Source organism: Papio anubis, chromosome 15 (assembly GCF_008728515.1).
Source record: "Papio anubis isolate 15944 chromosome 15, Panubis1.0, whole genome shotgun sequence".
Classification (NCBI taxonomy): Eukaryota; Metazoa; Chordata; class Mammalia; order Primates; family Cercopithecidae; genus Papio; species Papio anubis.
Window position 1 is genome coordinate 81,672,648 of NC_044990.1, and position 72,089 is coordinate 81,744,736.

General features: G+C 37.8%; 1 long non-coding RNA gene across 1 annotated transcript; it reads left to right on the forward strand.

Moving 5' to 3' along the window:
• Positions 1 to 10,772: 10,772 nt before the first annotated feature.
• LOC116270510 lies at positions 10,773 to 43,566 on the forward strand. Its single transcript, XR_004178558.1, has 3 exons — positions 10,773 to 14,058; positions 16,003 to 16,130; positions 39,434 to 43,566. It is a non-coding gene; the product is annotated as an uncharacterized LOC116270510 (long non-coding RNA).
• Positions 43,567 to 72,089: the final 28,523 nt, after the last annotated feature.

Consider the following 72,089-nt stretch of genomic DNA (forward strand, 5'->3'; position numbering starts at 1 on the left):
TCTTAAAATTCACAACATATAATTTACATACTACAAAATTCTTTTTAAAGTATACAATTCAATGTGTTTAGTATGTTTTAGTACATATAACTTAAATTATGTATATATATAATATCTTTATAATATTTGTAGAATATTTAGCATATTCAGAAGATTGTTCAGCCATTACCAATATTTCCAGAATATTTTCCTCCAAAAAGAAACCCTGAACACTGTGATGAATAGTATAGAAGTTTCTTAAAAAAAAAAATCTACAAATAGAACTAGCATATGACTCAACTATCCCACTACTGGACATTTATTCAAAGGAAAGAAAATCAGTGTATCTTGGAGACGTCTGCACCCCCATATTTCTTGCAGCACTATTCATAATAGCCAAGATATAGAATCAACTATATCAAGCTGTCCAACAGTAGATGAAGGATACAGAAAGTGTGGTAAATATGCACAATGAAATGCTATAAGCCATAAAAAGAATAAAATCATTTTATTTCTGGCAACATGGATGGAAATAAAGGACGTTATGTTCTCACTCATATGTAGAAGCTAAAACAAAGTTGATCTCATTGAAGTAAAAAGTGGAACAGAGAATACTGTAGGCTGGGAAGTTGGGGAGGGAAGGGAAGGACAAGGAAAGATTTGTTAAAGGATGCAAAGTTTTTGTTTGTTTGTTTTATTGAGACGGACTCTTGCTCTGTTGCCCAGGCTGGAGTGCAGTGGTATGATCTCTGTTCACTGCAACCTCCGCCTCCCAGGTTGAAGTGATTCTCCTGCCTCAGCCTCTGGAGTAGCTAGGATTATGGGTGCCCGCCACCACGCCCAGCTAATTTTTGGAATTTTTTTTTTTTTTTTTTTTTTTAGTAGAGATGGGGTTTCACCATGTTGGTCAGGCTGGTCTTAAACTTCTGACCTCAAGCAATCCACCCGCCTCGGCCTCCCAAAGTGCTGGGATTATATAACTTTTAGCATTCTATATCGCTGTAGGATAACTATACTTGACGATAATAGAGAGCTTCAAATAGCTAGGAGGAGGATATTTAATATTCCCAGCACAAATAAGTGTTTGAGATGAAGGTTATCATAATTACCCTGGCCTGATCACTATACATTATATTTATTGAAATATCACTATATGGTCCATGAATATGTACAGTTATAATTTATCAATTAATAAAAGTAGTAGATCAAAACAAAAGGAAAAAAAAAAAAAAAGAAACCCTGTACCATTAGCAATCACTCCTGTTCTCTCCCTCCAGACCTTGGAAACCACTAATGTACTTTCTGTCTCTCTATACTTGCCTATTCTGGATTTGCCATATAAGTGGGATCATACAAGTGTTGCCATGTGTGCCTGAATTCTTTCACTTAGCACAATGTTTTCAGGGTTTCCCTATGTGTAGCATACGTCAGTTCTTCATTCTTTTCACCGATGAGTAATACTCCATTGTGTGAATATGCCACATTTTGCTTATCTATTTGTCCATTTATGGACATTTACATTGTTTTCACTTTTTGGCTAGTATGAATAATGCTGGTGTAAATGTTTATGAATAAGTTTTGTGTAGAGATGTGTTTTCAATATTCTTGAGCTTATATACAGGAGTAGCATTGCTAGGTCATTTTGATAACATGTTTAACTTTTTGAAGTACTACAAAACTGTTTTCCAAAGTTTCTGTACCATTTTGTCAGCAATCCATGCATATTCTAACTCCCCACATTCTTGCCCACACTTGGTGTTATCCATTCTTAATTGTAGCCATCTTTTGTGTGTGAAGTGGCACCACATTGTGAATTCTATTTGCATTGTCATGATGACTAATAATATTAAGCATCTTTTTAGATGCTTATTGGTCATTTGTATATTTGAATAATTATTCAAATCCTTTCCCCTTTTAAAAGTATTTGTCTTTTTGTTGTTGACAGGTATGAGTTCTCTATATATTCTGGATATTAGACCTTTAAAAGTCATATGATTTGCAAATATTTTCTCCCATTCTGTGGGTTATCTTTTCACTCTGTTGATAATGTCACTTGATGAACAAAAGTTTTTTTAAAAAAAAATTTGATTAAGTGTAATTTATCTTTTTTCTCTCATTTTTTTGTGCTTTTGGCATCATATCTAACAAATCATTGTCAAGTGTGAAGTCATAAAGATTTACCTCCATGTTTTCTTCTAAGAGTTTTATAGTTTCAGCTCTTGCATGTAGATCTTTGATATATTTTAAGTTAATTTTTGTATATTATGTGAAGTAAAGGTCTGATTTCTCCCTTTTACCTTTGGGTGTCTGTTTGAGCACGATTTATTGAAAAGATGATTCTTTTCCAATTTTCCTGGCATCCTTATAAAAATTAACTGATAATAAATGTCAGGATTTATTTCTGGACTCTAAAGTCTATTGCATTCATTCATGTGACAGTACCACACAGTCTTTATTGCTATAATTTTGTGTTAAGTTTCAAAATCAATGAGTGTGTGTCCCCATTATACTTCTTTTTTGAGATTGTTTCTGGCAGTTTGGGGTCCATAGACTTTTAATATAAATATTAGAACCAGCTAGTCAACTGAAACAAAAAGATCCCCAACAACACCCAGCCATTACTTATATAGGGATTACATTAAATCTGCATGTAATTTTGAGGAATATTATTAAGTTTTCCAATCTATGGACAGGGGATGTCTTTCTAAAGTATATAAGTCATGCACCACTTTTGTTAATTTACTCCTACATGTTTTTAGTGCTATTGTAAGGGAAGAGTTTTCCTAGTTTTACTTTCGGATTACTCAATTAGTTATACATATTACTGATTTTTTTTATATTGATTTTGTATTCTGTAACACTGTTGAATTTGTTTCTTAGCTCAATATTTGTGGATTCATTAAGATTTTCTAAATACAAGGTCAAGTAATCTGCAAATATAATTTTATTTACTTATTTTCAGTTTGTATGACTCATTTCTTTTTCTTATTTAATTGTCTTTGCTAGTTGGGAATTTTTAAATGCATTTTTGGTTTTCCTTATAGCTTTGACAATTTAGCAGCATGTATTGAAAGTGTGTGTGTGTGTGTGTTTTAAAATCAATCTTTCACTCCGTGTGTACCGAGACATTTCAAAGCTTGAATATCACCTCAGTTCTCATACATTTTTTTCTTCTTCATAAGTTGGGGTATTCCTCTCCGCTGTTTTTGCTGTCTTGTCTGGGAATCTCTTTAGAGACACATGTTAAACATCTTAAAACGTCTTTCTGTTGTTTCTTTATTTTTTTTTCCTCAGACTTTGCATCTCTTTATCCTGTGCTGTGATCCTGATTCTAGTCTGGTGTCTGATCTTCTCCTCTGTATGAGTTGCTATTCTGTCAGTGTAAGCAGTTCATATTTTATCTTTCATATTTTATATTACCAAGAGTTCTATTTTTTTTTTCTTTCCTTAGCAACCTGCTTTCAATGGCCTTTATGCCCTTTAAAATCTCTCTGAGGATACTAATTCTAATTACATTAAAGTTTTCTTCTGTCCTTATATTTTAATTTTTAGATGTGTTACATATTGAGTTTTTCATTTTTTTTTCCTTGTTTCTGATCATACTGTAAATGAGAGTCTGGTTTAAATTAACAACTGGAAATGTATTTTCTCCGACTAAAGGATAATTACTCTTGCCTGGCAGTAAAAGCAGCTGGGATTGCAGCAGTTTCTCTCCTGTGAATGGCCAGTGGATTTGTGAGGGTTGTGACCAACTGGAGTTTCTTCATTGTGTGTTTTCTGGAGAGGGTGGTTGCAGATAGCTGTAAGGACCTGGAAACAGCATTCCATTTACACAAACGTTAGAGTTATCTGTCAAGAGAGTGTTGGTACTGGCTCACCTGTCATACCCTTTAATTAACTGCCACTTCATTGCATATGACACACTCCTTCTCATAGCTTTGTTATCCCAATTTTGGGGAGTATTCCAAGGTTTCATCAGAAAATGCTCTTTTTTAAAAAACATTATCTTGGTTTCCATTTGCTTTATGTCTTCAAAAATGATTTACATTTGTGGTCTGCTGGTAAAATATTACTTGTTTTTTCAACACCCTCATCAATTTATTTTTATATTCATTCTATCTTTGAAAGTGGTGTCTAGGCAAGGAAGAAAAATATCTTTTTTGATGTTGTTCAGCACTCTTGATAGCATAATATCATCTCTTTTCAAATGAACCTTTTCTCTGCCACTGAGGCACAGCTGTATTGAAACACTGACTTGGCAGGTTTGTAATCAAGTTCTAACTTAAAACTTACTTTCTACATAAAAAAGAAAAGTTTATTAGATGATGACATTGAAATATTCTCATCAGAAAATTCTAAACCATAAACTCTTAAGTTATGATAGCTAAGCCTGTCTAGTTTCACAAACCTGAAGAAATAAGACTCTCTTTTAATTATTCAGATACACAAATAGAGAGAAAGAGAGAAAGAGAAAGATATCACAGTGCACAGCCTGGTGGTGAAGTCTTTCTTCACTGTAGATCTTTATTTACTGTTTTTGTATATAGATAAAATTATTAAAAATACATATAATACCTAGTGCACTCTATCTGCTATGGCTAGTCAGAATTTAAAATAAATTCCACATGATAAAATTCTCTGTTTCACTTAGAGTTACTAAGTGACCAATCCAAAGGAGAAGTTCAATTGAAAAGTAAAATTAGTGGATCTTTTTGAAACTTCTGTGACCACATAGAAAAAGTCATTTGGTTGCAAAAGATGTCTTCATTCCACAGTCTTCTGTCCTCATCCATCCTTTGAGATGTAAATGAGATGGCTCCAGGAACCATGCCCACAAGCCTTAATCCATAGGACAGATGTCTTGGTTTTCTCACTTCTTTGGGTCACTTTTCTCTAGTGTTTTGGAGAGAAAAAAGGTTTCCTTAGCTCCTCTCCTTAGTTTGTAGAAGTAGTAGGATTTTTTTTTTCTTGTTCTAATGTTACCTGGTTGCTAATGTTTGCTCTAGATTCTTTTTTTCTTAATACTTTAAGTTCTAGGGTACATGTGCACAACGTGCAGGTTTGTTACATAGATATACATGTGCCATGTTGGTGTGCTGCATGCATTAACTCGTCATTTGCATTACGTGTATCATGTATCTCCTAATGCTATCCCTCCCCCTCCCCCCACTCCACGACAGGCCCCGGTGTGTGATGTTCCCCTTCCTGTGTCCAGGTGTTCTCATTGTTCAATTCCCACCTATGAGTGAGAACATGTGGTGTTTGGTTTTCTGTCCTTGTGATAGTTTGCTGAGAATGATGGTTTCCAGCTTCATCCATGTCCCTACAAAGGACTTGAACTCATCCTTTTTTATGGCTGCATAGTATTCCATGGTGTATATGTGCCACATTTTCTTAATCCAGTCTATCACTGATGGACATTTGGGTTGGTTCCAAGTCTTTGCTATTGTGAATAGTGCCGCAATAAACATACGTGTGCGTGTGTCTTTATAGCAGCATGATTTATAATCCTTTGGGTATAGATGTCAGAAAGCTATAGGATTTTAGGCAAAACAAATAGAATAACAACTTACGGTTGACTCTTTGGAAATTTGTATGGGAGGAGGTCATTTTACCTTTCAGTTTTGTGGATGGCAGTGGAGTGGCAGTTGTTTTGGTGGAGTGGACCTATTGTTAGTGACCCCATCTGAAACTATGGGAACATCTTCAGCTTCTGAGGCCATTGCATGTAATGATCTGTGTCCTTGAGCATTACTTGTAATTACAAGAGAAGAGATGCCATCCTCTCAGTACTAAAAAAATAGCACTGCAATTAACTGTAGACGAAAATCAATGCCTCTTCACTCTGGGGATATAGACGAGTAATTCTCTTCATAATTTCCCAATTCTTAGTACTATCCCTTTTCCTTTTACAGGCAAACAAAATCATAGAAATAAAAATGGAAACTCCCCACTGAGCCATCTCTTAACTCTTCTTAATCATTTGTCCATTCCAATCCTCTCCTTCCTTTTACTTAATACTGAGTGAGGTCTTGGTTCTTCAGTTAAAAGGTTTTTGTTTTGTTTGTTTTCCTTCCAGTTTTGCATCATTACTGTTGGCATGTCCATGGCTTTGAAAAATAAAATGTGCGTAGGGTTTTCTAATAAAAATAAACTTTTCTTTATTCCTAAAGATGCCATAGATTCTTAATTACTACAAAGCCCACTCCACAGACTTCAATGAAACAGTATAGGGAGTTGGTGAATAGGGTTCTTATCCTGCCTCAAGGTGCTTCTCATCGATGAAAATGATAATGGAAACTTTGTTAAGATTAACCCCACAAAGTCATTATATTGGATATTCTCTGTTACACGTTAATGATTTACAGAATCCTAAACATTATGCATAATAATACAAGAGGGATCCAGGATATCACCTTTTTGTTTTCATCTTCACATAACTCTCTGTGCATTTAAACCATAAAATATGCACAAATATCTCAGATGCATCACATATTACATTCTTTTTTTCTGTCTCCTCCTGGCATAGATGTCACTACCAGCTGAGTTTTGGTTGGCAGTCACTTGTTCCATCTTAAGAGGAAGAGAGGCATCGGTCACAAGATGTGCATGTCTAGGCATTGTGGTATCTGGTGTCCACTTTTGTTTTGCAAAAATTAGCCTGGCCAGTGCTGATGTCAGTTAAACTTCAGCACTGAAAATTCAAAGCCTAAATGTCTGCTTGAGGAAAATACCTGCTCGAGAGGAATTTCCATATTCTTAGTATGATTATTATGTTTTTTCATCAGGAAGGAATAAAGGGTGACTCCTGATGCTGGCTGTATTAGTCAGCATGAGAAAGACATTTAGGAATTAGCAGATATGACTGTGGGGGGCTGGCAAACCTTAAATCTATAGGGCAGGCTGGCAGGCTGAAAATTCAGGGAAGAGTTTATGCTACCGTCTGGAGTTGGAAATCTACAGAGTAGCAGACGGGAAACACAGGCAGGGCTTCTGTATTGCAGTCTTGTGAAAGAGTCGTTGTACATCCAAGAACATCAGTCTTTTCTCTTAAAGTCCTGAAACTGAACTATTGGGAAGAATCATTTGCTTTACTCAAAGTCTACTGATTTAAATGTGAATCACATCTAAAAAAAATGCTTTCACTGAGAAATCTTGACTGGGGTTTGACCAAATACTGACACCATAACCTAGCTAAGTTGACACAAAAAATTAACCATCACACTGGACTTTATATAGGGCTGTGTTTAAACTGCCTTGGACTTTATATAGGGCTGTGTTTAAACCACCCCAGAGGTATCTGTTCAGTCTTTAAAATCTTTGCTGAGAAAGCGTGCCATAGGCTTTCTTGAATTTCCAATTGAATAAAAATTCCCTTTCAAATATTCATCCTAAAGTTTAATTGTTTGTTTAAAGGCACAGAGTCTCACTCTGTCATCCAGGCTGGAGTACTGTGGTTCTATCTAGGCTCACTGCAACCTCTGCCTCCCAGGTTCAAGCGATCCTCCTGCCACAGCCTCCTGAGTAGCTGGGATTACAGGGGCACACCAGCACCCGGCTCGTTTGGTATTTTCGGTAGAGATGAGGTTTCACCATGTTGGCCAGGCTGGTCCTGAACTCCTGGCGTTGGGTGATCTTCCCGCCTCGGCCTCCCAAAGTGCTGGGATTACAGGCATGAGCTACCACACTCTGCCAAGTTTAATTTTTAAATCTACTGTCCTTGCACTTTTCTGCAGTAGAAAAGGATATTAATTAGACTCCTTATATAATTCCTATTAAATTGCTATAATTCTATAAACAACTTTTAAAGTAATCTTCTAACAGATTATTTCTACATGACATGAACAGTCCTGCATGTGCCTTGTGATGTGGTTTTAAGCTTCTAGGTTTAGCTCGTTTTTTTTTAAAAGCTGTTTTTATTGTATAATTCACATACCCTACAAATAATTCACTTAAAGTGAGCAAGTAAATGGCTCTTAGCATTTTCAAAGAGTTTTACAACCATCAATATCATCAATTTCAGGACATTTTCATCCCCCTAGAACGAAACCCTGTGCCCATTAGCAGTCTCTCCACATTTCCTTTCAACTCTCCCTCTGCACCAACTTGGGCCCCATAAACCTACTTTATGCATCTTTGAATTTGTATATAAATCTGGACATTTCATATGGCTAGAATGATGCAATGTGTGGCCCTTTATGACTTGTCAAGGTTAGTTGTAAACTTTCAACTTTGTTAAGACCCTCAAAATAGGAATGATTCCAGTGGAATGACTGAAAGCAGGTTAAAAAATGATCATTTTCAAAAATCCATTGGGCATTTATTTTTTTAATAGCTCCTCTCACCAAAAGGTAGTCACTTTGTTTACTTTTTTAAAAATGTTTTAACAGAATCATGAGTTTGGTTCTTATTTTATGAATTCTGAATTAGGGCTCATTTTTCTGAAACAGATGTGGAATGTTTGCTCAGTTTTTCTCACAGTCCAGTCACTCTCCTCCCTGTGGCCTGGAGATGGTTTAAGGGGCCATCCACATTGTACCAGCAGCACTACCCACCCCGCACACTCTTTCCTGTGTTCCTGACTCAGTTCCCAATCCTGCTCCCTTGGCAGCCACCTCTAATATGCTCTCATTTCCACTTCACACTACTTAAATTACAATTTGTTTTAAATATAAAATTTGTCACCCAATTATTTTATTTTATCCACATTGCTTTACTTTGCATTTGGTGTTCACACATATATATTATTCTCAAGTGATTGTCAAAAATTTTTTGTAAAATCTGGGATGTATCTATAATTAATTGCTTTGTATACAAATGAAACGACAGTTTTCTTAACTGATAGTCAGGAAAAGAATTGTTTTTCATAACCATGTAGCAGTATCTTCCTATTAGATATACATATTTAAAAACAAAATAGGAGAGTGAATTATATAACCAATGGTTTAATAACTATGAAGGATACATATTAGGTGTAAACAATTACATTAAGAAATTACAACTAAATTTTAAATATACATATTACACACATACATATATATATGTGTATATATATTTGAGATTTACTTTCCTATAATCACTCATATTTCTCATTCTTTTTTGAGGAGAGTGGGTATATAAAATGTAAATACATACTAATTTTTCTATTCATTACCACCCAGAAGAATTATTTCTAACTGTATTATACTAATCAGCTAATAACATGAATATGAATTCTGATGGCAGCAATACCTAATATCTAGGATATTACCAGGAGAATGGGCTAGAGGATTTGTTATGTATCTGATGGCTTGATTTAGTGACTCAACTTTCTGAACATTGAAAGTTGCCCTTATTAAAAAAAAATATTTCTTGTCTTATTCTTATGAAGTTATCACAGTGGATGTATAAGATATAGATTTTTTAATACTAAAATTTGTTCATTTATGTACTCACTTGGTCACTCACTTATGACAACTAAATTGTCCTCAGAGCTGTGGCTTGGCATTGGGAGGACCATGATGAACAGACAGAGCCTGCCCTCATCAAACTTATAATCTCACGTGGGAGCAGACATTAAGCCAAATATTCAGACAAATGAATGCAAAATTGTAACTGCTGTACATACTGAAAGAAGAACACTGCTGCTTCTCAACTGCTTAGACATAGGAAATAACATAACACATTCTGGCTTCACAGAAATGAGTCTTCTTTGTTTTACTTTGTTTTTTAAATGTTACTAGCTGGTATTATAAAACATTATTTTTTTTCTTTTCAGTCTCATATTGACAAATATCCAATCAAATATTTTGGCATTCTGACTTTAATTAATTTTAAAGATTAAAATGTTCATGCTGGCAAGAATAGAGTAGGGCATAAGAGGACAGAGAGCAGGGAGAGGCATTTCAGAATTTATCGTGATGGGAGTCCCTGAACTGTGATTATTTATAAAAACGAAGGACTTGCTTCATGATGTATTAATCCCTTGTAGGATGCACAGATTCAGCTCTCAGTGAAGCAGGCTTTGGACCAGTGATGGGCTGCTTCGTGCCCTGCTTGGTCGAGATGGAGGGGTTGAGCAGGGCTTTCTCTTAGAGCCTTGGGTGTGTGCAGAGTAACCAGCCTGTCCTGCTGCTCTGGGCTTGGACCAATTACTTTCTTATTTAAAGTAAAATATACAACAAAGTAGATAAACATATTGTATTATTTACAAGGCTTAATAATAGATTCTATGCCTGTAATCTCTCCACCAATGTAAGCACTCAATCAATACAAAATGACATTGAGTCTACGTAAGTTTCCATCCCCAGTCACATCTTTCTGCCTTTCCCTTGAGGTAACTACAACACTGAATGTTTTCTTTACTCTTCTCTTGCTTAAAAAGTTTCACTACTTATCATTCCCCCCAAACTCTAACTTAGCTCTGTTTGGTTTTGTGGGAGTCTTGTGTAGCTTTTTTCCTTTCCCTCAATACTGGTCTGTCTACCAGTCTCAGAGAACAGGTGACCTGTATTAGCCCATTTTCACACTGACGATAAAGATATACCTGAGACTGGACAATTTACAAAAGAAAGAGATCTATTGGACTTATAGTTCCACGTGACTGGGGAGGCCTCACAATCATGGCGGAATGTGAAAGGCATGTCTCACATGGCAGCAGACAAGAGAAGAGAACATGTGCAGGGAAACTCTCCTTTTTAAAACCATCTGATCTGGTGAGACTTATTTGCTATCATGAGAACAGCATGGGAAAGCCCTACCCCCATGATTAAATTACCTTCTACTGGGTCCCTCCCACAACACAGGGGAATTCAAGATGAGATTTGATGGGGACATAGCCAAACCATATCGTGACCTAAGATGATGCTAAAGCTTAGTCTTTAAAAATAGGCAGTGTGATATAGAAAAGGGAAACTGTGAGAGCCGGCTCAGCATTCTGCATAGACCCAGAACCTACAATAGTGCAGAAGTTTACAAAGCACATTGAAGGAGCAAGAGATCATAAACTTTAATATTTCAGAGGTTTGGCTGCTAAGATAATAAAAGTGATCAGCAGAATGGCTTGGTGAAACATCATGAAGGCTCTATCATTTAGACAGGCCCAGGTTTGAATCTCAGCTTTTCCCCTTAGTAGTTGGGTGACCCAGGGACCTTAATTCACCTTTCTGAACCATGATTTCCTCACTGGGGAATGGAACTGGGAATGCTTCTCTCACAGGTTGTAAAGACCTGGCACCTCGTAAGGCTTCAGTAAATATTATATTTTCCTTTCTTTGTATAATAACCACTGAAACTTAAAATTCCAGTCATTGCTTCTCTGCATTCTCCATGTATTTTATAATTTGTTACGCTTTTTATCTTGAATTTACTGTGTTTAAGTGTTTGCACCGCCAAACCACAGTATGGTAATTTTATCCAGTTTTGTCTTCTGCAAAACTTCCCCCAAATCTTAGATGTTTAGGTTACCCCGTCATTTGGCCTCTTAGCTTGGTCTTTTTTTGGCATTTTTGCTGTTTCTCAAAAATAAAATTTTAGCTTTCTCTATGTCATTAGTAACAGGCAGCTATAAGTTTTAGAGTCTGTGTACCTCAGCTAAAGCTGGACAAATAAAGCAACACGAGGAAGAACAAATGTGCCAATAGATTGATTCTGCTTCAACCAAGGGCCTACAAGGAGCCTGATCATATTCCTCTCTGCTACTCACAGCAGTCTAGAAACTGCTGTGAACCTGAACTTAGGACTATTTGGCTACATCACCTTCTACTGTGTTTTAAAAAGAACTCAGATTTAATCGTGTGACTTGCTGTGCCTCTGGTACATGTAATTGCGTGTAGTGAGCTAATATAATGACATCGTAGGTGATGGTTCAATGTGGACATTTGAGATTCAGAGGAGAATGAGGATCTGACACAAAGAAAGATTATTATTATTTCCTGCAACAAGAACCGCACGAACAGGAGAGAGAGGTGATAGCATGGTGACGTGTCAGAAAAACGTTGGCAAGAGCAAGGGACAATAAAGTTCTCCTTAATACATTTTCTTGTATGTAGTTGCACTTGTATCAGCAAATTTTCACAAAAAAATTAATAGATGATACATTTTATGGGTCAGATGTCAGTATTGATCAAAATGTTAGAAAGTGCGATACTCTTCCAGGACATATGCTATTGATTTATTTTATTGAGTTCCTACAGGTCTATTAGGGCTATTCCTTAGTGGGTGTTTTACATCTGAAAGCACAATTAAAATCCATTTATAATATCTGTTCAAATAAAACATCTGCAGGTAACAGCCACAGAATTTCCCTTCCCAAGGTAGATTTTGGTAAAGAACACAAATTTTGTATGAGTACATGTGTAACTTTGCTTACTTAGGCACCTGGGAGATGGTTTAAAATCAGTTGTCAAGTGTGAAGGTTGGAGGGAGGGTGGTGGTTTTCACATAAAGGTCAGATGAAATTGTCCTGGAAACATCAGGGATTTTAAAAAGTAGTTCTGTAAGACAGGAAGTTTTTTACACTAGATGGCCCAGGATGTATAGAAGATTCTGGGACACTGAAGGATGGTATACTTACATAAACCTACTTTATTCACAGAATTGTGTTGCTTAAAGAATAAATTAATAGATTGCAAAAACTAGAACACATAGAAGCTTAGAAAATTAAATATTCAAATCAATAACCAACTGATAGTCACATTAGGGACACTTGGGTATGATGTAAGATGCTTACAGACCATACTTGCCTTGGGGACGTGCTTCATCTAAGACATTGTAGGTGTATTAAGCCTTCATTTGTGCCCCAAGTTTCGTGTTTTCTTTGTGATGACTCTGTGCTGCATTAATGAATGCCCTTGAATATGTTATCATTAAAGTTCATAGGAAGATAAAGAAGTTTAGAAAATTGTGAACAGAATCAATAGAGGAGGAAGAAGAAACGAGTGTCTATGAAAGGGCATGGCAAGGATAAAGCATTTTTTTCCTTTTAAAAGCATCGACAAATGACAAAGTAGATGATCAATGCTCAAGCATTGATGCAATTTTTCTTCTTTATTCTCTGTCAATATTGGCGCAAGGAAAACAGGCTAACACGAGGAGTTAGAAGAACTAAGTACTAGTTCCAGCCCTTCTCCAAAAGCTTTGGTTTCCTCATTTTTTCTCATTTGTCACAGGAAATATGAGCTACATGATTTAAGATTTTTTATTGTAAAACCGATGTCTTAAACATTAGTGAAAAGTTACATATGCCCAGGCTAATAAATGATGTTAATGTGAAATAAATTATTCTGTGTCAATTGGCTTGCTGATTGATTAGATAACAATCCTTTCTACATCATGAATCAAAGCCACAGCTCCTGTAGGCCCAGGGAGTGCGCAAGGTAACAGTGGCCCTAAGGGCTTAATAATCATGAACCTGTCTGGTATGCTCACAATTTTTTTTTTCGATAAATTTCAGATGCTAGGCTATATGGTAGAAACATTGGAAGTCAGAGGAAGTCAAATAAGTCCACATTAATGATCGTCAGCTTTTAATTTATTTGAATATGGAAATTATTTTCTAAAAGATACTGAGTTGTAATAGTAAATTAAAAATATGACTAATGACATTAGTAGAATTGAGTAATAACTGATTTAGGTTTAAATCATCATCCTTGTGAGGTTTTGTAGGTTTTTTTGGTATGTTTTAACACTTACTATATAAAGCTTAGAACCACAGAGCTGTCTTTGACCTTGGTGTCCTTTGCTTTGTGTTTCAGGCCACGTTCCGTATCCCATCATTTTTTTCTTCTCCGGACTCTGCACTTCTGTCCCCTTTCTTTACTTGTCTCCTACGTCAAGCCTTTCTCACCTCAGGTCCAAATAACATGTTGCATTATTTTACTCACCATTATAGTATTTGGTGACATGATTTTACCATCCAGAAGGATGAATCACCTCCTGAAAATTGCACTTTAAAAATGAATTTCAAGGAGTTTTTTACATGGTTTGACTCAATCATTGACTAAATAGGATTTTGATTTCGTTCTTCTCTGATTATTTTACTTATGAATTGGTGCAGTTAAATTGGAATTTCTCTTCCTTGAATTGACTCAACATTGAAAGGTAAGTCAATTATTCTAATACATTTCACTTGATGCAGATGCAGGGTTATCACCATTTGCACATTTATTTGTAAAGCATGAAATCGTACATATATTAGTTATTTTGCCATATGTACTTGACTTTCTAAAGACATATTTGCCCAAAGACTTGATACAAGTGAAATAAAATCTTCTTTCAATTCAGTCAAGTGTCAAGATCATATCTAATCAAGTTTTATTTCAACAGTTGTATACTATAATGATATTCATTTCACTGATATTTTAAAATATTCGGAGAAAATATTAAGACAACGATGATACCAAAAGCTAACAATTGTTGAGAATTCCTAATAGACCAGGAACTTTATGCTCTTTATCTTTTCTAAAGCTCACAGCTCTGTGAAGTGGTATTTATTACTATCCTAATTTTCAGTTGATGATTTGAGACTTGATAAGTAAAGAAACTTGCATAAGATCACATAAGTACTAAGGGAGAAAGAAAAATTTGAAACCAGCTACCCGTACCACAGGTTCTGAAACCAGTCCCCCACTTTTGCTCCTCAAAATTTGATCCGAGGACCAACAGCAGCAGCAGTATCTGGGTGCTTCTCGGTAGTCCAGAATCTCAGGTAGAGTGACAGATTCGTGGTGGTGGTTTGCTAAGAATATACCCAGTTTTAGCAAGAAAAGTCCTTTGTCCCAGGTAACTCTTCAGTTTCAGACAAGCCCAGATGGTTTGGCCCCCTAATCACAGTTCCTGTCTCTGAACTACTAAATCAGAACCTGCATTTTAAATATCCCCAGGTGACTAATATGCATATAATAAGTGAGAAGAATTGTTTTTTAAAAATTTCACTTGTTTAATGAATATTTTCTAAAAAGATTTCTAGAGAAAATCTTGAAACCAGCTTTCATTCTTTGCATTAACAACACCTGAATTGACCTAGTTGCACACCATGCTCATATGCATTAAATTCAGATTTGTGTATAGAAATTTACTTCTGCAGAAAAAATGGTCTTAAGGAAGTGACATTAAACTACTTAAGTTATCCTGATTTGAGCTTGCAATGCTGCAGAAACTATACAAATATTAAAAGGCTATAGAAATATTTTCTCTCTAGGAAGAAGGATATAGGCTGTCAAATATTGTAATTTCAACTGAAAAGTGACATATCGATGTATTGATGCAGTACAGAACATATCTGACATCTGTATTGCCAATCTTGGTTTGTATTCTCAGTGGATTAGGAAGCTGTATCACTTTATTAGTGGAGGGTACACTTGTCATACCCCGGTTTAAGTGGTATGGCTTGTTTAATAAGCCTTTCATATTTTACTTACATACTTTTATGCCTAGGATTTTGCAGACAAAATTCTCCCAGCATGTGAGATCTCCGGGGACGTGTCTAGAATATTGAGAAAGTTGGCAATGACTGTTTTTGTCTTATAGCATAAATTAAAAACAGTTAGATCTGGAATAGACCCTGAGGAAAATATAGTCCATTTATTTTATGAATAAGGAAATTGAGACCCGTCAGAGTTAAATAACTTTCTGTGGACATCCAGCAAGTTCATAGGACAAACAGGCCCAGAATTGAGTGTGATTGAGAGCAAACCTGATGTTATTTGGTTTACCTTGAGTGTTTCTCATGTTACTTAAAATATAAATAGTTGTTACCCTGAAAGAAAATGTTAGACTCTTCTTGAAAAATTATATGATTGCAGATATCTATTTAAATGAAGGTAGAAAATGACACTAAAGAGAGACAGAATGACGGTTTACTCTAATTTGCTCCCCTTTCCACCCAAGGTCAAGGTAGCATAGAACCAGTCTGCCATATGTAGCTCAAGTTCAAAGAGTTACATTTCATATTTGATTTAATTTTTTGTCTTAGTTCATTGGGGCTGCTATAACAAAATGCCATTTATTGGATAGCTTATAACATTACAAATTTATTTATTGCAGTTCTAGAGGCTGGAAAGTCTGTGATCAAGTTGCAGGCAGATTTAGTGTCTGGTGATTTCATCGCGCCATCTCACTGCATGCTCACATGGTGGAAGAGGCAAGGCAACTGTCTGGGGTCTGTTTTATAAGTGAACTAATCCCATTATGAGGACAACCTCATCACTTCCTAAAAGGCGTATCTCTTAATACCATCCCTTTAAGGGTGAGGATTTCAATATGTGAATTTGGGGAGGACACAAATGTTGAAACCAGACCATTTTTTAACCTTTGAAAAAGTAATTAACTCTTCTGTATCTTAATTTTCTTATCTGCAAAGTAGTTTCCAAAGCAGTTCTCTCCTGATTAAAATGATTATTAGAGGGAAGACATGGTCACCATGTGCTTAATGCATGACACTACAAAGTGGGGATATCAAGGGAGACTTCTTAGGATCATGTAAATTTTCCCCTCAGAGACGAGGAGAAAGGAGAGGGTAAGATGGAGGGTCTGAGTCTTAAGAGGAGAACAGTAAGAGTGAGATATGGAAAAAGAAACCATAATCAATATTTTGTTTCACTTTTCTATTGATGTTATTATGATTTCTTTTAGTGTTAGACATACTATTTTTTACTATTTCTTACCACTTCTAAATGTACAGTTCAGTAGTAATAAGTACATTTGTATTCTTTTTTCCTCTGTCATCCCTCCACCACGCCACCCTTCCCAAACTTTGGTAATCACCATTCTACTCTTTATCTTCATGAGATCCAGTTTCTTGGCTCCCACATATGAGTGAGAACATGAGATATTTGTCTTCCTGTGCCTGGCTTATTTCACTTAATCTAATGACCTCCAGTTCTATCCACATTGCTGCAAATAACATGTTTCACTTTTTTCCCTATGGTCAAATAGTTTTCTATTATATATATATATAGGGAAAATACTTTAGGACATTGGTCTAGGCAAAAGCACAAAAATAGACAAATGGGACTATATTCAGTACAATAGTTTATGTTATATATATGATGTGGCATATATATTCCACATTAAATACAAAAAGCAAAAGAGCTAGAGGCATTATACCACCTGACTTCAAACTGTACTAAAAGGTGCCTATTATAACCAAAATAGCACGGTTTTGGTATACAACAGAAACACAGACCAACGAAACAGAAGAAAATCCTGAAATCCGTGTATTTGTACCCAACTAATTTTTGACGAAGATGCTGAGAACATATACTGGGGACAGAACACCATTATTTCACGTGTGTGTATGTGTGTATGTGTGTGCGTATGTGCTATGATAAAACATGTGCTAAAACATAGCACGATTGCTAGTATCTCTTTGATATACTGATTTCTTATCCTTCAGGTAAATACCCAGAAGTGGTACTGCTGGATTGTATGGTAGTGCTATAGTTCTTTGAGTAATAGCCATACTGTTCTCAATAGTAGTTGTACTAATTTACATTCCCACAAAACTGTATAAGATATTCCTTTTCTCTGCATCCTTATTTTAGTAATAGCCATTCTAACAGATGTAAGCTGATAGCTAACTGTGGTTTTGATTTGTATTTCCCTGATGATTAGTGGTGTTGAACATTTTTTCATACATCTGTTGGCTATTTGTATGTCTTCTCTTGAGAAATGTCTATTCATATCCTTTGCCCACTTTTCAATGGGGTTATTTGTATTTCTAACTGATGAGTTATTTGAGTTCCTTGTATATTACTGAATATTATGCTTTTTTGGAATAATAGTTTGCAAATATTTTTTCTCGTTCATCAGGTTTTCCTTCCAGTTTGTGGATTGTTTTCTTTGCTGCGCAGAAACTGTTTAGTTGAATATAGGCCCATTTGTCTATTTTTGGTTTAGTTGTCTGTGTTTTTACCTAGACCGATGTCCTGAAGTATTTTCCCCATGTTTTTCTCTAGAAATTTTGCAGTTTCAGGCCTGTCATGTAAGTATTTCAGCTATCTTATGTTCCTTTTTGTATACAGCAAGAGATAGGGGTCCAGTTTTGTTATTCTGCATATGGATGTCCAATTTTCCCAGCACCGTTTATTGAAATGAGTGTCCGCTCCCCAGTGTATGTTCTTGGCACATTTGACAAAAATTAGTTGGGTACAAATAGGCTTATTTCTAGATTTTCTTCTGTTTCATGGGTCTATGTTTTGTTTTTTATAGGAATACCATGCTATTTTGGTTATGATATCCTTGTAGTATAGTTTGAAGTTAGGTGGTGTGATGACTCCAGATTTTTTGCTTTTTTTTTTTCCTTGCTCAGAATTGTTTTAAGTATTTGGGTTCTTTGTTGGTTCCATACAAATTTTAGGCTTGTTTTTTCTAACTCTATGAAAAAGCAATGTTGGTATTTTGGTAGGGATTACATTAAATCTGTAGATTGCTATGGGAAGTATGATTATTTTAAAAATATTGACTCTTCTGATCCATGAGCATGGTATGTCTTTCCATTTGTTTGTGTCATCTTTAATTGCTTTCATCAGCACATTATGGCTTCCTTGCAGAGATCTTCCACCTTCTTGGTTAAATTTATTTCTAGATGTATTAGTCTGTTTTCATGCTGCTGATAAAGACATACTCAAGACTGGGAAGAAAAAGAGATTTATTTGGACTTACACTTCCACATGGCTGGGGAGGCCTCAGAATCATGGTTGGACATGAAAGGCACTTCTTGTATGGTGGCAACAAGAGAAAATGAGGAAGAAGCAAAAGTGGAAACCCCTGATAAACCCATCAACTCTCATGAGACTTATTCACTATCATGAGAATAGCATGGGAAAGACCAGCCCCCATGATTCAATTACCTCCCCCTGGGTCCCTCCCACAACATGTGGGAATTCTGAGATATACAACTCAAGTTGAGATTTGGGTGGGGACACAGCCAAACCATATCACTGGGTATTGTTTAATAGCTTTTGTAAATGGGATTGCCGTCTTGATTTTTTTTCTTGGCTAGTTTATTATCGGTATACAGAAATGCTACTGATTTTTATATGTTGATTTTGTATCCTACAACTTTAACAAATTTATTTATCAGATCTAAGAGTTTTTTGGTGACATCTTTAGGATTCTCTACATATTAGATCTTATCGTAAACAAGAGGCACAATTTAATTTCCTCTTTTCCAATGTGGAAAGCTTTTCTTTTTCTTTCCTGATGGCTGTGGCTAGGGCTTCCAGTAGTATGTTACATATAAGTGGTGAGAGTGGACATCTTGTCTTATTCTAGTTTTCATTCCATAACATTAAGTTTAATGTTAGCTGTGGGTTTGTCACCCATGCGTTTCATTATTTTGAGGTATGTTCTTTCTATGCCTATGTTCTTTCTGTGCATTTTTATCATGAAGAAATATTGAATTTTATAAAATCCTTTCTGTGTCAATTAAGAATTTCATATAGTTTTTGTCCTTCATTCTATGATGTTGTGTGTCATGCTTATTGATTTGTGTATGTTGGATTATTACATCCCTGGGAAAATTTTCACTTGATCGTGATGTATTATTATTTTTCTTGATGTGCTGTCAGATTTAGTTTGCTAGTACTTTGTTGAAGATTTTTGTGTCTATGTTCATAAGCAATATTTCTCTGTAGTTTTCTTTGTGTTTCCTTAGCTGGTGGTTATCAGGGTAATGCTGATCTCATAGAATGCATTAGGAAGAATTCCCTCCTCTTTAGTTTTTTGAAATGGTTTGATAAGAATTGGTGTTAGTCATTCTTTGAATGATTGATAAAATTTGGCATTGAAGCCATCTAGTTCTGGACTTTTTTTGTTGGAATACTTTTTATTAATGTTTTGATCTTGTTACTTGGTCTGTTCAGGTTTTCTATTCCTTCTTGATTTATCTTGATAGGTTGTATGTTTCCAGGAATTTATCAATTTTCTTTAGATTTTCCAGTTTGTTAGTGTATACTTGTTCATAATAGTCTTGGATAATCTTTTGTATTTCTGTGGTATTGATTGAAATGTTTTCTCTTTTCTGGTTTTGTTTATTTGGATTTTCTCTCTTTTTTACATCGTTAATCTAGCAAGTGGTTTATTTATGAATCTTTTCAGAAAACAAGTTTTTCTTTAATACTTTGTATTTTGTTAGTCTCTATTTTATTTAGTTCCTCTCTGGTTTTTGTTATTTTTCCCTTGTACTAATTTTGTGTTTAGTTTGCTCTTGGTTTTTTAGTTCCTTGAGGTGCATCATTATTTGAAATCTTTCTACTCTTTTAATGTAGGCACTTATTGCTATAAACCTCCCTCTTAGCACTACTTTTATTATATACAATAGGTTTTTGTATGGTGTATTTTCATTCTCATTTGTTTCAATTTTTTAAATAAAATTTTTTCATAATTTTTTTCTTTGACCCTGTGGTCACTTAGGAGCAGGTTGTTCAGTAATAGTTGTAGACTTTGACACCCCATTCTCAGCATTAAACAGATTACTGAGACAGAAAATTAAGAAAGAAACATTGGATTTAAACTGTACATTAGACTAAATAGATTTAACAGATATTTACAGAACATTTATCCAATGTCTACAGAATGCACATCATTCCCATTAGCACATGTAACATACTCCAGGATGGACCACATATTAAGTCACAAAATAAGTCTCAACAAATTTTTTCAAAATTAACATTGTATCAGATATCTTCTCAAACCACAGTGAAATAAAATTAAACCAATGGCAAGAGGAACTTTGAAAACTGTACAAATCTTGAAATCTTTTTACTTTTTTGATGTAGGCACTTATTGCTATAAAGTGCCCTGTTAGCACTACTTGTATTATATCCTATAGGTTTTTGTATATTCTATATTCATTTTCATTTGTTTCAGTTTTTTAAAAACTTTTTCTCTTAATTTCTCCTTTGACTGAATGATCATTTAGGAGCAGTTTTTTAAATTTCCATGGATTTGTAGAGTTTTCAAAGTTCTTCTTGGTGTTGGTTTCTAATTTTATTTCATTGTGGTTTGAAAAGATACTTGACATGTCAATTTTGAAAAAATTTGTCAAGACTTATTTTGTGACCTAATATGTGGTCCATCCTGGAGAATGTTACATGTGCTGATGAGAATGATGTGCATTATGTAGACACTGGATAGATGTTCTGTAAGTATCTGTTAAATCAATTTAGCCTAAAGTGCAGTTTAAATCCATTTTTTCTTCTTAATTTCCTGTCTCAGTAATCTGTTTAATACTGAGAGTATGGTGTCAAAGTCTACAACTATTACTGAACTGGAGTTTGTCTCTTTCTTGAAATCTAATAATATTTGCTTTATATAGCTGGATGCCCAAGTGGTGGGTACATATATATTAATATTTGTTATAACCTTTTGCTGACTTGATCCCTGTATCATTATATAATGAGCTTTTTCCCCTCTTTTTGCTGTTTTTGAGTTAAAGTCTGTTTTATCTGATACAACTACTCCTGTTTATTTCTGGTTTCCATTTGCATAAAATACATTTTCCCTTCCCTTTACTTTCAGCCTGTATGTATCTTCAGAGGTGAAATACGTTTCTGGTAGGCAGCATACAGTGAGGTAATGTTTACTTTATTTTATATATATATTTTTTGTATCCATTCAGCCACTCTATATATTTTAAGTGGAAAGTTTAATCTGTTTATATTCAAGTCTATTATTGATATGTGAGGTGCTTGTGATTTTATCAAATGATTTCGAATTGTTTTATAATCTTTTCTTTCTTTCTCTCTTACTGTTTATCATTGTGGTTTAGTGGTTTTCTGCAGTGGTAATATTTGAAACTTCTCCTGTTTGTGTATTTTCTCTAGTACTGGATTTTATATTTTCATGTGTTTTCATAATGGAAGATATCTTTTTTATTTTTTTTGCTTCCAGGTATAGGACTCCCTTAAGCATTTCTTGTAGAGCTGATGTAGTGATGATGAATTCCTCAGCTTTTGTTTGACAGGGAAAGACTTTATTTTTTTCTTCATTTATGAAGGATAATTTCCCAGGCCAAATATTCTTTGGATGGCACTTTTTTTTTTTCTTTTAGTACTTTGAAACTAACATCTCATTCTCTCTGGCTGATAAAGTTTCTACTGAGAAGTCCGCTACCGTAGTCTGATTGGGGAATCCTTATAAGCAATTAGACCCTTTTCCCTTACTGTTTTTCGTATTTTCTTTTTGTCATTGACTTTTGACAGTTTGACTATAATGTGCTGTGGAGATATTTTTGCAATGTGTCTGGGGATCTCTGAGGCTCTTTTATTTAAATGTCTAAATATCTTGCTAGAGTTGGGAACTTTCATTTATTATTTCATTAAGTAGGTTTTCTAAACCTTTTGTTTTCTCTTTTCCTTCTGAGACTCTAAAAATTCAAATATTTTGTTGCCTTATGTTCTTTCATATGTCATGCAGTCTTTGTTCACTGTTTTAAATTTATCTTTTCTTTATTTTTGCCTGACTGGGCTATTTAAAAAGAATTGCCTTCGAGTTAAGAGATTCTTCTGTTTAGTGTATTATTGAAGCTTTCAAATGTGTTTTCTGTTTCATTTAATGAATTATTCAGCTCCAGAATTACTTTTTGGTTCTTTTTTATGACACCTATCTCTTTGGTAGATTTTTCATTCATATTCCAAATTGTTTCTGTTTTCTTTATATTGTTTTTCAGGACTATTTATATGTCACTGAGTTTCTTTTAAATTGATACTTTGAATTTATTTTCTGGGATATCATAATTTTTAAATTGAGATCTGTTGCTGGAGAGTTACTGTGTCCCTTTGGAGGTGTCCTATTTACTTGCTTTGTCGTATTTTCTATGTTTTTACTTTAATACATACACATCTGAAGTAATAGTAGCTTATTGAAATTATTTGAACTTGCTTTTGTAGGGGAGGAAACTTTCCTGAAGATGTATTTATGGTGTTGGCTGAATAGAGAACTTCGGCCTTGATTCTGAGTGTGTGCCGTAGTGTAGTCTCTGTATGATTTCCTCAGCTCTAACAGCTCAGTGATGTCTGTATTTTCCTCAGTGGTAATGAAGTGGTCATTAGTGGAAAATGTGGTGAAGTTTTGCTGTGACTTGGGGTGCCAAGTGGCCAGTTTTTGGGCATCAGTGGTAGCAGCAGTGGGCTGAGTATACTTGTCCGTGGACCCTGGGGTTGGCATACATTGGCACCTGTATTAGTTCATTTTCACGTTGCTGATAAAGACATACCTGAGACTAGGTAATTTACATACACAAAAAAAGAGGTTGAATTTGACTCACAGTTCCACATGGCTGGGGAGGCCTCAAAATCAAGGCAGAAGGTGAAAAGCATGTTTTACATCACAGCAGTCAAGAGAAAGAATGAAATATCAAGCAAAACGGGTTTCCCCTTATTAAACCATCAGGTTTCCTGAGACTTACTCACTACCATGAGAACAGTATGAGAGAAACTACCCCATGATTCCATTATCTCCCACCGGGGGCCTCCTACAACATGTTGGAATTATGGGAGTACAATTCAAGGTGAGATTTGGGTGGGGACTCGGAGTCAAACCATATCAGCACCAGCGTTAGCAGATTCAGGCAGGCCAGATCGTAGGCCTCTAGGTGGCTTGCTCTATGCTGGTAGTGGCAACAGTGGGCCTGGCAGGTGGGCAACTTCTCCAGTCCCTGGACATTTAGCATGGTATGGTTTATGGTCGTAGCTATTTAGGTCTTGGGGAGTGTGTGGGGACCTAGCATGAGCTCCCTCCTTCAATCAGTGCCATTGCACAGTTTTCAGACAGCTCTCTCTGTTAATTTGAGAGCCTGTGAGGCTTGAAGGGCTTTCCTTTGGCTAGGATAGCAGGAGTTTACAGTGGGAATGTGGAATGCTGGGGGTCTCCCACATACCCTTTCCCCATGTTGAGGAATCTGTCTCCAAGCTCCCTGCTGATTCTGGCCAAGCAGGCTGCCTCACTTTCCTCTCCTTCCTTGCTTTAGGTGTTTCCCATCATTTTTCTGCCAAATTCCACAGTTCTTTCTGAAGTGTGATTATCTGTTCACTACTCTAGAGAATGGCAGCTGTTTACCAGTCATAGAGTATTGCTGCCATTGCCTTTATATTTATCTAAAAATCAGATTTTTTTCCTTTCATCTATGTATTCAACAACAATGACTGAGCTCTCACTTTATTCAACGCATGATTTTAAGGACATTTCAAGGCAGATTTGATATTAATAGGAATTACCAAGGGAGGTAAGGCTTTGAGTTGGTTTCATTTATCTGGCTACTAGGAAAAGAAAGTTACACTGATGTAGATTTTTTCATAATCCTTTCCTATTCTGCCATAACATAGCGACCACGGGCGTCTCTGAGCACAGCCAGGATTAGAACCTGCAATCTTTCCTTTCACCACCAGGCTGGTGGATGCCTTAAGAGTCCCCTTCAAATGTTATTATGAAAAGCCATGGGAAGATGGAGTGTGAAACTTGTGAAGTCCCTGCTGTGCCACACATACACATGAGAAAATCCATCTAAGAGTTATCTCCATTTCTGGGCATTACTAGATTAATATTCTGAGAAGAACTTTGCTGCATGACAGGAAATGATGGCCCCAGCAGGGATTGTCATGATGAAAGTTACGTATGACATAAAGTATCTAGAGTCTTTCTGTGGAAGAGCACAGATAATATCCCTGCCATATGCCATGAGAATTCACTTAGAGGAGAAGATACACAACAAACTAAATTGGGGAAAAATTATTCCCCACCAAGAAAAAAAACAAATTGTTGAAATAGTGGCTTAAGAATTCAGGAACTTCTTAAAGGTGGCAGTTTGCTTTGGAAGGAGGAAATTTAAAGAAAGATAAACAATCCCAGGGTGAGGTGGGTGATTGAAGGTGAAAAGAACACAATGTCAATGGTGGGAGAAATATTTGGGAAAGACAGAAAGGGATGAAAACAAAGCAAGACTATTTAGAAGCGAAATCAGTACTTGCAGCTGGGGAAAAGTCTTTAGAGGTACACAAGGGACAGAGAAATTACCTGAATAACAGATTAAGGAACAAATGAGAAAAGTCTGCTTTCAGAGCACCAAGATAATGGGAACTGAGGCTGAAGATAAACCTGAGGAATGGCTGGTGCAGAACCTGATGCCCCGGTTGCTGTTGGTGCTTGCATCCCTAGCATTGTTTATCTTACAAAACTGTTAGTTAAAAGAAGTTACTAGCAAAGGTTTTTGTTGTAATTCTTAAGAGGATACTGTCTACTGTCAATTGATTTTACAGCCTTAATTCAGGATACTTGATGGGAAAAAACAGGTAAGCTTTTGGTGAAAGCAGTTTGCTAGATAAATTACTGCTTGGGTTTTGTTTTTAATTTTAAGTATAGGTGCTTTAAACAAATGCTTTCAGTTAGACACAAAAAAAGTAATTTCCAAAGAAGCACAGGTTAGATCCAGATACGATAATGATGCATATAAATCACTCTAGGGAGGTTTAGTCATCTTTGCATACTCCAGTTCTGTCTGGCAAATAGTAATTGCTCAGAAAATGTTACTGTTAATAATAGGCTGTTAGGAGTTTCATAATTCTGTTTTCAGTATTAATGAAAGGAGAGAAATATAAGATTTGTGAGCTATATGCTGCACACCCTGATGGAGAAAATATTTTTTCTTCTCTTTTTTTTTTTTCTTTTGGCCTTACAAGTATAGTCACATATGCATTGATATACTACCATTGCCTCTCTATTAGTCTAAAATTCAGATTTTTTTCTTTCATCTACGTATTCAACAACAATGACTGAGCTCTCACTTTATTCAAGGCACGATTTTAGGCACATTTCAGTGAGCCTGACCTCATCATTGTAAGTAATGAGAGAAGAATGAATTGAGGAATTTAAGGCCCTCACTCTATGGACAGGCTGTAAAAGCTGTGCCAGTCCGTTTATGAAGACTGCAGACACAAGAGTGAGTTGACAAATTGGTAGAGTCATCCTGGCTGTTCCAAAATTCCCAGGAGGGGAAATTTGTGGTAACAGATTGTGGTAAGCAAAGGATGACAAATATTGATGCTAGTAGTACATCTTATGATATTTAGTTACAAAACATTTTTGTATGTATGTACTTTAACGTTTGCAAGAATAGGGATAATTGCGGGCAGTTATGGCCATCTTCCCTTTGTAGTGGTAGAGAACATTTAAATGAGATGTCTAACATCAATCACGTGAATAGTAAGAGGTAGAGCTTGGAGTTGAACCCAAGGCCCTTGACGGCAAGCCCAAATATATTAACCCTCCCAGTGATGTGTTCATCTTAAAAATTGTGGTGCACAGTGCGTAACCATTTAGATATTAGTCCTAAGTGGGAAGAATTCCGACTAGCTGGTTGAGAGGAGAATTTTGTGGTGGAGAACCATAATTTTGTGGTACCAGCCACAATTAAAATTGAGTTCACATGACCCTCAATATTAGAAGGGAAACAAGGAGAGAAAAGAAAAAAAAGGTGGATAGATGTGTCAGTATATCTGAATTGGGGTCATTTGACAGGGCAGAATATTTGGTTTCTGAATATATTATAATTTGATTTGATAAAAAATTAGATTGCCCGAAGAATCTATGAGGTGTGGGAAAATGTGATTGTTGTTTAACTAAAAATAGTGTAATCCAAAGATGATATAGTTCAGATGAGTTAGGGTGCAAATTATTAACAAACATAAAAGTAACAGATTTAAAAGTAATGTTCTGGAGAGTATAATGGTGTAAGCATATTGGCAAAGCCATTTATCATTATTAAAGTAATAAGTGGACTAGTTACTATTAGTAACTAATAAGTAACTAATAAGTTACTTATTAAAGTAACTAATAAGATGACAGAAGAGGTCAATTTCTGCTTTCAAGGTCATGAATATATATAGAATATATTCAGAGTTTAATATCAGTAAATATGTCGGGAGAATAATTTGTCTGGGGAAGAAAGAATTAGAATGGGAAAGGTCCCATTACAATCCTAGCCATATTCAGAGCCAGTCCCAACGAAGAAAATAATGCATGGGTCAGGATAAAAAAACATTTTCAAAGAAAGTACATCTACAGGGAAATACGAAGAAGGGATAACTGCCCTTGCTTAGGGGCAAATATAACATGATTAGATCAATTAGAAATTTCATTACTGCTCAGGAATGGCTTTGGGAAGTAAGCCCGGGGAATGCCTGGGAAACCTCACAGTCTACTTCATCCTCCTCTCCAGGTTACACACATGGGAGGAAGACAAGCCAGTTCTTCACAATAAGCATTCTCCTCCTGCTTTGAAGGCAGGTGGCTGTGTGTTTCCACTCACAGGCTTGCAGGGGTCGCACCACAGTTCCTTTCATGAGACGATTCTAGTCGTTCCTGCGCTCAGCAAATCCATGCACCAGGGAGAGCTTCACCTCCCCTGTCCCTGCTCCATGAAGATGGGATTTCTACACACTTTGTATTTCTAGGAGCTCATCTTCTCTCCTATTCTCAGCGGGAGAGAGGATTAGGCTCACATGTAAATTTGAAAACTCAGCTCATTTTCTAATAAGTTCAAGTTTTATGATTTAAAAAACTTTTATCAGTAAATAAAGGTCACCCATCTGGCAGCAATGTGTCTATTTGGCTCAGCTTTGGTTTTCTACACTACGTTATAAAAATATTACAGTCTAGTATGACATTAGCAAAGTGTGACATCTGGGCTTATACAAAATATAGGAGTTGGCAGAGGGACTAATTTCTCTTCTGAAAAAATGCCATGGCTGATAGGGACTGAGGACAACACAGTGACTGAGAATCCAGCCCTGGACATTGCTGTAATTCAGCCAGACTTGCCTGTGAGCTTAGCAGCATCCTCCACAATGTCTGCCTGGAAGCGGGGAAGGGGCCTAATTACCCAAGAGGATAACGTTGATGGATTGCTACGGGCCTTTGAGAATAGAAGCTATTTTAGCGCAACAGAAAAATTTTCTCTACCTGCAGTGCTAGGTGGTCATGCGTTCAAGAATTAAATGAGACTGCTTCAGAAAATACTAGAGGTATGGCAGTAATAAAGCTGGCAGCTTTTCAGTGGGTTTAGCTGTTAGAGCATTTACTTTGGGGGTTGAAAAATGTATAATTAAATTTTGGCGTTGCTTTTAGGTGGTAATGATTTTTATTAAATTCTTTTTTGTATGAATCCCTTTATGAGTTCAAGACAAATGCCATGTTTATTTTTTTCCCTCTAGGCTCTCTGGGTTTATTTTAATACACTGTAATCTAAAAGATACTGAGTCACTGACAAAAAGAATACATGGATCCAGACAGGGCCATTGTGCAATCTCAGAAGCTGATTTATTTTATTTTATTTTATTTATTTATTTATTTTTTAAAGAAAAGAGAGCAGATCACATTTAAAGAAAATTTATTTCCTCATCTGTTAACATTCAATTTTTGTGAAGATTCAGGCACTATTAATGGCCAGTGGAACTTCCATAAGTCGGAAATTGCAGTAGCAGTTTTTTCACAGGGGTAAAAAAATCCCTAAGCTTGAAAGAAGTTTGGATATCAAAAGCTGTAATGCCCATTTAGGGGAAATTAGGGTGAATATTGTTGAATTAGTCATCCAAATGATGAAAACCATCCACTCCGATGCTTTCATGAAGCTCTGCATCATGGTAACAGGGAATAGATTTTTGTGACTTGCGCAGGGAGCGCGGTATTTCCATTTTCTTTCTTTCTTTCTTTCTTTTTTTTTTAGGTAAGTGGTGATGGTCAAGATTAAATGCCATAAGCTTCCTTCTGCCTTATCTGTGTTCTCTGTGCTCACCCATCCTTATTCAATGTTGCATTAGCAAATTGCTGCGAGTCTCATCTGCCTTCCTTGGAGCACCTTTCTCAAGGGAATATGCAGGCAGGTTATCTGGGAGGAAGAGAGCAGAGTGCTTCCTCCCTTGTCGGGAGCCCAGCTCAGAATGGACAGAAAATACAGGCTTCTGCATTGTCATTTTTCACATGAGGAAGTCACTGCACGGAGAGGTTAACAGAACTACCAGGATCAATGAGGCAATAGGGGAACCCAGCCTGGAGGGCAGTTCCCCGGTCTCCTCCCCATTAGCTCTTCCTGGCAAATTAACTGCCACCCACACCACTGGGCTTTATCATTCATTACTTTCCTCAGACTCGGAATAATTTCCATTCCAGTAGTCTAGAGAATGACTGTATGCTTCTGGAATTTATGGGCATGATCACAGGGGTCAGGAAGGGATCCAGGCACCAGGGTGGTTTATACTCTCCTTTAGTAGTTTTACAGAATTTGTGCCACAAAGAGCCTCCTAACCCCGCAGCCACTTTGTTATTACAGAGATGCAGCACTTTCTGCTACCGACTTGGGAAACTGGGATTTAATGAGAGCACCTTTGGCAGTGGGACTTTCCTGCCCTCCCTTAGATGTGGCTGCTCTTCTCATTGTTCTTCTGCACTTAATATTTTCCTTCTTTCCTCAGGGGATACTCAGAATGAAAGAAGAGGGTGACATACTCTCTGGGGTTGAAGTAGAAGGGCATCCCAAGAGCAGCCAGTAGGGCGCACGGAGATTCCTTTGAAACTGACCTGTGACTGCCCTTCGAGAGTGCATTTCTGTTTCTTTTGCCCTCGATCCCAGGCTTCTGGAAGCTGTGTGTATTGCTGCTCTGTTAGCAGGCCAGCTCTGGGCTACCCGCCTCAGTCCCTAAGCCAGTCTGGACGAAGGGTTGGCTTATACGAATAGTCTTTCTACTTCATCTAAGGCTGTGGGGTTTGAACTTGAGATATGTTATCAAACTGGGAGTGGAGTCAGTGGTTTACAAGTCATAGCACTGTATACTACCAATAACATACACACAAAGGCAGTATCTCCCTCTCTTTTCTTTTTATTGAGGCTTAATTTGCACATCCTACACATGATTATTTTAAAGTATGTAATTTAGTAGTTTTTTTTAAAATTTATTATTATTATTATACTTTAAGTTGTAGGGTGCATGTGCATAACGTGCAGGTTTGTTACATATGTATACTTGTGCCATGTTGGTCTGCTGCACCCATCAACTCGTCATTTACATCAGGTATAACTCCCAATGCAATCCCTCCCCCCTCCCCCCTCCCCATGATAGGCCCCGGTGTGTGATGTTCCCCTTCCCGAGTCCAAGTGATCTCATTGTTCAGTTCCCACCTATGAGTGAGAACATGTGGTGTTTGGTTTTCTGTTCTTGTGATAGTTTGCTAAGAATGATGGTTTCCAGCTGCATCCATGTCCCTACAAAGGACACAAACTCATCCTTTTTTATGGCTGCATAGTATTCCATGGTGTATATGTGCCACATTTTCTTAATCCAGTCTGTCACTGATGGACATTTGGGTTGATTGCAAGTCTTTGCTATTGTGAATAGTGCCGCAATAAACATACGTGTGCATGTGTCTTTATAGCAGCATAATTTATAATCCTTTGGGTATATACCCAGTAATGGGATGGCTGGGTCATATGGTACATCTAGTTCTAGATCCTTGAGGAATCGCCATACTGTTTTCCATAATGGTTGAACTAGTTTACAATCCCACCAACAGTGTAAAAGTGTTCCTATTTCTCCACATCCTCTCCAGCACCTGTTGTTTCCTGACTTTTTAATGATCGCCATTCTAACTGGTGTGAGATGGTATCTCATTGTGGTTTTGATTTGCATTTCTCTGATGGCCAGTGATGATAAGCATTTTTTCATGTGTCTGTTGGCTGTATGAATGTCTTCTTTTGTGAAATGTCTGTACATTTACAAGGTTGATCTACCGTCACCAAACCAGAAAGTTTTTATCACTTGGCAAAGAAATCCCATAGCCATTAAATGTCACTCCCTGTTCCCCTTCATCCTATTCTCCTGGCAACCACTAATCTGCCTTCTGTCTTTGTGAATGTGCCTATTTTTGGCATTCCATATAAATGGAGTCATACGACGTGTGGCCTCTGCGTTTTCTTTCTTTTGTATAACATAATGTTTTCAACGTTCTTCCATGTTATAGCATATGTCAGAATGTCTTTCTTTTTATGGCTGAATCATATTCCATTGGTATTTATATATTATATTTTATCCATTCATTCATCTGTTCATAGCTATCAGGTGTTTCTACTTTTTGGCTATTAAGAGTAATGCTGCTGGTCGGGCACAGTGGCTCACACTTGTAATCCCAGCACTTTGGGAGGCCTAGGAGGGTGGATCACCTAAGGGCAGGAGTTCGAGACCAGCCTGGCCAACATGGCAAAACCCTGTATCTACAAAAAAATACAAAAAAATTAGCCGGATGTGGTGGCAGGCGCCTGGAATCCCAGCTACTCGGGAGGTAGAGGCAAGAAAATCCCTTGAACCTGGGAGGCGGAGATTGCAGTGAGCTGAGATCATGCCACTGGACTCCAGCCTGGGCAACAAGAATGAAAACTCCATCTCCAAAAAAAGAAAAAGAAGAAGAAAGTAAAGCTGCTACAAACTGGTTTTTTTTTTTTTTTTTTTTTTTTTTGAAAAAGAATAAGAAGTTAAAGTGGTTTTAAATTGTTTTTTTTTTTTTTTTTTTTTTTTTTGGTACAAGTCTGATATGATTGTATGTTTTCCATGTTCTTTTCCCTTTCCATTTCTTTTGTGGGCTTAGGTCATAAGGCTAGTTCTCTACCTTCTTAATTAATTATTTTAGAGATTCATGGTACTTAGTGGAAAGAATATGGACTTTGGAGGATATATATACTTGGGTATAATTTCTGATATTTTATCTCTCAGCCTTAGTGTCCTCATCTGTAAAATAAGTATTTGAGTATAGTTACTTTATAAAGACAGTGTGGCTTAGGTGAGATGTTAATTCTCTATTTAATAAATATAAATTCTCTATTCTTTAGCTTTAGTTTCCACCAGTTTAACCACCCAGAGTTTTAACTGTCTCTTGCCCAATATAGTCCAGAGACGAGAGGCTCTCCCACTTGCTCTGCTAAGAAAATTATCCTACCTGCATGGGATTCCCTTAGTTGACCTCCCTTATTAATGATGGTCTAAGGTATTTTATGAATTGAATTCCATAAGGGCTGTTGTTGTGTGAATTCAGCTTGATTCTGACAGTGATGTGCCCTTTGTGTCGTAGGCACCCGGCTGTCACTCTGAAGCCAGCCCTGCAGCAGGGAACATTTCTCTAGTCCCGGACTTTATAGATACTTTGCTTATTCTCCCTCCCTTTTCTAACAACATGGTGATGACTAGAGTAATCTAAGGCAATAAAAGAAAGAAATCAACATAAATAGAAAGGGATTTTGTGGAGGGGGCCAGAACAATACTGAGTGCTCTGCAAATATGTCACATTTAATCCTTACCACATCCCTGTAAGATAGGTATCCTTTAGTCCAGATGGGAAGATCAAGGCTCAGAGAGGCCAATTTGGTGAAGTGCATAGAGGTAGTAAGTGACAAATTCGGTGTCTGATCTTAGATAAGTGTGATGCAAAAGCTCCTGATACTTCAGGATTACCACCAGCTCCAGACCTGTGAAGAACATCTCATTTTATGACCGTGCTCATAAGATGTGATGGTTTCATCCATTTTTTTCTAGGTTATACTGTGGCTAATGGACAGCTGCCAAACCTCAGTGCTTTATGGCAACAAAAGTTTATTCTCACTCTCATTAATTGTTGATACAGATATACTCTTGATGTCATACTTATTTTGGGTTGATGCTGGAGGAATAGAGCAAAGACAGGACAATACGTGGCTCTTAAAACTTCTTACAGTAAAACACATCACTTCTGTTCACATTCCATTGGCCATAGCTGGGCACATGGCCAAACCTTAGTCAGTGTTATATGACTTATATTCATCTCATAGGGATAGTCTCTGGGGTGGGGAATGTTAGAAAAGACAGTGAATACTTTAAACAAATAATCTACCACATGTGATTTCTGCATTACAATGCACGCAGTAGGGTTTGTGATACCATGCTTTCCTGGACTTCCTCATGCTTTGGCGGCTCCTCTATCTAAGTTTCTCTTACTGGCTCTTCCTCTGTCTCCAACTGATCTCTAAACACAAGAGAGTCCTATGATGCATTTCAGGCGCTCCTTTTCTATACTCCAACTCTTGATGACCTCATCTAGTATGGTTTTAATTACCATCCACATGCTGATGACTGTCTAATTTATCTTTCAAATCCTGACCTCTCTGGGGTCCAACTGTCTTATGTTATCTCCACTTGAAATTCTAATACGCAGCTCAAATGTAATATGTCCAAAATTGAACTTCTGATTTGTATCCATCCCTACCCCAGCTGGCAATCTTCCCTGTTGTAGTAAATGGTACCAACTACCACCCAGTGACTCAAAGGAGAAATCTAGGCTCCCTCCCTTTTCCTCACTCCTACCTCAAATCCATCAACCACACATGTTATTTATATCTTTCAGATAATTCGTCAAAATGTCCACATCCTCTGATTGTAAATGCCAACACACTAACATAAGCCTTTCTCATTTCTCACCTTGATTACTGCAGTAGTTAACTGACTTTGTATTCCTTTTCTTTTCTCCCTATAACTCATGTTTCACATAATAGTCAGAATAGATCTTACAAAAGTACAAATGAGGTTAAGGCTTTTCCTTTGCTAAAAACCTTCTAAAGAATTAACATTGCATTTAGAAAAAAAGGTCCAAGGTCCAGGTCATAGGTTGCAAGGCCCTAAATGATCTGGCAATTGGGTTTAAGAGTGTCCCCCCAAAAATTTATGTCTACTGGCCGGTCGCGGTGGCTCATGCCTGTAATCCCAGCACTTTGGGGGGCCGAGGCAGGTGGATCACAAGGTCAGGAGATAGAGACCATCCTAGCTAACATGGTGAAACCCCATATCTACTAAAAATACAAAAAATTAGGCAGGTGTGGCGGGCACCTGTAGTCCCAGCTACTCGGGAGGCTGAGGCAGGAGAATGGCATGAACCCGGGAGGTGGGGCTTGCAGTGAGCTGAGACTGTGCCACTGCACTCCAGCCTGGGCTACAGAGGGAGATTCCATCTCAAAAAATAAAAATAAAAAATAAAAAATTTTGTCTACCTGGAAACTCAGAACATGACCCTTGAAAATCAGGTCCTTTGAGATGTCATTCATTATGATGAGGTCATACTGGATTAGCATGAGCCCTAAATCCAATGTGATGGGTGTCAGAGTATCCATTTGGACAACAATTAAAGACCTGAGTATCCATCTGGACAACAATTAAAGACCTATCATTTTCTGAAAGTTTTCACTTTCTTCCTTTTAAATATCAACATGTAATATAAAGGGACTGATTTCTTCATTACTATACATGGCTAAGTCTGTGAGATGGGAAGGGAAATAATAACTTCATTTTAATATTATCTGGCTTAATAATGATTATATTCCCTTTTCTCCCTATGACTAATGCCTTTAATATAATATTAGGCATTATTTGAGTAGCAAAGCTAGTAGACGATCATGGTAACGATGAGACTGATAATGATGATGATTTTGATGATAATGACTCTAAAGATATTTTAATTTTGCTGTGGACTCTCAAATAACTGGTTTGGGTTTGGGGACTGTACAGAGAATACCTAAAAGAAAAACTAGTCAAGCCATGTGAGTAGGTTTATCTGGGAACCCTGACAGACATTGTCATTATCAGTGTGTAGCATCAAACCACTGATAGAAAAGAGGGAATCATATATTCTGAGATCAAAGAGATGACTGTTCCCATACCACAGTTATTCCTTAATCACATAGAAAGTTGTGTCTGTTCATTTTCATACTGCTAGAAAGAGCTTCCTGAGACTGGGTAGTTTATAAAGAAAAGAGGTTTAATTGACTTACAGTTCCACATGGCAAAGGAGGCCTCAGAAAACTGAGAATCATGGTGGAAGGGGAAGCAGGCACATCTTACATGGTGGCAGGTGAGAAAGAGAGCATGTGTGAGCACAGGATAAACTAGCTTCTATGAACCCATCAGATTTCATGAGAATTCACTCACTATCACGAGAGTATGATGGGAAAACACCACCATAATCCAATCACTTGCTCCCCTTGACATATGGGGATTATAATTGGAGGTGAAATTTGGGTGGGGACACAGAGCAAAACCATATCAAAGGTCATGTAAGTGTAACTCTCTAGTTCCTCATTTTGTCTTCATGACTTTGTCCCTTTTTCTTCTGCCATTTTAATTCTTTAAATTTGTACAGTGATTTTCAGATACCTTTAGTATACGTAATTCCATGTGATCTCAATCACTCAGTGCATTTGGCCAAGTTCACACAGTTGTAACTCAAATTGTGATTCAAATACAGAATTATTTCCACTTTATCATAGTGTACTTCTCAAATTTGGATTGAGTAAGCTACATATTTTACTTTTGTTTAAGTCTTGGTTAGGAAGTTACTTAAAATGCCTAATATCTAATTTGTTCTTTATTTCTGTTCAATGGTACTAGTCTAGACTTCTGTCTATGCGCATACATGAACACTTACAGAATTGAGATATGGTGTTTTTGGTTGTAACTGAATCTCTTTGCTTTAATGTATATATTTCTGAGGTGCATCTGCTGTAAATTAAGTGATACATTCATAAGAATGAAGAAAACTAAAAATCATTTCCCCTTAAGAAATTAAAATATTACCAACTGAACTTTTTGACCTATCCATAAACCAACTTTACCCTCATGTATTCTACTTTTCATTTTATGAACACTAGAGATTGTAGCCCTCCCAGATCAGTCCTAACTGGGGGTCCCAAGGGTCCTTTTGGACACCTTCTCATGCTTTGGAAACGTGATTCATGTTGCTAAATTTCAAATTGTTATTTCATCATGTGTCTCACAAAATATTACCTTATCCTGTGACTCACTATTGTCAGTTGGAGGTTACGTCGGATTTAAATTATTTTAATGCTGGCAGTGCATGTATGAGGCTTTTGCTTTCGTAATTTTTCTCAACCTAAGCAGTTTGGAAAGGTCCAGATGGAAATGAACATATTGAACACTTAAAAAGAAATGTTTGTATTGTTTATGCAGGAAGTAAGTCTCATTTCTTAATACACAGGGAAGGTTGTTTCCTTTTTTATTACAAGTTCCAAATGAAATAAAATCTTGGACCTCTGCGTTTCCCTGCAGTAGTTAAGCTGATGCAGCAGATACTTTGGTTTTAATTATTTATGGATGAGCCATGTGAAATGCCTGCCAAAGGTAGCAAAGGGAAAATAATGGCTGGTATTACACAACTGACCTTGAATCCAGCTCTGATTGAAATTAATTACCCAAAGTTTGAAAATCTCAGCTTCTTATATTGTTGGTAATGTCCTTCTCTGGTGATAATGAATAGTACCACCGTCGTACCATGAGCTGTACTTATCACAAGTATTTCTTACACAGTATTTGGTACATCTGATCTTTGCAGAGAAAACCGTATTAATTGACTTTTTTTCTTTCTAATTCCTGCATACTGTGTTACTCTAACATTCATCCTTTGGCATTCCATTAAATCCAGCTCTTACTTTATAGAATGATTGTTTATAAAAACCGGCTCAATTTTGGACTGACCTCTATAACATTTTGCCACACAGAAGGTACCAACAAATGGTTTCATATCTTTTCTTTGTATTTCCATGTTGTCAGTCTAGGGTGCATTAGATGTGAACAACTGGATGGGGAATATTGTTTCTGTTAATTCTAATTAGCTGTCAGTCTTCCAAGGAGAGGGTGTTTTGGTCTGAATGGGAGTGGTGCTAACTCATGAGTATATAGTCCCATCTTTAGAAAACATTTGCTTTGAAGGCACAGTGGCTTTTCCTATTATTTTAAAAGACTGATTTAGTTTTTATGTACTTGAATTTCAACAAAGATGTTGCCTCCAGCATTCCAGGTGCGGTTCCCCCTGAGTCTCTGGATGGGTGCATACTTGGGATTGTCATATCGTTGGTAGCTGAGGGCAAAGGTTCTGAGAGAGGAAACTTCACTGACAGCAAAATGAAAAGCACCACATCAGATGGATGAGAAAATTCATTTACAATAAACAGTAATTAAACATGGATTATTAGGGTGGCACATTTACGATGTGCAAGTAGAAGTTGTGTCAACACCTTATAAAGTCCAGAAAGTAATTCAGCCGAAACATTTGCCCTGGGCAGAAGAACAAGGTTCTATTCTAAGGAAGGTTTGCTGTTTGCTGTAGTGAAAAACTCTTTGTAATAGTGCTTTTGGTTTTAACCATTTAACACACCTTTCCTAAGGTTTAATGTCATAGAGTGCTATGGAGTCTAAGAGATTATGCCTCATTATTGAGCCTTTCTCATAACCGATTTTATTCTTCTTCTAAATTCATCCTTGGAAATATACACGGTAACTTAAAGTTTTGTTTTCTGAATGCAAGTCTCAGTCATATGACAGCTCTTAAAAACCCGTGTTGGGAAGGTTGGCTCTCCTTTTGTCATTGTCACTGACCTCTGCTGGTTGCTTCCTCGTGACAGTCTACTGGCCTCATCTATCACTTGGGACGGGTCACCTTGGCCTCAGACAGAAGTAATTAGGTTCCCCCTGATGCTCAGTGTCTACTCAACCACGCCCTTCATCTTCCTTAATAACCTTGTTGAAACTAAACTCTTTCATGTTTTACCTTCTCAGAGTTGACTTGATGAATGAGTGCCCTCTAATGTATTAATGGATAGGAGATAGGAAGACAGCCTCCTTTTCAATATATCAATATTTATTTGGCCTTCTGAAAGAACTTCTGCTTAACAAAATAAATCTCTAATAGCAAGTTTCAACAAGGGAAGGAAAGAAAACCAGCACAATGATTGTTGGGTAGGGAGTGGTGGGAGGGTAGTGTCAGATAGGGAGTAGTTGGAGGGTAGTGTCAGATTAGCCTTGTTTGCCCCTTTCAGATCATGTTCTCTTTTTGGATATTTTATATAAGTTACACCTTACATTTTATGTGACTGGTATAAGATTTCAGTTAAAATGACTTTAAAAAAGTAAGTGGAAGTTAGAACGTCTTAAGAGAGAGGACTATATCTGCCTATAAAAGTATCAACACCAATTTCTAGAATGTAACTTAGAACCTGTAAAAATATTTTCCTCCTTTATTGTTCAAATATCACCCAGTTAAAGGAACTAATAACCATGTATAGCCAAAGTTCTGTCTAATTCAGATTTACTATGTAAATAAGTATGATTGATATTTTATTTAACTTAATAAAATTGATTGGGAATATAAAGGTGATTAAGACAGCAAATTTGTCTTCAAAAATGTATTTAGATAGTAAAACCTACTACTACTAGATTTATTATTCAAAAACCCATATTCCCTCCTATTAAGTAAATCAGATTTAAATAGCCTTAGGTATAAATAACAAGAACATTCATCTTAAAGAAATATCTTATGCACAAGTAATCCGTGATGATTGTTGCAACTCTCAGTTTCTCTGCGATCTTTGCTTGATTGGAAAAATGAGCCACATTTGTTTTAAGTTTAAATTGGAGTGAGATTATCATGTATATGGACCATTTTTTAAGAGGGAGAATTCCAGAAGCTGGAAAAAGCTGATACTTGAAGAGAGGAAGAGATACGATTACTCTCTCTCTCTCCTTCTATCTCCCAAACAGGGCATTAATGTTTAAAAGTTCTGTAGAATAGGTTGTTAGTACAGGGTGGGGCAGTGATATGCCTAAACTGTGGGTGAGGGGTGGGGGGACAGAGAAATCTCAACTGGCAAATTTAGAGAGGATGAGGATGAAGACTTATATTTTCTCTAATTTTATGGAAAGAGAAAACAAGTTTCTGCTGTACAGAACATTGATGAAGAAATGAATAGACTCTGTAACAGAGGCTCTCCCAGGAAAAAGATGTAGGGTAAACGACAAATGGGGACACCTGAGGGGAACCGGTGCACAAATAGTTCAAGTAAGATGACATTTGATAGTGGAGATGTTGGCCCAGGCAGCTTCAGAGGCCAAATGGGCTTAAATTGGAGGATTCTCTGCTTTTTGTCTTTTTTCAAATAATTTAAAACAATATTTATGGAGCACTCAACAATGTTATGAGGTTCTACAAATTCATTTTGAAGATCAAAAGTTTTCTAATTCATTTTCTAATATTTACATTTTTTTCCCCAGAAATCTTTCTAATTGAATAGCTCTTTGATGCCCAGAAAAACAAATTTGCTACGATTCTTAGCTGGAGTCTAGACAAAGATAAACAGGATTCTGACATCAATTCTTGTCAGCTTTCATGCAAACAAATTTAGGATTTCTCCTGATAGGGCCATCATCAAACCAAGGGTTACATGTATGGATTGTTTGTTCATGAGAATGTAAATCGTAGGGTAGCATGGTGGAAATTGCCTAAATATGGTAGTCAGACAGATCTCAGTTGAAATTCAAATTCAATAAGTTACTAATTATGTAACCTTCATAAATTGCCGCAAGAGATATGCTTGTGATATTTCCATTTCATTTTTCTTTGGCAGACTAAGAATAACTGCATGATTTCCTTCTCTATGACACTAGACTGCCGCCTTCTTCAATTTACTTGAGCCAATGTTTAAGTAAACTTCTTGCCTGGAAAAACTGCAGCCAGCAAACTAATTCAGTTACTGTTCAGAATAAATACACAGGTAAATTCTACTATATCAATTTCACAATTTATCAGAACACCCAAAGGTATTAACCAGGATTGCTCCTGAATATATTCCATTGCTTCCAGAACTCATAGTCATTGAGTTTATTTCTTCAGGAAACAAAGCCAGTGGGTGAAGAGAACAAAGAATAAACTTTATTTACATGTAAATAATTGTTGCCTTTACTAACAATCTTCTATTGCTAAGAATACGCCTTGGTATAACTTGTATTCCTCATTACAGAATTCATTATGCTTGGAGAAATTTTACTGGGTACTGCTGGGTTATTCTTTGTTCTTTTCTACATTCATTTGGTTTCTGTGCTTAAAGTTTTTTGAATAATACATCAAGTAAGAGGTATACATTAAATAAAGGGAATATAGCAAAATAATATAACATACATATTTTTAGTAACATTATTTTATGCATCATAAATAATATGTGTATTTGGTATTAGTGCTAAAGTGCAAAAGAAGGAAGAGTATTAGAAGCTTATGACTGAAAATGTAAATTTCCTTGTGTGAAACTATTGTCTATAGGCTAAGATTTCTCAAATAACAATCACAATAAGGAGCTAAAACTATACAAAAATTGCAAAACTCGGTAGTTTTAGAGCACAGGTTAAACAGAGAATAAATAATATTCATGTGGCCTCCATTCATAATGAAGAGCTCATCTACGTGTGTTTATGAGCCTGAGGAAGAAAATCCAGTTAACCATAGGGTTCCTTATTCAAATTGAACCACATCGCTCTTTTGAATGGTTATTTTAATGCATCAGCTTTCTTGAATTCTATTCAGAGTAGTACATCAAATACATAGCTAACTCTTCCCCTTGTAAGTTTATCAGAAGAATGATCAATAACAAATACAATAAAAGGGTTGCTATTATTTTGACTAGAGGACAATATAAATCTTTTAATGGCAAATGCTTTAGGATTTCAATTGATATGAAACGTTTTCTTTTCTGTCTCAAGCAACAGAGACCTGTGCAGGTTAAAATATCACAACCTTCCAGTCCTGTCAATCTATATGACAAAATGTCTTCTTGGTGACTTATAGATTATATCTCACATATGGAGCTATTGTGGTAATAAGAATACTGTTACAGCATGATGTGAAGTCTGAAAAACACGTATAAGTGTTACCAGGAGGGGCACTGATTTCTCACTTGTCTTTGATCTAAAATATATTGTATTCAAAAGTGATAATATTCATCGCCATATTGGTTTTGTCATCCATCCATTCATCCATCCATCCAGACATATATTCATCTTTCCATTCATCTATCTATGACAATTATCTATTGAGAGGATACTGTGTGTTGGGAAATAAACCAGGTGCTGGAAATATGAAAACGAATGAAATAAAATCCTTAAATTTAAGTTGCTTAGGACCTCATGAAAAAAGACAAGCATGCTGGTACCTAAAGCATAGCAGTTAATACTAGATGCTGAGTATTAAAATATAATAAGAGGTATAAATCATACCTCTGTACCTTATAGGCTATATGACTGAAAAAGTTACATAACCTTACTGTACATCAATTTCTTAACTTGTAGTGCCATCAATAAAAGTGCTATCTTTGAGGAAGATTATGGAAAAAGCACATAAATTTACCTAGTTGGTTGGGGTGGAAGATGGAAGCAATGAGAAAAAAAAATCAGAATATAGTTGATATCTTACGTGGTTTTCAAAGTAAACTCGTTACTTTAGGGAACGAGGGACTATAGGGACATGGAGATCTAATATGCAAAACATAGACATGAGAAGGCAGGGATAATTTAGACAAAGACTTTTTGAAATGGCTGGACTACAGGGTATATTTTAGCAGTGGGAGATGAGGGTAGCTGGATCACGGAGGAACTTGTCAACAACATACTGAGGCATTTGGACTTGGGCTAGCATTGGCAGCATTTCTCAGATGTGGGTAACATTTGGATGCCTTTTAAGGAAAATAACTCTTATGACTTCCATTGTTCACTTCAATTATTTTTATCATATTTTCTTACATATGTATAAAACATATATAAAGTACAAACTCCTTACATAGAAAGCTCTTACACAACCAAAACAAACTTATAAGTTAAAAACAAATAGAAGCATACAACAATGAGAATTCAAATTTGAAAGAATGATATTTTTCTTTTTGATTAAGTTGCTGCTCTGAAATGAACATGCTTTGGTGCAGTTTTTTTGACTTTTGTTTGCCCATGCTAATAGTAATGTGCACCATATTATGGCTTAATTCAGTCTTCACATCTGTTTATTTTAACTATAGTGGAATCTTTATTTGTTTATATACCATGCTGAGATGACATATGGGTCAAAGACATTAAGTTTCCCTATGTTATTTATTTTTTTATCTTAGCCACAACAATAAACTAGTGTCATTTGTTGCTAATGAGACTTTCAGGTACTGAAATCCTGTGGTGGTGCTATGCCATCTTTATCATACAGAATAGGCTTATGTTTATGTTTTGGATTATCATTAAGCAATGCATATTTTGCCAATGCTTAAATAAGTCCAGAAGCCCTGAGGCCATGGTCATAAAAATATCTTTGAAAAATACTTTCAGAAACAATAAAGGGTGCACCGAAGGGTTGAAAGTAAGGAAGAAATATGTATAGATTTTCTTTTGGAAAATTCACTGTGAATAGATAGAAAACTGAACACAGTCTAGGCAAAAGATGGTTAAAAAGATTGTAGCAGCCATGAGAACAAAGAGGAAAAAACAGGTTGGAGAATGAGATAGGTATATAATTGAGAGGACTTGGTCCCAAATTGGATGTGGGAGGTAAGGGAAATTGAAAATTTAAAGATGATTCTCCTATTTCTATCATGGTTGCCTGGGTCGTAGTGGATGCTGCTGGCAAATGGAGAGAATGTTAGAGATGGAGTAGGCTGTGGGAGGAACAGGATGAGATTGGCTTTGGATACATTCCATCTGAAATGCAATAGCTGTGATAGAATAGACAATCTGAAACATGAGCCTGCAGCTTAAGGAAAGAAATGATGCCTTGGATTGAGGATTGGTCATCATTGCATACCTGTGGTTGTCATGGCTTTGGACTTGTATGAGATTCCTACAGTAAGAGCATCAGGAGTTAGAAGAAAGCCAAAGATGGCCTCCCTAGGGATAGTGAGACTTTAGGTGGGCAGATGGAAGAACAGCTCCAAGAGAGACTGATGAGGGCCAGAGAGATGAATAGACTCGGGAGAGCAGACTGTCATTGGAGATACTGCTGTGTCTTGCCTGAATCACTGTAGCAGCCTCATAAATTATTATTGTGCTGTACGTATTTCTGTTCTCAAATCCATTTCCATCTTTGATGCCATGGTAAACATTTTAAGTCAGAACCGTTTCTTTTTTGTAATCTAGTATGTTTAAATGTTATTTATGCCTTTTTACTATTGTTTAACTTGTGGTCCTCTACAAATATCACATCTTCTGCTATGTATTGATGGCAAACATAGATTAAATGAGGATAATATTTGCAAAGGTAGATCCTTACAAAAGAAGCATGGTTCTTTCCATCTTACATGCTTTCCATTTTTGAGTGCCCCAGGGCTCATCTATCTATTACCCATCTATCTATTATCTGTCCATCATCTATCTACCTTTCCGTCTGTCTGTCTAGCCATCCATCATCTGTCATCATCTTGAGCTCTAAAATTTATATCCAGCTACCTACTTGCATTCTGCACTTGGCTCATCAATAAACATCTCAATTTTGAATGTTCTCATTCGCTGAACTGTTTCTTCCCAACTGGTGCCATCTGAGTAATCCAAAATTGAGCAATAATCTTTTATTTTCTTCCACTCTTACCTCCAATATTAAAACATCAGCTAGTTCTTAACAGTACATCCTTAATTCAAATATGTATCTCCTCCAAGTCCCCATTAACTGTCACTTAGATGCTGTAACCTTGGTCAGAGTTCTTCAGAGAAATAGAAGCAACAGAACTCTCTCTCTCTCTCTGTCTCTCTCTCTCTCTCTCCCTCTCTCTCCCTCTCTCCGTCCCTCTCTCTCTCTCCCTCTCTCCCTCCCTCCTCCCCTCCCTCTCTCTCCCTCTCTGTGTGTGTGTGTGTGTGTCTGTATGTCTGCGTGTCTGTGTGACCATATATATAATCAGGAATTGGTTGAGTCTAAATCAAAAGGCAGGAGACGATCAGTGTCCTGTCTGGAAAACAGGCAGAGAGTGAATTCACCTTTCCTCTGCTTTTTGTTCTATTCTGGCCTTCAATAGATTGAATGAGGCCCATCCACATGGGGGAGGGACATCTGCTTTACTCAGCCTGCTGATTCAGATGTTAATCTCATCAAGAAACATCCTCATAGACACACGCAGAAATAATGTTGAACCAAATATCTGGGCATTTGGTAACCAAGTCAAGGTGACACATAAAATTAACTATCACAGATGCTCCCCTACTCCTTTGTGCTCACTGCCTTACAGTCCAGTTTTCACACAGTCATACAAATTATATTTTAAAAAATTAACTCAGATTAAATCATTTCCTGACCTGAAACCCTCTAATAACTTCCCAGTGGCCCTATAATAAAACCCAACTCGTTACCATGGTGTCTAAAACCCTATATAAGATCTACTATCATTGAAAGTCCTGCTGATCATGGTGGTCCAGCCAGATTGACCTTCCTTCTGTCCTTTCTGGTCTTCTGTGTACTCCCCAAGTAGGCAAAGCATTTTGCTATGCTAGGGCCTCTAATCTTCGGTCTCATTTTTCAGAGTTTTACAGAACTGCTTTCTTCTCATCATTCTAGTCTCAGCCCAAATATCACCTCTTGGGATACAGCTTCCCCATAGCCATATCTAAAGCATCATTCTGACCTTTATCTGCCTTTATCTGCTCAACCTACCTTGGGAGGTTAGAGAAAGGAACATTCCCAACATCTGGGAAGTCTGGAGAGCAATAAAAAGGTGTGGATACCTGAACATGTGAAATCTGACCCTAAAGTTTAACTCTGCCTCTTACCAATGTGCCTAGTTATGAAACATTTTTGAATCTCAGTCTTCTCACCTAAGTCAGGGAAATGGTTATCTCACAGCTGTAGTGAGAATCAAGTGAAAGCAAACATGAAAAAATACCACATGGCTGAGATCCTAGCATATGGTAATTGCTTACAAAATATAATTCCTTTTCCATCACGCTAATTCCTACTCCTTTTTTATTGTGCCAAATTGTTTAGAATGTAATATGTTAGATATAAAAGAGATTGTGACTCCTATATTGAATTTGTTCCACTCTCCAGTTTTTATAATCTAAAAATTAACTAAATATACTGGAAAGTCAGCCATTCAAGTCACCAAGGAACTTTTTTAAAAAGACTCACTCACTGAACCCATCCCAAGGTATTGTACTGATGGCCTCTGTCAACACTTGGCAGAGACTGCAGCATTCATGAATCTGGAGCTATTCGAGAAAACGTCAGAGGAACTTCTGCAAGGAGTTACTCTTCAGATTCCACAGAAGTCTGCTGCATTAACCCTTTGTTTTCAGTCCTGTCCTGACTTTGCAATTTTATAAACACAAACCTAAGCCACATACAGACTCTGCATTTAGACTGACTTGACCTGACTGACCACCATTGGTGTGTGTTGAATGAGACGTCATCAGACCAGAGCCTGTAGGCCAAATTTAGCTGTCAACCTGCTTGTGTCAAAAATGTTTTTTTTTTTTTTTTTTTTTAAAGCAGGCACACTTATTTATTTACATATTGTTCAAAGCTTCTTTCACACTGAAAGGGCAGAATGGAGTTGTTGCAGCAGAGACCAGATGGCCAGAATACCCCAGAATATTTACTCTTTGGTCCTTCACAGTAAAAGTTCCCAGATGCCTGTGTTATGCTGCCTAACCCTTTTTATGAACATCTTTTTAGTGACAAAGCACATGTTGAGGACTTACTGGATGCCATTCCCTGGGTTGTACACTGAGAGTACAGCAGGGAACCAAGGAAGCTGCTATTCTCAGGGTGTCCACAGTCTACATCAATAACTCACAACCAACTGGTGGAGATCAACTATTCTTGCCCACTTTCTCTCTTTGGTCTCTGCTCAGAGGATACTGTTAAGGAAAGTAACAATAAAAAAGAAGATGCTTCGTATACAAGACTTTTCCCCCACACCTAAAGTTTGTCGTGGTTCAAATCCCCCTGGCATGGAAGTTTCCATGGTGAAATAAGTCTTGTGGGAAAGGAAAATCCCCTCCTCCTCTCCCCAGATTTTTGGGGACTACAGCATGGCTCTGCTCTCTGAGCTACGTTACACTTTGAGATTTCTAAGACATAGCTTGCTAAAGACAATCTACCTATCTTTTTTTTTTTAAGTTTCCTCTTTCCATGAAACCTTTCATGTTTTATTACAACAGTCTCTAAGTTATATTGTGCTTCAAATGTTGCTCATAAACTCTTTGACACATGCAAAGTGTTCCCTTTTTGTTCCAATATAGTATAAGCATACCAGAGATTATAAGTAAGAAATAGTAATTGGAATATGGGTGCATAGGCAGCTGAGTTCAAACAGTTTTTTCCCTCGTTAACAAGATGTGTATGGATGTTACACATGCAAATGAGGCTCAACTTGGTGAACATGCTTATTCTTTTGTTTGCACTGAAAGACGCAGCAGAAGAGGATGTGTTGATCAGCTCAACCCTCAACAAAACAAATAATTTGTGTGCTTTGAAATAATTGAGTTGGTGACACTAAAAAACAACAAATAATGACATAAGATCTTGCTGTTTTCCAACTAATTCCCAGAAATACCCACATCTTGAGTTTTATAGCAACAAATAAGAATTTAGTTTTTTTAAAATTTAACTTGGTTTATTACTCAATTTATTTGTGAATACAATTTTTAATGCAAACAGAAAAAATAATCTGATAAAGTTATATTTAAATAAGATGTATTTTATATGTTTGTACATATGCGAATCAAAATGTGAAGTCTTTTCATAAATTAAAAATGAGGATATTATCTAATTCTGTCTTTGTAAAATCAGATTTATGCATTATCTTTTCTCCTTTGAACAAAAAAAATTAGATTTCTTCATTTTCCCTTGAAATATTTTAGTATTTTACTTTTACAATTCAAGTTTCTAATGTATAGAACCCTAAATTAACTTTATCCCTCTCTGCTCTAATGTTCTATGGTCCAGGAAAAAAAAAAAAAAACCTAAATTTTTCACAAATTTTTAAAAGGGGGCAGGGTGATGTAAGAGTGAAAACCACATTTCACACCTCCTTTGAGTCTGTGTATCTACCATCTTTGTTTCTCTGATTTTTTTTGAACTCAGCTGTTCCCCTTTCTCACTTTCCCTCTTGAGCTCTGTACTGTTGAACCAGCCTTGCCTAGTGACTTATGACTCAGTTTTTCTGACTTTGCTTGGTCAAGGGCTCTGCACTGGCTGCATGGCAACTTCTCAGGCCTTGCCTCATCACAGGAGCCCCCAGGGAGCCTGGGTTTGCTGCACAGACCCTGTGAGGTGCAAAGCTCAAGGAGCACTTTGACCCTTCTCCTGGATTCATCTCCTCCACACCTTTCCACAGCTCCTTAAGTCCCACCGTCCTCACTGCAGCGATCATCTTAGAATCTGAAGCTTTTATCTGTGGCCCCCTTTCCATTCATATATCCAGTTTGTATTTCTTACCTGTCTTTCAGACTGAGGATTAATTGTGCTGATGCTAAAAATAAGTATGGCAAGAGAGGCTATCATCTGTGGAGCGTGTACTACGTCCCAGCCACTGTGACAAATCATTCATATTCAGAAAGCTCTTTTAACCTCACATCTCCCATCAAGATGAAAATTATTAGGCCAGTTTAGAGTTATAGAAACCTAGGCTTAGTAAAGCATTATTCGAAACCTGACTGTGAAGCTGATTCAGAGACTAACATCTATCTCAATTCAGGCTCATTTAGTTTGTACTGGGCCTTACGACTTCATATCCCTGTTTTATCCCTTTCCTTCAACACATTCCTGAACATTCTGAATTTCAAACCTGCCCTTCCAGTGCCTGATGTACATATCTATTTCCCTTATCGAAGGAAACCTCAGTATCTCTCTCTTCATGGTCTCCTTTACTTTTCTTTAAAAATACCCCATTGAAGTCTGCATTACTTCATGTGTATTCATGATCCTTTTCCACTGCTATCTTGACTGAATAATTATTGTAAACCTTTTGGGTGACTAAGCTGTTTTGGGCATGGATGGAAAAAACATGAAAACATATTCGTCAATTCCTGTATGGATAGACAAGGCTTTTTCATATGAAATATAAACTAAATACATAGAGAAAGATTTGCTCCAAGTTATGTGGGAATTTACTAATCCAATATAAAGGAGGTTTCTTGGTTTTCAACCTTAAATTATCTGCTTTATTTAATTTCATTTTTTCTTTTAGCTTCTGACTCTTTACTTCTCTGATGCCTTTTCCTCCCTCTGAATCATTCATCTTGGCTGTTTTCTCTTTGTTCTGTTTTGATCTCCCAAAGCTTTCCTCTGGGTTATTTTATTCTCCTTTTTCATTAGTTTTCTTTGCTTTCTTAAGTGGTTTACATCCATTATCCCCAATCCTCAAATACAATATTCCTTTTATAGATGAGGAGAAAGTTTTACAAATTAATTAAGAAACTCAAGGAAATTCTCACAGCTGGTGTTAAAATGGGTGGGACTGAGATTCAATCTACCCTGTGATAGTTCTCCATCACCATGTTGGTTTAAAACAGTTTATTTTTTATGTAATAATTATTTTGTCTGGTTTAATGACACATTGAGAGTATTTCAAGCAAATTAAGTAGGAAGTAATTTGGTTTGGTTTGGTTTGATGATTGCATTTAGAGAGATGAAAGATGAAACTGGGGTCTGGAAGCCAATGAAGTGATTGTGAAACTGCTGGAGTGTTATTGTAAACAAACAACCTTCTTAATTTCTACAATATCTAGGGATCTATTGCTATGATCTCCAGCAGAGCCTTCTGTTATTAACAATTAATTTTCCAATTTCGTTTTAAAGAGAATGGGTATTTCCCTTTAAGCCTCTCTTGATGCAAGCCAAATCATTAAAAAAAAAAAAGTAAAGAAAAAGGAAGGATCAGGCAGATGTGCAACCCTTTTCTTTTCTACATCAGGAGAAGATCATGATCAGTTAGAAAATTTCTTTATTTTTTTCATTCTATTCTCTGGGTCACCTGGCAGTTAGCAACCTTGTGGGTCGGTGGGGGAGGAAAGAGCAGGAGGAAAAATGCTTTGTTCCTTCTTTCTATAAATTTAAGCCCATTTCCTCTTGTCCTTTCTCAGGGGTGAGCTTATATTTCCATTTTAAATATGAGCTCCCAAAGGGCATTAACCATGTCATTTTTACTTAACTGCATTTTATTTTTTTTTTCCAGTGTGATGCTGTGTCCACACAACTGATCTACAGTCATAGTTAGAAAATGATGAAAACTGCATTCCAGTGACTATAAGCTAATATTTTATAGGCCACTGTAATGAAAGTTTTGATCACGATTGTTAATCATACCTAGAATGTACATTACTTACGATCTGTATTAACAATATCGTGAATATATCATAAAACACTGGGCATTTTGGTTTGAACTCTCCCAATTAGGGTTTTGTGATAATTAGCCAAAGCAGAATAGTATTTACTGCTGCACTCTGCATGGAATGAGGACATTTATAGCTAAGAAACGGACAGTGTAAACCAAGGCACAGGGGCATGTTTCACTTCTCTGTGCAGTTTTGTAGAAGTGGATTATAATGTTTTTATAGATTTTATAGAATGATTTTATAGAAGTGGATTACAATGTAATGGATTATAATTTTGTGAACTCATGATAAACCACATGTATATTTTAAAACATGGAAAATTTCAGCTTGAATTTGAATTCTAAAGTCATGATATTTATAATAAATGAAAGTAATTAAAACATATTTCCTTATTATTTCCCTGTTACAAAAAAACTTACGCAAAACCACCTTGCTATGATTCCATGCAAATTAGTTAAAAAATTGCACATATTTCTAATTCTTTTTAAATTTTTTCTCTTCCTTCTTTTCTTTATTCTTTTTCCCCATATTTTCTTACACAAGGAATTACAAACAAAATATATTTTAATATATTAGGTGATTTCCTTTTGCAAAGCTGTGAATCTAGATGGTGGGGTACATTGGGCTTACATTTTTAGGTACAAATCTTCTCTGTTTGATGAAAAGCATTTTGACTTTTTTCTTTCTCTATGAACTTTCAAATGGAAGACAGTTCATTTTGGTTTCCTGTCATAGTTCACTGGAAGATAGCTTTTGCTCTGGTTTAAGGATCTCTATTTTCCAAACCCTGGGAGGTTAAAAAGTTACCTTCACTGATTAACAGAAAAATGAGTAAATGTGTGCCTGAAGAGCTATGAGCTTGGAGAGATGGGGTGCTGAGGTTATGTACATTTTAAATGAATTCTGATTTTATTAAATTCATTTGCATAATTTGAAGAATGCACGCAGGTTGCATAAAATACTTCTTTTTTTTTTTTTTTAAATTTATTTATTATTATTATACTTTAAGTTGTAGGGTACATGCGCATAACATGCAGGTTTGTTACATATGTATACTTGTGCCATGTTAGTCTGCTGCACCCATCAACTCGTCATTTACATCAGGTATAACTCCCAATGCAATCCCTCCCCCCTCCCCCCTCCCCATGATAGGCCCCGGTGTGTGATGTTCCCCTTCCTGAGTCCAAGTGATCTCATTGTTCAGTTCCCACCTATGAGTGAGAACATGCGGTGTTTGGTTTTCTGTTCTTGTGATAGTTTGCTAAGAATGATGGTTTCCAGCTGCATCCATGTCCCTACAAAGGACGCAAACTCATCCTTTTTTATGGCTGCATAGTATTCCATGGTGTATATGTGCCACATTTTCTTAATCCAATCTGTCACTGATGGACATTTGGGTTGATTCCAAGTCTTTGCTATTGTGAATAGTGCCGCAATAAACATACGTGTGCACGTGTCTTTATAGCAGCATGATTTATAATCCTTTGGGTATATACCCAGTAATGGGATGGCTGGGTCATATGGTACCTCTAGTTCTAGATCCTTGAGGAATCGCCATACTGTTTTCCATAATGGTTGAACTAGTTTACAATCCCACCAACAGTGTAAAAGTGTTCCTATTTCTCCACATCCTCTCCAGCACCTGTTGTTTCCTGACTTTTTAATGATCGCCATTCTAACTGGTGTGAGATGGTATCTCATTGTGGTTTTGATTTGCATTTCTCTGATGGCCAGTGATGATGAGCATTTTTTCATATGTCTGTTGGCTGTATGAATGTCCTCTTTTGAGAAATGTCTGTTCATATCCTTTGCCCACTTTTTGATGGGGTTGTTTGTTTTTTTCTTGTAAATTTGTTGGAGTTCTTTGTAGGTTCTGGATATTAGCCCTTTGTCAGATGAGTAGATTGCAAAAATTTTCTCCCATTCTGTAGGTTGCCTGTTCACTCCGATGGTAGTTTCTTTTGCTGTGCAGAAGCTCTTTAGTTTAATGAGATCCCATTTGTCAATTTTAGCTTTTGCTGCCGTTGCTTTTGGTGTTTTAGACATGAAGTCTTTGCCCATGCCTATGTCCTGAATGGTACTACCTAGGTTTTCCTCTAGGATTTTTATGGTATTAGGTCTAACATTTAAGTCTCTAATCCATCTTGAATTAATTTTCATATAAGGAGTAAGGAAAGGATCCAGTTTCAGCTTTCTACTGATGGCTAGCCAATTTTCCCAGCACCATTTATTAAATAGGGAATCCTTTCCCCATTTCTTGTTTTTCTCAGGTTTGTCAAAGATCAGATGGCTGTAGATGTGTGGTATTATTTCTGAGGACTCTGTTCTGTTCCATTGGTCTATATCTCTGTTTTGGTACCAGTACCATGCTGTTTTGGTTACTGTAGCCTTGTAGTATAGTTTGAAGTCAGGTAGCGTGATGCCTCCAGCTTTGTTCTTTTGACTTAGGATTGTCTTGGAGATGCGGGCTCTTTTTTGGTTCCATATGAACTTTAAAGCAGTTTTTTCCAATTCTGTGAAGAAACTCATTGGTAGCTTCATGGGGATGGCATTGAATCTATAAATTACCTTGGGCAGTATGGCCATTTTCACGATATTGATTCTTCCTATCCATGAGCATGGTATGTTCTTCCATTTGTTTGTGTCCTCTTTGATTTCACTGAGCAGTGGTTTGTAGTTCTCCTTGAAGAGGTCCTTTACATCCCTTGTAAGTTGGATTCCTAGGTATTTTATTCTCTTTGAAGCAATTGTGAATGGAAGTTCATTCATGATTTGGCTCTGTGTTTGTCTGTTATTGGTGTATAAGAATGCTTGTGATTTTTGCACATTAATTTTGTATCCTGAGACTTTGCTGAAGTTGCTTATCAGCTTAAGGAGATTTTGGGCTGAGACAATGGGGTTTTCTAAATATACAATCATGTCATCTCAAACAGGGACAATTTGACTTCTTTTCCTAACTGAATACCCCTGATTTCTTTCTCTTGCCTAATTGCCCTAGCCAGAACTTCCAACACTATGTTGAATAGGAGTGGTGAGAGAGGGCATCCCTGTCTTGTGCCAGTTTTCAAAGGGAATTTTTCCAGTTTTTGCCCATTCAGTATGATATTGGCTGTGGGTTTGTCATAAATAGCTCTTATTATTTTGAGGTACGTTCCATCAATACCGAATTTATTGAGCGTTTTTAGCATGAAGGGCTGTTGAATTTTGTCAAAAGCCTTTTCTGCATCTATTGAGATAATCATGTGGTTCTTGTCTTTGGTTCTGTTTATATGCTGGATTATGTTTATTGATTTGCGCATGTTGAACCAGCCTTGCATCCCAGGGATGAAGCCCACTTGATCATGGTGGATAAGCTTTTTGATGTGTTGCTGAATCCGGTTTGCCAGTATTTTATTGAGGATTTTTGCATCGATGTTCATCAGGGATATTGGTCTAAAATTCTCTTTTTTTGTTGTGTCTCTGCCAGGCTTTGGTATCAGGATGATGTTGGCCTCATAAAATGAGTTAGGGAGGATTCCCTCTTTTTCTATTGATTGGAATAGTTTCAGAAGGAATGGTACCAACTCCTCCTTATACCTCTGGTAGAATTCAGCTGTGAATCCATCTGGTCCTGGACTTTTTTTGGTTGGTAGGCTATTAATTATTGCCTCAATTTCAGAGCCTACTATTGGTCTATTCAGGGATTCAACTTCTTCCTGGTTTAGTCTTGGAAGAGTGTAAGTGTCCAGGAAATTACCCATTTCTTCTAGGTTTTCCAGTTTATTTGCGTAGAGGTGTTTATAGTATTCTCTGATGGTAGTTTGTATTTCTGTGGGGTCGGTGGTGATATCCCCTTTATCATTTTTAATTGCGTCGATTTGATTCTTCTCTCTTTTCTTCTTTATTAGTCTTGCTAGTGGTCTGTCAATTTTGTTGATCTTTTCAAAAAACCAACTCCTGGATTCATTGATTTTTTGGAGGGTTTTTTGTGTCTCTATCTCCTTCAGTTCTGCTCTGATCTTAGTTATTTCTTGCCTTCTGCTAGCTTTGGAATGTGTTTGCTCTTGCTTCTCTAGTTCTTTTAATTGCGATGTTAGAGTGTCAATTTTTGATCTTTCCTGCTTTCTCTTGTGGGCATTTAGTGCTATAAATTTCCCTCTGCACACTGCTTTAAATGTGTCCCAGAGATTCTGGTATGTTGTATCTTTGTTCTCATTGGTTTCAAAGAACATCTTTATTTCTGCCTTCATTTCGTTATGTACCCAGTAGTCATTCAGGAGCAGGTTGTTCAGTTTCCATGTAGTTGAGCGGTTTTGATTGAGTTTCTTAGTCCTGAGTTCTAGTTTGATTGCACTGTGGTCTGAGAGACAGTTTGTAATAATTTCTGTTCTTGTACATTTGCTGAGGAGTGCTTTACTTCCAATTACGTGGTCAATTTTGGAATAAGTACGATGTGGTGCTGAGAAGAATGTATATTCTGTTGATTTGGGGTGGAGAGTTCTATAGATGTCTATTAGGTCTGCTTGCTGCAGAGATGAGTTCAATTCCTGGACATCCTTGTTAACTTTCTGTCTCGTTGATCTGTCTAATGTTGACAGTGGAGTGTTGAAGTCTCCCATTATTATTGTATGGGAGTCTAAGTCTCTTTGTAAGTCTCTAAGGACTTGCTTTATGAATCTGGGTGCTCCTGTATTGGGTGCATATATATTTAGGATAGTTAGCTCTTCCTGTTGAATTGATCCCTTGACCATTATGTAATGGCCTTCTTTGTCTCTTTTGATCTTTGATGGTTTAAAGTCTGTTTTATCAGAGACTAGGATTGCAACCCCTGCTTTTTTTTGTTCTCCATTTGCTTGGTAAATCTTCCTCCATCCCTTTATTTTGAGCCTATGTATGTCTCTGCGTGTGAGATGGGTCTCCTGAATACAGCAGACTGATGGGTCTTGACTCTTTATCCAGTTTGCCAGTCTGTGTCTTTTAATTGGAGCATTTAGTCCATTTACATTTAAGGTTAAGATTGTTATGTGTGAACTTGATCCTGCCATTATGATATTAACTGGTTATTTTGCTCGTTAGTTGATGCAGTTTCTTCCTAGCCTCGATGGTCTTTACATTTTGGCATGTTTTTGCAATGGCTGGTACCGGTTGTTCCTTTCCATGTTGAGTGCTTCCTTCAGGGTCTCTTGTAAGGCAGGCCTAGTGGTGACAAAATCTCTAAGCATTTGCTTATCTGTAAAGGATTTTATTTCTCCTTCACTTATGAAACTTAGTTTGGCTGGATATGAAATTCTGGGTTTAAAATTCTTTTCTTTAAGAATGTTGAATATTGGCCCCCACTCTCTTCTGGCTTGGAGAGTTTCTGCCGAGAGATCTGCTGTGAGTCTGATGGGCTTCCCTTTGTGGGTAACCCGACCTTTCTCTCTGGCTGCCCTTAAGATTTTTTCCTTCATTTCAACTTTGGTGAATCTGGCAATTATGTGTCTTGGAGTTGCTCTTCTCGAGGAGTATCTTTGTGGCGTTCTCTGTATTTCCTGGATTTGAATGTTGGCCTGCCCTACTAGGTTGGGGAAGTTCTCCTGGATGATATCCTGAAGAGTGTTTTCCAACTTGGTTCCATTTTCCCCCTCACTTTCAGGCACCCCAATCAGACGTAGATTTGGTCTTTTTACATAATCCCATACTTCTTGCAGGCTTTGTTCATTTCTTTTTCTTCTTTTTTCTTTTGGTTTCTCTTCTCGCTTCATTTCATTCATTTGATCCTCAATCGCTGATACTCTTTCTTCCAGTTGATCGAGTCGGTTACTGAAGCTTGTGCATTTGTCACGTATTTCTCGTGTCATGGTTTTCATCTCTTTCATTTCGTTTATGACCTTCTCTGCATTAATTAGTCTAGCCGTCAATTCTTCCACTTTTTTTTCAAGATTTTTAGTTTCTTTGTGCTGGGTACGTAATTCCTCCTTTAGCTCTAAGAAATTTGATGGACTGAAGCCTTCTTCTCTCATCTCGTCAGTCATTTTCTGTCCAGCTTTGATCCGTTGCTGGCGATGGGCTGCGCTCCTTTGCCGGGGGAGATGTGCTCTTATTTTTTGAATTTCCAGCTTTTCTGCCCTGCTTTTTCCCCATCTTTGTGGGTTTATCTGCCTCTGGTCTTTGATGATGGTGATGTACTGATGGGGTTTTGGTGTAGGTGTCCTTCCTGTTTGATAGTTTTCCTTCTAACAGTCAGGACCCTCAGCTGTAGGTCTGTTGGAGATTGCTTGAGGTCCACTCCAGACCCTGTTTGCCTGGGTATCAGCAGCAGAGGCTGCAGAAGATAGAATCTTTCTGAACAGCGAGTGTACCTGTCTGATTCTTGCTTTGGAAGCTTCCTCTCAGGGGTATACTCCACCCTGTGAGGTGTGGGGTGTCAGACTGCCCCTAGTGGGGGATGTCTCCCAGTTAGGCTACTCAGGGGTCAGGGACCCACTTGAGCAGGCAGTCTGTCCGTTCTCAGATCTCAGCCTCCGTGTTGGGAGATCCACTGCTCTCTTCAAAGCTGTCAGACAGAGTCGTTTGCGTCTGCAGAGTTTTCTGCTGCTTTGTTGTTGTTGTTGTTGTTGTTGTGTAGCTGTGCCCTGTCCCCAGAGGTGGAGTCTACAGAGACAGGCAGGTTTCCTTGAGCTGCTGTGAGCTCCACCCAGTTGGAGCTTCCCAGCAGCTTTGTTTACCTACTTAAGCCTCAGCAATGGCGGGCGCCCCTCCCCCAGCCTCGCTGCTGCCTTGCCGGTAGATCACAGACTGCTGTGCTAGCAATGAGGGAGGCTCCGTGGGCGTGGGACCCTCCCGGCCAGGTGTGGGATATGATCTCCTGGTGTGCCTGTTTGCTTAAAGCGCAATATTGGGGTGGGAGTTACCCGATTTTCCAGGTGTTGTGTGTCTCAGTTCCCCTGGCTAGGAAAAGGGATTCCCTTCCCCCTTGCGCTTCCCAGGTGAGGCGATGCCTCGCCCTGCTTCAGCTCTCGCTGGTCGGGCTGCAGCAGCTGACCAGCACCGATCGTCCGGCACTCCCCAGTGAGATGAACCCAGTACCTCAGTTGAAAATGCAGAAATCACCGGTCTTCTGTGTCGCTGGCGCTGGGAGTTGGAGACTGGAGCTGTTCCTATTCGAAAATACTTCTTTAGGGTCGCTCATCTTCATAATTTCTGCAATTTTGTGTCTATGAATGTTTAATAGATTTTCCCTGTTTTTCTCTCCTGCCCCACTCCTTTTTAATTGATAGTTCTAATTCATTTGTACTAAGTTTAGCCTCAGGAGATAAAAATAGCAGGAAATGCCCAGACGCCCTCTTCTCGGAAGATTTTCAGGAGAGAGCGGTCTGCTTTTCAGGAAAATGCCTGTTTTTCTCTTTGCTTGCCATCAGTAACGACTTACTGTGCACTTTAGCAAGAAGGTCAGCCCAGCTGGTGAGCTTATTTCATTGAATAATGGGGACTGGGCAACCTAGAGCACTCCCATGGCAGAGCATTTTTATGCGGCTGGAGTCAATTGGAAACACAGTGTATAACCCTTATTTTCCCTCTTTCTGACCAAATCTTGCGTTTTCCTAATTGTGTTACATTTTTGTGTACCAAGAAATTTGAGATGTTACACAGAGGATAATCCTACACAATAGAAAACTCTAAAAGAAATTAGGCCAAATTTAGGCAATAAAGTCAACAAGGAACTGCAAAACTGGTGTTGATTGATGCTCATCAAGGAAGCTTGGACTGAGACTTGCTCTTTATATCAAACCACAAGGTGGTTTTCAGTTTTCCCACATCCACACTTCCCTGAGAAACCCCTCAAGTGGTCAAATAATTTTGATTGTTAATTCTCCTTGCAACGTACATTATACACCACCTGAATGTCATTGGAGTAATGCTAGGCTCTGTATACTGATTAAGATTCATAGTTATTTTTAGTATTTCAACAATGACAGCCTTATATGATAGTCTAGCTATCTGTAGACACAGCACAGGCCTTGAAGTTGGGAAAGGGTAGCCTGACTTAATGCTCCATCGTTTACTGTCAATGGGTGAAGGAGAGTCATTGAGTGTCCTAATTTCATTATTCATGCAGTGGAGTTGTTAATAATAGTAACAATAATAGGCTGGGTACAGTGGCTCACACTTGTAATTCCAGCACTTTGGGAGGCTGAGGCGGGTGGATCACCTAAGGTGCACATGTTCACAATCACATTCTCTGCAAGCTTTAACACTGTGCCCATGACAGTTGCATGTTCTGTTGTTCCTTCCTATCATTGTGTAAGCTCTACTTTTCTATGGCTAATTTCTGGCTTATTTGAAGATAGCAATGACTGCATGAGTTGTTGAAAACAGTCTTGCATGAGTCCATTCTCACACTGCTGATAAAGACATACCCAAGACTGGGTAATTTATAAAGAAAAGAGGTTTAATTGATTCACAGTTCATCATGACTGGGGGCTTCAGGAAACTTACAATGATGGTGGAAGGGGAAGGAAAAACGTCCTTCTTTATATGGCAGCAGCAGAGAGAAGTGCTGAGCAAAATGGGGAAAAGCTCCTTATAAAACCATAGAATCTCATGAAAACTCACTATCATCAGAACAGTATGGGGGAAACCACCCCCACGATTTAATTATCTCCACCTGGTCCCACCCTTAACATGTGGGAATTATTACAATTCAAGGTGAGATTTGGGTGGGGACACAGAGTCAAACCATATCATTCCTCACCTGGTCCCTCCCGAATCTCATGTCCTCACTTTTAAAAACACAGTTGTGCCCTCCCAACAATCCCCCAAAGTCTTAACTCATTTCAGCATTAACCCAAAAGTCCACAGTCCAAAGTCTGATGTGAACCGAGGCAAATCCTTTTAGCCTATGAGCCTGTAAAATTAAAAGCAAGTTGGTTACTTCATAGATACAATGGGGATGCAGACATTGGGAAAATACACCCATTCCAAATGGGAGAAATTGGTCAAAACAAAGGAATTATAAGCCCCATGCAAGTCCGAAATCTAAATGAGGCAGTACTTAAATTTAAAAATCTGCAATAATCTCCTTTGACTCCGCGTCTCACATCCAGGTCATGCTGATGCAAGAGGTGGGCTCCTATGGCCTTGGGTAGCTCTGCCCCTGTGGCTTTGTAGGGTACTGCCCCCTCCCAGCTGCTTTCACAGGCTGGCCTTGAGTCACTGTGGCTTTTCCAGGTGCATGATGGAGGCTGTCAGTGGATCCAACATTCCGGGGTCTAGATAACAGTGACTTTGATCTCATAGCTCCACTAGGCAGTGCCCCAGAGGGCACTCTGTGTGAGGGCTCCGGCCTCACATTTCCCTTCTGCAAGGCCCTAACAGAGGTTCTCCATGAGGGCTCTGCCCCTGCAGCAGACTTCTGCCTGGACATCCAGGTGTTTCCTTATATCCTCTGAACACTGGACAGATAATACCAAACCAAATTCTTGACTTTTGTGCACCCACAGACTCAAGATCACGTGGAAGCTGCTAAGGCTTGGGGCTTATACACTTTAAAGCAACAGCCTGAGCTCTACATTAGCCCCTTTTGGCCATGGCTAAGACACAGGTCACCAAATCCTAATACTGCATAAAGCAGCAAGGCCCTGGGCCCAGCCCACAAAACCATTTTTCCTCCTAGGCCTCAGGGCTTGTGATGGGAGGGATTGCTGTGAAGACCTCTGACAAGCCCTGGAGACATTTCTGTATTATCTTGATGATTAACATTTGGCTCCTCGTTACTTATGCAAATTTCTGCAGCTGGCTTGAATGTCTCCTAAGGAAATGGGTTTTTCTTTTCTGTCACATTGTCAGACTGAATCTTCTGAACTTTCATGGCCTGCTTCCCTTTTAAACATAAGTTCCAATTCCAAACCGTATCTGTGTGAAATACATAAAACTGAATGCTTTTAATAGCACTCAAGTCACCTCTTGAATGCTTCATGCTTAAAAATTTCTTCCATCAGATACTGTAAACCATCTCTCTCAACTTCAAAGTTCTATAGATCTCTAGGGCAGAGGCAAAATGCCACCATTTTCTTTGCTAAAACATAGCAAGATCAACTTTATTCCATTTCCCAACAAGATTCTCATCTCCATCTGAGACTACCTTAGCCTGGACTTTTTTGTCCATGTCATTATCAGCCTTTTGGGCAAAGCCATTCAACAAGTCTCCAGGAAGTTCCAAACTTCACCACATCTTCCTGTCTTTTTCTAAGCCTTGCAAACTGTTCCATCCTCTACCCAGTTCCAAAGTTGCTTCTACATTTTTGGGTATCTTTATAGCAGTACCCTACTCTACTGGTACCAATTTACTGTATTAATCTGTTTTCACACTGCTAATAAAGACATACCCAAGACTGGTAATTTATAAAGAAAATAGATTTAATTGACTCACAGTTCAGCATGGCTGGGGGCTTCAAGCAACTTACAATAATAGTGGAAGGTGAAGCAAACACATTCTTCTTCCCATAGTGGCAACAAAGAGAAATGCCAAGCAAAAGGGGGGAAAATCCCTTATAAAACCATCAGATCTCATGAGAACTCACTCACTATCATGAGAACAGCATGAGGGAAACTGCCCCTGTGATTCAATTATCTCTACCTGGTCCTGCCCTTGACTTGTGGGAATTATTACAATTCAAGGTGAGATTTGGGTGGGAACATAGAGCCAAACCATTTCAAGTCTACTCTGGGTTTTGTTGCAGATATTTTCTTGCTCATTTGAAAACTTGTAACAGTTATTGATAAAAGGATAAGGACATGCTACGCAGTGAGACTTAGGCAGTCCCTTTGGCTCATTTACTTAAAAAAAAAAATCTTGTGAGGTTGTTCAGATTATCAATCAAACAAGTGCACCAAGCTTTGTCCTTGTTGTTTCTGCTTTTGGTATTTGTAGCAGTTCCTTGCTTATTCTGATAAGGACATATCTGGTAAGACTGAGGTCAGATTTTCTATTTGCCTCTGTCACTGATAAATGAGAAATTCTGTCCTTTGTACCTAGACTTGTACTTTATTTTATAAAACCATTCTGCTTTCATTTAACATCTATTTGAATATATTTAACTTATCACCCAAGAAAATCATTCCTTAGGAATGGGACTTTTTATATTGGTGATTTATTTGGGTTCTATTTAAGGTCTCATTCCATTTTGTAATGGCACATTATTTTTATCTGTAGTGGAGATGGTAGGATGTGTCAGTGGACTCTTTTTATGTTAATATAGATATCTACTCCTTTGGAGGAATTTTGAATGCTAGAGAGATACCTTATTTCTAATGTTAAAAATCCTCACCATGTTCATACAGGCTTAAAGTCATTACTGATTTCTTTGGCGTTTTAAGACAATTTGCATCACTTGCAAATGAATTATATTTCATTTTTCTTTGTGTTTAATGTTATTGTTATTATCATGTAATTGGAGCAAGTTTCATACGTGGAATATTCTCTTTCCTAAGCCTTTCCCAAGTTTTCCCAAATTCTTGAATTCAAGAGCAAGTCTTTTAAATACATTCTGAAGGTGACTCTGGGAACATGGCAACTCAAACATAACTTGCTTGCACTCTACTACTCATTCTGAAGCAATTTGTTTTGTTTTTCTTGAGACAAGTGGCTGCCGTGGAAGGGAGCTGTTGGTTTTGGTGAACTTTTAGAAGATAGAGAAAAGAGTTGCTTCCTCCTTGGCAATCAGGGGAGAAGGTCAGCTTTGACCCCAAGTGAATTGTCTTTTCTTTTCTTTTTCTTTCTTTTTTTTTTTTTTTTTTTTTTACAATTGTTAAAAATTGAGAAGTTATAATTGCTTCTAGACTGTGTCCAGAGCCTCTTTGAAGCTGAGTGTGTCCCTGGGACTGAGTCATACCTAATGGAATATGTAAGCGAGTGTAGCCAGCTGATTTCCTGGCCTTGACCATAGAAATTGCTCCTAAGTGATTCTCTTCCCATGAGAGCTGGCCAGAGTCCTGGGTGATGGTATTATAAGAAAGATGGACAGAGGCTAGAGTTATCCCTAAAGGACTACATGGCTGCCTACCCAACGTGTACACTGAACTGGTATGGTAAAATGTTATTGCTGAAGTCACTGAGATTTGGGTATTTTTGTTACAGCAGTTAACCTATTTGATGACTACAACTATGCATGTGATTGCCTTTCTGTTAAACGTGGTCAGCATCCTCCTGGGTGTGGCAGCCTGTCCTATTGACAATGGTTTAAAATAATTAAGATACCCTAGTTGGTGAAGATGATGAAAAAGAAATACTTTAGTCAATCAACGTTGTAAGTTTAAATTGTACTTAACTTTCTGGAAGGCATTGGTATCCAAAAATCAACAGACTAAGTAATGTTCATTCCCTGTGAACCAGCAATTTCACTTCTAGGAATTTGTCCAAAGAAATATCCAGAGATTTTAAAAATAATGGATAAATAAAAGATAAATAAAGTTTCATCTTTGTGAATATAATTATAGAAATATTAGCAATCTAAAAATACAGTAGGATATTGGTTAAATTGTAATGTATTTAAGATGTACTAATAAAGAGTTGTTAAAATCATGTTGAATCTGAATATCCCTAAATATCCCAAATGGAAAATTTTCAAGTTATATGGTTGTCTGAAAAATTACAAGATATAAAAGTTGTATGTGTAGTATATTATGTTATTGGAAATAGATGTATCAAGATGCTAATGGTTTTTATTCCATGTTTGTGTAAGTCATTTTTGATTTCTAAATTTTCAAAGATGATCAGTTATTACTTTTGTGATTTAAAAAACTAACAAACATATTTAAAAATTATCTTTTTCTTTCATTATCATCCAATTTAGATCATTCAGAAAATACAAAAGCTGTAAGGAGCTGTGTGTTCAGGCTTTCTTCATGTTGCGCAAGGAATTCAATTTTAGCCCAGATCATAATAAACAAGTTGTACTACAGGTATTACATCTTTACATAGTTGGGTTTATTTTCCACGAGGACTGGATTTTAAAATCAACACTTTAAGGAAAACATGCATATTTATAAAATAACCCTCAAAAATCCCTTAGGAAAGTGCTGCCTAGAAAAAGTTTTTACCACTTTTTTCTCCAAAATTATATCAAATCCTTATTCTTCAGCTGAGTAATTGATTCACTTGTGTTTAGGGACAATTGGGTAGCAAGCTGTACATAATTTAAAAGGCAAATAGCAAGGATCAACTGGGGCAGCAACAGATTCAATCCCCTGTTTCACTCTCATTCAACACAAGCACTTACTGAGCAGAATGGTGGGAAGAGTCACCAGCATCATTTCTATTCATTCTCTTTCTCTAATCAAGCACATAGAGCAGAATCATCAAATGTCACACCCATATTTGCTTTGCCTCTGTTGTGCTATTTTCACAGTCTAAGCTCCATTAAGGTGAGACCTGCATTGATTTGACAATATTTTTGGCACTCCTTTAGTTTGTTAAAAATGTGTTGAGCTGGCCTCTACTAGTTGAGAGCATACATTTTTAAAGAGACATTACAACCTTTTTTTTTTTTTTTTTTTTTAGAACAAGAAGTGAACTTTTGGAATTGAAGACTGCAAACAAGTAGTATCATTCTTACAAAAACATTTGATATTATGGATATTTATTATACTCCAAAACATTTTATCCTAATCCCCCAACTCATTTTTCTCTTATTTAATATAGCCTGTGATTGAGGTGACTAAAACTAGGAGGAATTGCATGTGAACGAATACCCATCAAAATACTTTAGGATCATCCACACATACATTCAAGCTTATGTGTGTAGGCTACTTTTAAATTTTTATTTTAAGTGGAGAATGCATTGCAAAGTGTTTAATGAGGTGCCAGAACTAGGGACTTATACAATCTTCTGTAATTTCTCACCCATATTGCATGCATTTTGTGTGAAGAAAATTAAAGTCTCCAGCTGCTGTTGCATAAGATGCAGAAGTCCCCAATACACTTATAAATGATATTTCCCTTCACGTGGAAGAGATTAGGGCCACATCTGCTGCAATTTAGCTGAGGGACATGGGGTAGATGGTGTCAAGAATCACGCTGCACTGGAGTCTAGTAAGAGAACAGGAGGCCACCACCCACGGAGGAACGGGGTTTACAAGATTCTTATGGGACACCATTTAGTTAGGCTGGCTGAGTTCATTCAATAAGATGAAACATTACACACTTGCTCTGTGTACACTCATTCATAATGTTTGCCTACACATGCCACTAGAATCTACTTTAGATGTATTTTACTTATAAGTTTGATTAAGTCCATCTGTTGCACTATGTGATAGTTATCAAAGTTATCAGAGATACAGACACATTGCCATTGGTCATTATAGTCACAATTGCGTGGAGACAGGCTAGGTCAAAAGACAATGACAGTTGGAATGGGTATAGGTGAATTATCAAGAGCCTCCAGAAGAGGGAATGAGGTACTGTTCCTAAAGCTCAATTAATATTATAGTAAAACCTGTCATACTAGTTACAAAAAGAGGACATTTTAAAGATTGAACATATTTGATACTAACATAGCTATTTTCTTCAAGGAATATTAATCTAAACACAACATCAATGGCATGAACATAATTATAAGCAGTTTTATTATCCTATGTAATATTTTGCATTTGCTTTTATGGAATAATCTTCTGTAACGTTTCTCAAATAGCTGTGGTTCTAATTGTTATTTCAGCTTCCTTGTTATTAGCCCTTGGCGCTGTGATTTCCTCTATAATCTGAGGTTTTCTTTTTCAAAACCTTTGGCTCTCCTCGAAATCAGTTTAGAGTATAGACTCTTTTAGGCAGCTTAAACCTGAATGGATTGAGGTTTCCAATAGTGAAAGTGCTGGAGTCATCCCAGGTTTTATATTTTTGCCAAGATCTTTTTTCCCCCCTTTAATTGTCATATATGTGGTTGTAACTTTAGATGTTGCATCGCTCTTTTAGTTAACTAGTCTGCCATTTAGTGATTCAAAGCTTTAGTGTCTTGTCTTCCTAGAATAGCGGCAAATGGACCTCCTTGGAGTGGCTGGGGCATTCAAAGTCTCTGTCTTGTGAGTAATGATGATACTTATCAGCAGTGATAAGCTGACTTTAGGGATGTTAACTTTTTTCATTTAATCTCTGTTTTCTACCCTGGAATTGCTTCTGATTATAAGTTTATAAGCAACTTATAAGCAACAATTGTGATGAGTTTTTCTGACTTTTTCTTAAAAAACCTCTAGGGTAACATTTTGGCTCAAAACTCTCCTACCTTAATTAGTTTACTGAAACATTAATCTATGTATTTCTTTGCTAGAGGACTCAACTTCTATAATTGTTTATAGGCCTCCAAGCCATCTGTAGAACTGAGAGTTAATATAGAGTCTGGGCACTAGATTAATTTAAAGAATATGGTCTGTAATGAGAAAGCATCCAGTAAAATAGGAATTGCACTTTATGATTCAGGAAAGTAGCAGACGGCTGTGCATTTTGTTTACTACATTTAAGCAGTTGCTAGGACCAGTCATTTTATTCTTATTGTCCTCCAAATCTGTCCACTTCATCTCCTTTCTGTTACTACTGTTCTGTACCATTTCCAGGTATTACAAATCTGGACTATCGTCTCTTACTTGGGATTTATAACTACTTTTCCTTCCATGAAAAGTTAGGAACAAGTCAACGAAAAGCATTTTTCTAGGACATTTCTTTAACTTCACACTACAGATGATAACATGTAACATGCCACTCAGTCCAGCCTAATCCTCACTCTTCCATACGCCTCCTGGCAACAAGGTGACAACTTGTTCTGCACCAGCCCCTTGCGTGATTCCTGCTTCCTCCTATTGCACATGAAGGGCTTCCTGAACATGTATGTAGACAGCACACCCACCCATGAATGGCTTCCTATCCACCTGTGTAGACATCACACCATGAATGGCTTCCTGCACACCCACTGAACAGCATCACACCCACTGGACAGCAGTAACAGTAGTAGTTCCATCTCATTTCTTTACCTTCTCCCCTGCACTGCAAATAGCAGTTACTAGGCTGCCCTTTGTCCTAAAGGTATGCACACCAGAGGCATGATGTCACCTTCTGGGTTGGAAGGTGACCTAGGGGAAGTCCTGACAGCAGGCTCTGGGTCTCTTGTCATTTGGGCAGGGGATTGTCTGGATTCCATACACCATGGGCAAGGAAGAAAGAAGGGGTGGACAGGAGTGGAGTCCTCTGCATTATGAGAACCCTGGCCAGGACCAGCGTTGCTGGCCTCTAAGGCTGATGCTGATGCTGCTCCAACCTGGAAGCATATATGCAGGGACCATGTGACATTTGAATTAAGATGAAAGAAAATCAGATTAGTCACATATAGGAGAGGTGGGGTTGCAAGGAGGAAAAAGAAATATTTCCAAGTTGAAGGATTATGTGAGAAGTCCTTGAAATACACAGAACTGGGTGGCTCAAGAATCAGAAAGAAAGGCAGCGTGGCTAATTTTGTTGGAAAGGTAGGGAGGAGTCAGGTTTGAATTTTGAATGTTATCTTAAGTGCCATGGAATCAATGGAAAGTTTAAGGCAGGGAATGACATTATTAAAATCGTCTTTTTATAAGCTCTTTTTTGGTGACTAGAGACTATAGGCTGAACTAGGTCGTATGATAGAGATGGAGAGAAGTCACAGGTTAGAGAGATACATAGGCTGTAGACTTGATAAAAGTTGGTAACAATCTGAAGGAGAAGGGACAAGAAAATTTCCTCAAAGTTTCTGGCGTGTGCAACTGGGTTGACGAGGGATATCAAAGGGGAATCAGCATTCAGAAGAATATTAGAATATCTGTTTTGTGCGGGATACATTTGGTATGATTTGAGACCCAATGGAAATGTCAAATAGGCAGCAGAGTAAACTGACATGGAGCTCTGCCGTGTGGTCTGGTCTGAATGCCCAGAATGGTGTTTAAAGGAATACGGGAGATTTCCCAAAAGGTACTCTACTGAGAAAAGAGATCGGAATTCAGGAACAATCCTAAGAAACTGCAACTTTCTAAGGTCTAGAGGGAGAAAAGAGCTGGCAAAAAGAATCCCGAGGAACTATCTGAGAGATGGGAGGAATGCCAAGATTATACATGATGGGAGACAAAAGAAGAGAATGTTTCTCCAAATAGGAAGTGGGGAGCTCTTTGTAATGCTGCTGGCAGGTCAAGTAAAATGAGGAAGAAAAGTTGTTCATTAGATATAGCAACAGAGATGTCACTGGCGACTTCAGATTTGGTTGAATGATAGCACTAGAGAACTTATTCCAGTAAGTGGCTACATGACTGAGAAAACAAGCAGAGGCAGCATTTATAAAACAGACTTCTCAGAAACTTGGTTATGAAAGAAGGAAACAGAAGTTATGTCCAAACAGACATTTTTTATTACAGTTTTAGTTTTTATGGAGAAAACCAGTGCATATTTTCATGCTGATTAGAATAATTTAATCCTATTTGCAGGGGGAAGTTGAAAATGCATGAGAGAACCTCAATAGTTGATACCATAGGATTTCTGAAAAGAGCCCTATGGAGAGAATGGGCTTTAATAGGAAGAACACTTTCTCCCCTGGAGGAAAAAGCTGCATGTAAACCCTGGTAGTTTGTAGGTGTGGCAACGGACAGGTGAGAGCATCCTCAGCTTATGGCTTGCAGTACTCAGTTAATACAAGATCACTTCCTGAATAAGGGTTGGGCGAGAAGGCTGGAGGGTTGCTGAGATTGCAGCAGTATTGATTTCAGTCTTTGTGAAGAGGGGAGGGAGAACTGACCATCGAGAGTGAACTGCAGTTGTGAATGATGAACGTGGATTAACTGTGACATCAATCTTCTCAGTTGTATAATTTCCCATAAGGAGAACTGGGAGCTTGATAAGTGGGTACAAAGGAAACATAAAAAACCAAGGAGTTTGGGGTATTTACAAATGCATGATTTAAATGATGGGCTAGCTGGGTGAAAAAGAAGGAATGGCAATGTTTTCTTGCAAAGAAAGAAAGCAGAAGGGTTAAGAACGAAGTTCTCTCTACGAGATTGAACCTCAGTTCTGTGGAGGTCATTGTATGTAGGATGGAATGATGGGAAGCTGTGGCTGAAAAGTTGAATATTTTGATTTGTAATTTAGACCAGAAGCAGTCCAGGGTGGGATGGTAGGGGAGGGTGGTTGTGATAGAATAAACAGAAGTTAATTTTAGTCTAGGAAGTCATTAAATCTGCAAGTAAGTTTGTCAGGGCAACTTCATATGGGTGCTGAGGCAGCCCGGAATTACAGTCAGAGATGCAGAGGAAGGCTACAGCCACACGGAGGCATCTTCATCAACTGACGAATGTCTCGGAGGGCTGGAGATGACAGCAATAGGGAGGTTGAGAAGGGGCAGTGCAGGGTGGTCCTACGCTCAAAGAAACCAAACACTTTATAGAGAAAGAGCAATGGGATAAAAAGCACAGAAAATTCACAAAGCAAGAATTATGTTCCTACTTTCTGACCTTAGAAAAAAGAACAAAAGTGCTAAAGAGAAATGTTATCTTCAGAGATCCATAGGTTTTCTGTAAGACAAGGGAAATGGAGGGACTGTTGTGGAAAAGGGTTGAAGATGTAGCCAAATGGCTGATGACTAAGAAGGCCCAGAGGGCATTGAGTCAGGTTAGGGAGAGGGGGAGAAATGTAGGTTTGTTCAGGAAACACAGGGACAACAGTAAGGGATAGGCTACATGAGGTCTTCTCTCTTGGAAGACACTGGTATCCGGCCTGACACTTGCTCTCTGGCCTGGGAGAGGTTTCTGTTCTAGGGGTCCACGGCCTTTTCTGTGGGTCCAGTGATGCTGACAGCTGCCACAGGTGAAGCCACAGTGATGGGGCCCAGCCCTGTGTTGGAGGGGTGTTGACTGGGAAAGAGGCTTACTGATTGATACTGTGTTTTTCTCACTTTTCATCTACCAGTCCACCTGTGTCCATGAGGCTCATGATCTTGACAGTCTTGTAGAGTTGGGAAGGGAGTGCTTGGTGTTTTATTAATGAACAAAGTCCACCTAAGATTTACTCACTAGTGATGTTTACTTTTTTTGTTTTGTTTTTCTGAGACAGAGCCTCACTCTGTCACCCAGCCTGGAGTGCAGTGGCGTGATCTCAACTCACTGCAACCTCTGCCCCCACGTTCAAGCAATGCTCTTGCCTCAGTCTCCCAAATAGCTGGGATTATAGGTACCCACAACCATGCCCAGCTAATTTTTTATTTTTAGTAGAGATGGGGTTTCACCATCTTGGCCAGGTTGGTCTTGAACTTCTAACCTCGGCCTCCCAAAGTGCTAGGATTATAGGCGTGAGCCACCGCGCCTGACCAATGTTGACTTTTTAAAAGAATGAAATTTCCATTTTTATAGTCACTCAAAGCAATTCCTCAGCAAGGTCCTGGTAAATGGAGGCTTCCCAGACTGTTTCAGATAGCAGCACTACAGAGCCTACATCACTGATGAACCATTCTCTGTGAGTAAAGCACTGGATTTGGAAGCAGATTTAGAGATGGTTCTCTTGCACATTCCTTTTCTCTACGAAGTTACAGTCCATCATTCGTATCATTCATTTGGCTTGCCTTGCCTCCAGAAAACTTACTCTGACTTTTCTACTCTACTGTAGGGTTTCTATAAACTTTATCCACCTTAACACAGTTTTACACATGACCCGACACATGCTAGGGAAGGGTAACGGAACTCATTAGTCTTAAATACATGTTTATTTTGACTTTCTGATCTCTTAAACTGAGAGTTTCTTGAATTCAGACTGTGCTCTGACATCATCAATTTTAGACAACTGCTGTGAAAACTGAATGAAATATTTGAAATTACTGTGTTGTGGAAACTTTGGGTGTCATCAGGGTCTGGGCCAGTACTTCATGCATTGTTTTAATCGCCCTGACTACAACTTGCTGAAGCCCTAACATTAAGATTCCAACATGTGTTCTCCGGGACCACGGAGAAAGCAAATACCAGAAGCAATTGTATTCAAGGCCATGGATACAGGTCTTTTAAGGAAGCAGTTTCTACTCTATGCATGAAACTGGTTTGGATTGAAACCCAGTTTCAAAGCATCCTCTGTGTCAACTGATGAGCACAGGGTTTTGGCACTGTCTGCCTGTGTGCTTGATATCCAGATTTACTGTCTGATCTTGGATATATTTCAGTGAAATGAGACTGCTAATAGTAGAGGAATAGATATTTGTGAAACAGTATGACAGTGATAGCAATTATTATAAAAACAAGAAGTGCTGCATAAATGCCTTATACAGTAATAATTGTGAGACTTAATTTGCAGTGGTTTTTCCTTATTTGCCCGATAAATTCTATTTAATTATTTGCTGTGGCATTAAACTTCCAAGGGGAGCTAGGCATCGTCTCCACCTGTTTTAAATACTGTGTCTCAATTTCGAACTTACCCTTGTGAGTCTCAGTATCCATGTTAAAGCTAATGTTTAACTGGAAAATGCATCAGTAAATTTATCTTTTAGATTTTATGTAAAATGCTTGCATGCTGGCATTTTGCGTACCATTAACAGAAACTAGAATCCTATTCTTCTTTTAAAAGTTCATTTTCTTTTTCTGTACCATGAAATATCAAACTGAAATATCAAACTGAACTTGACCCCAAACCAGGCGCTCAGTTTCAAACTGGATATGAAGACCATTTAAGAATCATGTGTGAGTGAATTTCACTGAAAGAGGAGAAACATTTAAAAACTTTTAAGTCCTTTCTGAATTGCTTATACACATATTCAACAATTCAGTGATGCAACCCGGATGTGCGCAGACTTGGGTAATTGGTATAACTTTAAGTGGACATGATCCTTCTTGTGTCAATAGTGCGTTTTCCTCCCTCAAACACTAACCTGCTATATTTACAATTACATTTGTTGCCAAATATATTAAGTGGACAAATGGGTCACTGTCTGTCTGCATTTTTCTGACCCAGTCACAATTCATCAAGAAAAAACAGTTTGGCTGGGATTCCGAAACTAGCACACTAAGCTATAAATGTATACTTATGTTTGCATGTTAGAATACATCTTAGTTACACAACAAAAAGGAGGTGGGGGAGAGGTGGACCCTTGGAAGTAAAAATGTGACCACAGTGAAATTTTGACTGTAGCATTTGAGGAATGGTGGCAGAGCAGTTGGCATCAGCTCTTGTCTGTAGCAGTAATCAGGGCAAAGAAGCAATCTTCTATGACCCAAACTAAGAATGGAGTCTTGCTTTGAGAAACTCATGCTTACCAGTTCAGAAGTAACATGCTATAGAGATTTTCAGAATACTAATTTATCTCAGTTTAGTGTATTATAAAATAAAAGTGGACAAATATAATCATAAATAAATTATTTTTTTTAGATCTTTATAAAAATAGTAGGTTATTGCCTCATTTTAGGGACATAATTTTTAATGCCAAGTGAAAGCTATGTAGAAATTCTAATTACAAATTTGTGTATAGCTTTACAATTATTGTATGTGTTAGAGGTGCGTGTGTTGAATGTTACTGTATATCATGCTTTGTGCTGCTCATCGAACATATGAAGTTGCATAAAACAGTCTTTGCTTTTGGGAGACTAAGCTCAGTGTGAGGGGCAGACACTAAAAGTAAATATTCCAAGAAGTGACTAGAGGGTGAATACCATAACAAAGATGTTGTTTTTCTCTCTCCTCTCTCGAGCTCCCTTCTCTCTCTCGCGCTTTCCCCCTTCCCCCTCTCCCCCCTCTCCCTCTCCCCCCTCCCCCCCCCCCCCCCCTCCCCCTCTCCCCGCCTCTCTCTCCTTCCCTCTCTCCCTCCTTCCCTCTCTCCCTCCCTCTCCCCCTCCCTCTCTCCTCACTTTCTCTCCCCCTCCCCTCTCTCTCCCCTCTCTCTCCCATTCAGGATGTTTGGTTACAGAAAGGAGGTCATGGAAAGATCAGCATCTTAGCCCATTGTAGCTGCTGTAACAGAATATCATAGACTGAGTGGCTTATAAACAATAGAAAGTTATTTCTTAAAGTTCTGGAAGCCTGAAGTCCAAGTGAGGATGCAAACAGATTTGGTGTGTGATAAGGGACTGCTTTCTCATAGGTGGCTGGCCTCTTTTTGTATCCGCACATGATGGAGGGCTGACGGGGATGTGTTTGGAGGTCTCTTTAGAAGAGCACTAATCTCATTCATAAAGATCCTGTCCTTATGATCTAGTCACCTCCCAAAGGCCATACTTCCTAATACCATGCTATGTTGAGATTAGGATTTTAACTTTCGAATTTTGAGGGGACATAAATATTCAGCCCATGTCATTCCACCTCTGATCTTTTGAAATTCATGTCCCACTTGCATGCCAAATACCACCCCAGTAGCCCCCAAAGTCCTAACTTGTTCCATGGTCAACTTGAAAGTCTGAAGTCCGAAGTCTCATCTAAATGTCATGTTAATCGTATATGAGTGAGACTCGAGGTATCCTGAGGCAAATTCCTCTCCAGCTGTGAACCCGTGATCTCAGTCATGTTACGTGCTTCCAAAACACAATGGTGAAACAGACGTAGGATGGGCATTTCCATTTCAAAAGAAACAAATAGGAAAGAATGGAGTGACTGGTCCCAAGCATGCCCAAAACCTTAAGGCTCAAGAATAATCTCCTTTGGCTCAATGCTCTTCCCTTCACTGGCACAGGGGTCCTGTCTACTGCATACACTAAGGTGAAGGCTTCACCTTTGCAGCTTTGCTGTGCAGGAATGGGTTTCCCAACTATCTGGGTGCCCCTGCTCTCATGGCTTTGCTAGGAGTAGCCTGTGCTGCTGTTCTCACAAGCTGGATTCTGTTCCTGGCAATGTAGGATTTTTCTAGCATGAACATCAGAATTCTTCCAGCCTCTATCCATTACCCAGTTCCAAAGCTCTTCTGCATTTTAAAGTATATATGAAAACAACAGTCTACTCCAGGTACCAATTTTCTGCCTTAG